The sequence below is a fragment of the Papaver somniferum genome, chromosome 5, assembly GCF_003573695.1.
Source record: "Papaver somniferum cultivar HN1 chromosome 5, ASM357369v1, whole genome shotgun sequence".
NCBI classification, from domain to species: Eukaryota; Viridiplantae; Streptophyta; class Magnoliopsida; order Ranunculales; family Papaveraceae; genus Papaver; species Papaver somniferum.
Window position 1 is genome coordinate 37,479,693 of NC_039362.1, and position 72,089 is coordinate 37,551,781.

Consider the following 72,089-nt stretch of genomic DNA (forward strand, 5'->3'; position numbering starts at 1 on the left):
CACTACTTTTCTGCTCTATTCCGCTCCGCAACTCATCTAGTCTTTATTTACAACCTAGAAATACAAAATTAATTAATAAAAATATTTATTCTTGAAAACAATGAAAATACAGAATATGGGATAAAATGTAGAATTAATGCACAAAAGATGAGTTAAATGCCAAGAAAAATATATAGAAATATGCACTTTTTAGCACTCATCAAATACCCCCAAACCTGAATTTTACTTGTCCTCAAGTAAAACAAAACTAAGGAAATCCTACCTATACCACTGTCGCTGGTCTCTCGAATGCATTTAGCGTATGCACTAAGCCTTTTAAACCACTAAGTGTCCCTAGTGGACGAGTGAAGTCTCGTGAAGGTTTGCTTAGAACGTACCTACAAAGTTCTAGGTCAAAATATAAGCTCATATTCCATCAAATGTGACATGTGCAAAACAGTTTAAGCTCACAGCAAAATGGAGATGTCAATCTAGCTATGTAAGGCACAATCCTAGCACTGATAACAAATAAAGACATGTGATAAGAGTTTAAAGTGTATCTACACATGTGTAAAGAAAGATCGGATGTTATGACTACTAATCACCAAGAGATAGTTTCTCAGGCTAAGAACCGAGGTCGAAATCTAGCTAGCTGTCCGGACTTTACGAGAATTGTGAATGAGTTGGAGGTATTTCACAATTACTCGCGTTGTACATCAATGGCATACACCCTCCTTGCTTATTACAATGAAACAACAAAATGACTCTTTACATGACTCTTATTTACATTGACTACTCTCTTTTATTTTTGGAACAAGAGAGGATGGAATTGATAAATACTTGATTTTTTTTGTATTTTTCTGATTTTTTTTTTTTTTTTAGAAAATGAAACACTTTTGATACAAAGACAAAAGGAAACACAAAATTACATGACACTTTGCAAGAGGTAGCCCTTTTTGATGCACCCAGTTAAATTCGATGGTTGTCTTTCTTAATGTAACCTCCACCTTCTATCCCAACCAACCAAAGAACAAGCTAGTCAAGTTTCGTTCAGTATTCTAAAGTGATTGGCAATCGTGACTTCCTATCAAACACCTTGAAGATCGAGGCCATACATGTATTGGTAGATCGTGCGCGTGCAAATTTCTTATCACTATGTGAATTGTGCTAGAATCAGGGTGCCTAAATATCTAGACTAAGACTCCTAATAATTAGCAAGATTATTTGCACAAGAGTCAACATTTCAAGGTAAATGAGCTCAATTTTTATGTTTTTTTCAATTTTTAATTTTTATTTTGATTTTTTCATTTTTTTCAAAAAGAAGGAGTTCGTTTTCAATTATGCATATTATCATGTATCCATTCCATACCCCCAAACCTAAACTAAACATTGTCCTCAATGTTTCAAATAACAAAATTATAATGCAACATATGAAGAGGATCATGCTAGTAGAGAAAAGGAAAGAGAATACCCGATTCGGCGAAAGCACGAAGAACTCCGTTATTCAAGGCAGAATCCAACATATTCAGCCGAGATCATATTGGATTAGCAAAAATATACAAAAGGAACAAAAATTTTAAAATTTATCTACTGGATTATATACAAAAAATTCACCATACACCAAAAGTCTAAAGAGTTGAGGATCAACCCAAAAGACAAAGTGTAGCGGTTTCAACAACTTCACACATGAAAGAAAAGCACGTGAAGCTGTGAAACCAAATGAGCTACCCCCAAACCTGGATTTTACAGAAGATATAATTTTGAAACAAAATCGCGCAGTTTTGGGGGTTCATCATGCACAAGATCTAACTCAAAGTGTACTTTGCTATGGACGGGCAAACATGCAATTTCCAACTGTGGTTCCTCAAAGATATTATATTTAAATGCAAAATGTCCAAGAGGACTTGGGAAGCACACAGTTCCAAACCTAGATTAGGGACTCTCAGAAAAGTCGGTTTGACAATATGGGTACAAACCAAATCTAGGTTGGGTGGAAGGCCATCAGATTGTGACTTATGTAGGACGATAGGCACATCATTACTAATCACATCAACATCTCCTAAGTCTTCTACACGTGTCACAACATGCTCACAATCATCAAACAAATTGGCAAGATCACAATCAGAGTCATCAACATCATCAACAAATTTATTCTCATGCATCGGCAAATCAGGAGAAATATCACAATGTGACCTAGGTAGAGAATCAGACACATCAAATAATTTTCATGCATATAGCATTAGTGTCTACAGAAGATTCAACTATTCCTATGTCATGCTCATCTTCACAGAATAATTGTACGAATCCCATGTCAATATCAAAATCATATGAATTACAATGAGTATTAGAAAAAACAACATTCATGAAGGTCAGGGCGAGAAGCCATATGTTATTGAACCAACAGGTTCCACAATATTTTCATGTTCTTCTAACATATCATAATAATCATAATCATCATCATGGTAGCATGCATATTGGTCCTCATTAACAGTGGTGGTGTCATTAGTCGATTCATGTTCCTCTAAATTAGGTTCATATTCAACATCATTTACATGAATGGGACTAGACACTTCATTAGGGACAACATACATTTCCTCATGAATTTCCTCCTTTTGTAGGTGAAGCAAAATCTGATCTAAATATGCATGAATTCGTGATGTAGATCTATCAAAGTTTTGCTTACTGAGTCTTAAAGCTTCTGTGGTGGAGTCTAAATTCATGGGAGTACAAAATTCTTCATGTTCAAATTGTGGTGAATGGCACATGCGTGCATGGTCATTAGGGTTTACAAAATATTGATCGCAACCCTTAAAGGATTGATTATGGTCCCAATGACTACCATTCTCACAATTTATGGGCATTTCATACCTTGGATTTTCTCTAGATTGCCTAAAATTATGCAAAATATGACAATTCTCAACAGGGTGGTTTAAACTACCACATGCGGGACATGCATAGATTTCAGGTTGCCTAAGAAAATTAGATGTGACAGATTCCTCATGTGATTGCATTTCTAAAGCTGCGATTCGAGCTTCTAATTGATCGATCAGTGATGATTGTGTGAGTGAGGCACTAGCAAAATGTTCATTTTCACGTTGTGGCGAATGATGCATGTGTGAATAGTCATTAGGGTTCATGTATTGAGGCTCGGGACTTTGAAAATGTCCATAATAATTCCTATGACTATTGACATCATGGTCCGTGGAAGGTTCATAACGTGAAGTTTGTCCATATGCAAGTTCTCTAAGGGATTTGTTGTACTCCCCAACTGTAGAAAAAGATCTATTCATGATTGGATCAAAAGCTAAGTAAAGAATGTACAAAGCTCAGAATTTGGTTTTTAAAGGGTTTGGATTTTTGGGAAAGGGTTTTGAAAAGAAAATTTGGTTTTGCTTGGGATAAAATTTGGTTTTTAAAGAGGGAAAAATTTTTTGTTTTTGAAATTAGGAGCAATTTTTTTTTTTTTTATTTTAAAAGAAAATAAAATTTGGTTTTTGAATGGGAGCAAGCCCACTGTTGGTTTTGTGTTTGCTTTGGCTCAGCTGGTTTGAAAACGTTTGGTGAAACTGAGTCCAAAATCTCGGCCTAGAATTTGGGTACTCGGCCCACTAACGAGTTAACCTAGCGTGATCGGTTACAAGCTCAGCTGGGTTTAAAAACCCAGAATACAAAATACCAGTCCAAATTAAACAAGCTCACAAAAATTAAATACAAGCCCACAAATTAAACAAACAAGCCCACAAAAATTAATTACAAACCCAACAGAAAATAAAAAGCCCAAAAATTGGCTTTAATATTACAAGCCCACAATTAAAAATTGGAAGCCCACAATTCGGGTTCTCTTAAATGGGTTACCTTTTAAGCACAGCCCAGCTGCTCTGATATTGTTGCAAAAACCCAGTTGGGCTTTGGTTCTTTTCCTTGGTGGCGTCCCAGCAGAGGAAAAACTGGTTCAGAACAGCAGGTCCAACAGCAAATGAAGTGAAGCAGATGCAGATGCAAATGCTATGCAGTGAAATGCAAAAATAGCTAATAAAACTACAAGAAAAAACAACCCGAGTCCCCGGCAGCGGCGCCAAAAACTTGGTGGGCCCGGGAAAGCGTATAAAATTGAAGCGAAATGAAACGGGCCTACAGTAATACCGCAAGTGCACGGTCGTCAGTTGTAGCTCGTGCAAGTACGGGTCGATCCACAGAGACTGGGAGTGTTTTGGAGTTTTCTAGCTATTTTGGGCTCCTAAATTGTTGTTGGTTAACTATGAAGCCTTTTGGGCTTTGGGTACCTTTGGATTATAGGCTTGTTTGACAATGAAGTGAACTGAGCTTGGGCTCAGTTGGTCTTGAAGTGCACTAGCCTTGGCCTTTGAAGTGCACTGGGCTTTGAGTGTCAATGGGCTTCTAGATTAACCCAAGACTGAACTGGGCTTTGTAATGAATCTGGGCCTTAGCTTGAGCTAGGCTTCTGAGCTATGGACTAGGCTTTAGCCAAGCAAGAGAACAAATGGGCTTTTAAGTGACAGAACTTGAAACTGAAGTAACAAAAGTGTTGTGAGAAGGTGACAGTGAACACATCAAAAGCAAAACAATGAACAAAAGCAAACAGAACAAAAGTATTATGAGAAGGTGACAGAACAATGAAACTAAACAAAGAACAAAAGCAAAACAAAATGGAACAAAGTGAAAGTGAGAAGGTGACAGTGAAAGTGATAAAATGTGAAACGATGAACAAGTAAACTAAAACAGCAAAGAAACTACTAGGTGATGACAGTGACTGGAAAAATGACAGTGACACAAAGAATGACAAAGAGATAAACCAAGGCCTAAGCCAAGGGCAGTGGAGATGAGAAATTAAGTTAATAGTGAAGTAGAAACAGTGAGACAAAATGGTAATAGGGCAGTGGCACTGAGGTTTTTGATTTCACCTCAAACTTATGCTAATCAATCTTCAATGTGACTCAAATTTCTGCCTCTTGTTCTTCCTATGGGATATCCTAATTACAGCTAAAATACTTACCAAAGTACTAATTGTCTGATTAAAGTACAACTAGTCTAAGGGCTTAGCAACAACTGTGCATGAGCTGCAGCACCATTAGTCACAAGGCTAGCCTAACTAAGTGCTTAAATTATGATTATCCTACACAATTTCAGACCACAAAACTCTTCTCTACATATCAGTTAACTAGCATTCACATGAAGCTTCATCTTTTTCCTCAGCAAGGTGACAAACTAAAACATGGTAAAACTGAAATTAAAAGAAAACAACAACAATAACCTCACAGTAACAGTTAACAGTGGATAAAACAAGAGAAAAATATGAACATCACAAAGATTGGAGAGACTGGCTAATCCAGCTCTCCCAAAATCAGACCAAATGACACTGGCTATTCCAGCATAAGTTTTGCAACACACAACACCCAGTTCTATTTATAGCTTACAGACAATCCCCAAATTCCCCCAAAAATTAGGGTTTTCCAAAATCACACAAATTCCCAAATTAAACAGTAATTGGGTTTAATTACCTACCCTATTTCACCCACTCTGTCTTCTCAACAATAATCAGGGTTTTTATGATTTTCCCCAAATTGACTGTGAACTAGGGTTTAGGATTTTTACCTCACCAACTGTGATGAGACAATTCCATCTTCGACCCATACTTCTTCTGCTTCCCTTGCGTAATTCCCATGCTTCAATTTCATCTCTAGGTCACCTACTTCATCAACCTCTCACGCTTAGGGTTTCAGGGAAGAAACGTGAGAGATTGAGGGAATAGGGGGCTAGATAGTTAGGGGGTGATGATAGGTTGGTAGTTTAGGGATGATGTGAGACAGGTAGAGGTGATGGCGCGGCAGTTGCAGGGAGTGGTGGTGGTACGGGTTCTGCAGACGGGGGAAGGAAGAAGAGATGGAGAAGAAATAAGAAGTCGATAGAGTTAGGGTTAGGGGGCGTTTGGCTAGGGGTATAGGGTGTTCGATACTTGGGTGTTAGCCGGGTTCAGCGAGGTTTGATGATCTTAGACAAGGAGCGATGGATGGGAAGATGGTAGGTGGATCCAACGGCGATACGGAGGTAAGCGTGGAGCTACCGTCGGATGAAGGGATGTAGCAAAACGGACGACCCAAGATGGAGATGGGCGTTGCGATGTAAAGCGGGGTCTTCGGAGTTTGATGTGCGATGATGGAGCGACCGTAGGGTGCTGAAATGCTTCGATCTGACGGCTGAAATCCGAGACGGGCTTGGATAGTGGAAATGTGTTTGAGTAAGGGTTTTGGGCCTTGGGTATGCCAAGCCCATATCTTCTTTAAGGACAATTCTTCTTCTTCAAGACCATTCCTAGCCTCTTGGTTTTGTGCACAACGTTCTTCGCGGCTTCCTTGCGTAACTCCTCCCGGCTTTTCACTACTTTTCTGCTCTATTCCGCTCCGCAACTCATCTAGTCTTTATTTATAACCTAGAAATACAAAATTAATTAATAAAAATATTTATTCTTGAAAACAATGAAAATACAGAATATGGGATAAAATGTAGAATTAATGCACAAAAGATGAGTTAAATGCCAAGAAAAATATATAGAAATATGCACTTTTTAGCACTCATCATTAAGTAAAACAAGTTCGGCAACAGCCGAACTTATTTGAAAGTGTAGTTTCGGATACTTTTTCCTAAGACGCAGGTAGCCGAACTCGCTTTCAATGGAGGTTTTGATGATTTTGGCTAATAGGTTCCGGGACAGGTAACCAACTTTTATTCTAGAGTATACAGAGTAATGTTCGGTTTCCAACATTAATTTTTGACTAAATCGAACTCAATATCAGAGTGAAGTTCGGTTAGGAGAAAAAAATTCTCAAATAAACCGAACTCAACATATGTGTTTGCATAGTAGAGTTCGGTTAGAATTTTATTTTATTTTTACGAACCAACCGAACTCAACATATTGATTTTCAGAGAAAGGTTCAGTTAGCATTTATTTTTTTTGCGAACCAGCCGAACTCAACATTTGTTGTTCTAATACAAGTGTTCGGTTAAAGGAAAAATTTTTCCAATTAACCTAACCAACCGAACATAATATATTGGTTTTCAAAGAGGAGTTCGGTTAAAAAAAAATTTTGCGAGTTCGGTTACGATTTTTTTTTTGTGATAACCGAAGTGTTCTTCGTGTTCTTGGTTTCAGAATGTTCGGTTAGCAAACTAGTTTTTTTTAAACAATTCCTAACCGAACATACCACAATAACTTCCATTTAAATCATATTTTGATGATTTCTGCTCAATTTTCTCGATCAAAAATGAATTAAAAGTGAACAAGGAACTTTAAGGAAAGAGAGAAGAAGAAGAGAATAGTTTTTTTTTCAAAAACTAAAAATTTCCGGTGTTTTTGATTTTGATTGATGATTCATTTAGATTAGACATATATATATATATATACACATGATTTTAGATTTATAAAGTTATTAGGTTAGTTTTAATTTAAATTAGAGTAAAGGGTAAATGTGTTTTTTTCTATCTTTAGGATACCCTTATAAGTATGAGCATTGCTAGACACACAGAATAAAAGATCGAGGAATGCACTTCGGGGAAATCCGACGCTCTCCAGCGGCTTCTCAACATTGGGATTAGAGCTGTGGAAGTGGGTCCAACTTTCTTTGTCTCTACCGGTGCATTCTTCGGTGCTTAATCCGAAATGTATCTATCATTTTTGTATAAGTATAAGGGAAATTGGCCTAATAAAATCATGGCCCCCTCAAAAAATCCATGGTCTCAAAGAAATTAGGGGTGTGCAACGGACGGACGGATGCAGATTAGGGGTCACCCGCGTCCAATCCGTCAAAGTTGCGGATTTGGAAAATCAAACCGTGTCCGGCCCAATCACCCGCGGATTTTACATCCGCGGATCGACGGGTGATACGGAACGGATGCGGATTAGCGACGGATTTAGTCAAATAAAAAAAAGAAAGAGTTGAAACTACTACTGAAAGCCGTAGAGAAGATGCAATTACAGCCTGCTGATAGACCAAAGAGAAGATGAACTTTTGTAAAGCTAAAATTAGGGGTTAGAAAAAACTGATAATGTAATTTCAGCCACTTGAGTACATTGCAAAAAGCAATAATCCGCATAACAGTTGAAAAAATACCATATCCATGCGATGTCAAGCAGCAACATTGTCATAGGCCTATCCGCACTTCCAAAGATTCAGTTCATGTTCACATTCAACTAGATTCTTTTCTGCTTGGGAACTGAAGGAGAACAAGGCCCACACTTGAATTAAGCAAAGAAAGTCATTTTGCTCACTCCGTATCCGAACACACGTGGGGTTCCAGATGCAAGGAAACAGTCAGAGTACTACTCCATTGTTTGGAATTCTATACTGCTCGAACATCCAGCCTGCACTTGTGTGAAATGTGTCACTTTATTTTTCCGTACGGTGTGGGTGAATTCACGGATTTCAAACTCCAGCCGCAATCAAACTATTAAAAGTGCGGATTTGAGAATCTCACCCGTGTCCGGTCCATAGATCTTACGGATTGAATTTCACCCGCAATTTTACGGACGAATACGGATAAAATTCGCGGTTCCGGACTTTTTGCTCACCCCTAAAAAAAAATCGTTCTTACTAAGCTAAACAACGGTTCAGCCCAGATGTGTTGAGCCCAACCTAAGTAATATAGTATTTCGTAGAGCTCAAGAAGTTGGCAACAGAAAGGAATACACAACAGATACACACACACTTTTCCCAAATCACACCATCTGTGAGCTCATTCTGTGTTTTTAGGGTTTCATCAACAGAGGCATAAGCAATAATCTACTAGTAAAATATCTACCATCGGAAATGAGTGCATCATCATTGAACTCTCCTGAGGTTCTCCAACTTATTGAGGTACTGTTACCATATCTCTTTTTACTTCAGTTTTAGGGTTTTATGACTTAGTAGTCGTCCCTGATATGATTTCTTTTTTTTCAAGGATTTCGTTTTTTGTGGGTTTTGAGTTTTATCTTGTTTGGTATCGTGGGTTGTCATCGGTTCAGCTTTTTGTAGATAATTCTAAGGTATTTAAGAGTTGATTGTGATAATTCCCCAAAGAGGCAAAACTCATATTTTTGGTGTTATCTTTAATTCCCGAGAGAATAACAGAATTCCTAACTGCAGCATGAAATTTAATTTGTAAGTCACCAATTAAAGGGTTAGTCATTCAGTGAATTGAACAACAATGGTTTTTGTGGTTCAGGACATTGCTGTGTAGTCATCCTGCAGCAATGAGTATGTCCCCTTTGTAAGAGTAGACTCTAAACAGAAATTCAAAACTAGGAGTATAAATCAAATGCGTCACTAAGGGTATTTTGAAATTGTTATCGTTGTTTGTCGTGTGAAGTGGGCAGGCTTGTTGTCAATCTTGTTTGAAAGAAAACTGTATGCCCATACTGTTGTTAAGTTCTAATGTCGTGGAGAGTAGCAATTTAAGGTTTAGTCTTTCAGTAAAATGAGCTACAAAGCTTTATTGTGGTTCAGGCCATTACAGTGTAATCATCCCACAAGGTGAGATTATGTCCCCTCCCTTTTATCTCTAGACAAAGGTTGGAGAGGAGTATAAACCAATTATATATCAGTGGATGGATCTTGGCGATGTCCTCACCAAGGATATTTTGAAATCTTGAGTGTTTTTTTTTGGCATATCCAACTGCACATTGAATCTGACGTGGTTATTTGTTGTCAATTTTGCTAAGGCATTTGGAACTTGTTAGTGTGCTAATGAACTTTACTTGATATGATTCAGCAATTTAAGGTTTAGTCTTCCAGTAAATTGAATTACAATAGTTTTTGTGGTTAATGCCATTACTGTGCAATAGTGCCACAAAGGTGATTAGTCCCCATTTTACCTGTACAAATAGTCTCTAAACTTCGGTCGGATATTTGGAGAAGGTATAAATTGTTTATATCTAATCTTGGTGGTGTTCTTGTGTAGGCTATTATCTATATTAAATTCGTTGATGTTATTTTCTCTAAGAAAGTGCTGGTTGGATCATCTGATTAGATATTTGTTGTTTGTTTCGGTAAGACCATTATGAAAGCGGTAGTATTAATTGCTGTATGAATGTGCAGGTTGAATTTGATTGCTTTACTTGTTGTCAATTTTGTGAACCTGTAAACAGTATCTTTATCGGAAGAACCTCATACTTAGAATGTTTGTATTTTGTCAATTTAATCTCATCGGTAAATCATTTAGGTTTGTGTCGGTAAATCTTTTAGGTTTGTGTTTGAATGTTGTTTAAACCTCTAATGCACGCCATTGATAATCATTACCAATTAGATTTACGTTGAAACTTAGAATATATTCAATTTTTTGTTATTTTTCTAATGCAGAAGGTGTCTGTAAGTAAATGGCTAGGTCATGCAGTCATTGAAATTGTTATATTCAATTTTTTGTTATTTTTCTACTGCAGAATGGTGTCTGTAAGTAAATGGCTAGGTCATGCAGTCATTGAAAATTGTTAGATTGTATCGAAACATGGAATTCATTCATTTATTTTTGTTGTTATTTTGCTAATGTAGAGTGGTGTCTGTAAGTAAGTGAGGTAATAGTTCCATGTAATGTTATGATCTTTCCTTGGTACTCCTTGATTTGGGAATCATACTGATGTTATACTTATTTTGTGTATCCAGCAAGAAAAACAAAGGGCTATGGTGAATGAGATGGTCGCAAAGCTTACAAACACCTGTTGGGACAAGTGCGTCACTAGTACCCCCGGTAGCAAGTTCAGCTCGAGTGAATCTAGCTGCATTGCTAGCTGTGCTCAGCGTTACTTGGACACGAGTATGCTCATTATGAAGCGCTTCCAGAATATGCAGCAATGACTAATATTTTTGTAATGTTCAGCGTTTAGTATGAACAATCACCTCAGTAAAGCGCTTCTGCCATATTACGTAATTAGTTGCGCAAACACAAAAAAACCATGGGAGTATTTTTCTCTTGGATGTTATTGGTTACTTTCAAATTGAAACTTTACTGAAGATGCATATATTGGATATGTTACTCCTATCTTCTTTTTCCTTGTTTGATTTCTTAGTTGTTTTTGTCTTGTATACATGAAATCTGTTCAGATCGTAACACTGTATTCGACATCGACTTCATTTCACTATTGATGAATTTATACATCTGTGCTTTTTAGTTGATTGGATCTATAAGTTGCTCCGGTTATGCTTAGAAACAGGCAGGTGTAAGATCCCAATTGAAACCAGAGGGCCTCATAGGCAGCAAGTTTATTTGGGCTCTAGTTCTTCGTTTCTAATAGCGTTTTTTTTTTGTTACCAAAAAAAGATCAGTGGCAGTTTTTAACAACCAAACTGCTATTGCTTTTTACTGATTTTTTGAACATTTTCCTTCGTAAAACTCTTTGAAGACACTGTCTTTACCTTAATAACACGTTAGTTCAGATTCAGAGTGGGGGATCCCTATCCTTATTTATTGTGCTCCCTCCTGCTCTCTTCTCTGCTGGGTGAGAGCAGCATTAATGGCGAAAGACATGAATTTAGTAGTAATAAATTGCTTTCGTTCTTATCACTGCATCAGTTTCTTCTTCAGACCACATTTAATGTCTATAGCTCATCTGTCCACACCTCCCTATCCTCTCCCCCCAATCTCTGCAAATCCAATTAATGTCTGCACTAACGCTCTCTGACTTTGGTCCTCAAAAAATTATTTTAGGATATTTTTTTGAAAAATAGTATCTGAAATTGTAGAAGAAGACCCGAAACAAAGAGTAGTGTAATAATGATGTAGCAAAACAAATTACCACATTTGATATGAGTTATGGTTATGGACTCAAAACAAAAGGTGATTAGTATAATCTGGTTCTTTTTCTTCTTCTTTTCTTCATAACTGTAAGTTGCTCAGCTTTCTGCTAGCTTCTTGTACTTCTTGTTCAGTGTGTTGGGTGGTGACAGTAGTTTTAGTAGCTGAAACTGGAGAAGAAGATGAGACTTCTTGAATCCTAACTGGTTTTGAAGCATTTGATGATAATGATGTGGGCATCATTGGCGGTGGGGCAGCACAAACTGGAACCACTGATCTAATGTTAACTGATGGAGCCATGTTATGTGAGTGATGAAATCCAAAGGTGTTGATATGTCTAGGGTAAGAAAATGTCGTCTGCGCCATGCACCTTGCAAGAGATGGTCTAATCGAAGGAGGAGGAGGCAGAGCTGGGACATAACCAATGCTTCTGATATGGGTTTGGTTTGTAGTTGTTCTTCTATCAGGCATTGGATTGTTAATTAGCTGAGGATAAGTATACATTTGGTAATTTGGGTTAGGCTTTGAATTTGCTTGATTAAGAAGGTCCTTCTCAATGGGTTTTTTCTCGTTGACAAATGATTTCCCATGAAGCCATTCTTCTTCATCTTGTTGATGTTCTTGTATGGGAACTGAGACTTCTTGTTTCTTGACTTGAAGATTGGTTTTAACTTGTACGGGAATTGATTTGTTGGTTGTGAGCAGAGACGGGTTTTCTGTTGGCCTTACCGTTGTTGGACGAAGAGGAGCAAAGACCCTGTTCTGATATTGGCTTGGATGGAAATCTGATGACATAGCTATAGACCTCCACTGCTGATATAACATTGAATTCTCACTAGAAGTGCCATATCTACATTTGCTGTTGTTAACGCTAAATCCTGAAACTATTCCTTTTCTCGCTTGATTCACAATCCTTTGTTTTCCTTGCTTAGTTTCATCTTTAGGACTATACTTTGACAGAACTCTTGCAACAACTACTCTTTCTTGTTCTTCATTATTATCAGTGTTTGTCAGTGACGACGAGGAAAAACTCAAACTTGGCACTGCACAAATAACAACCAGAGCCATGTTTATTTAGCAAAACAAAAGCCAAACAGTAAAATTAAAAACAAAATATTCAAACTGAGAAAACCCTTACTCTGTTTCAAAGTACACCAAGCAGCCAATGCAGCATTTTTCTCAGCTTGTTTCTTAGTTTTTGCTGGTTCCCCTTTGAAAAGCATACCGGCAACTTCAACAGTACTACTGAAAACAGGTAAATGATCTGGACCTGATCTCACTGTAGTGTAAGTTGGTAGATTAAGTCCAGCTCTATGAGCTGTTTCTTGAAGTAAGTTCTTGTACACTCCAGTTTCATCCTATAAAAGAAAATTAAATGTGCGATACTACTTAAGAACATGCACGTACGCTGCAACAATATGAGTTTTCAAATGTAAAATTTTGTTTATAATACTTACAATGACTTTGGCAGTTAAAGATCTTGAAGGACCTCTAATGGAAAGAGTATTAAGAGCTACCTCAGCAGCAGAATGTTCAGCTTGTCTAAGTGTTGTACAATTACATGGTCCTTCAAATACTTCCCCATTGAAGTTTACTGATGCTTTGAATCTCGGTGCATGATCAGGTCCTTCACGTACACATGTGTATGAAGGTAGATTAAAACAGCTTCTTTGTGCTAGTTCTTGCAACTGATTCTTGTACATACCTCCGGAGGAATTTAAAGAAAAGAAGTAAACAACCCCACTTGCTAAATCAAACTAGATTTCTCACTTCTCACATGGGTTTTAGCATTTGATGAGGAAAGCTCTTGCAGAGAATTAGAAATTCAACTTATATTTCTGATTATTTTTTTTATATTGAGAGAAGAAATTGGATTCCTTGGCTCTGTTTAAAGCACGCTTTCCGAATGCAGCACAGTTTTCCACCATTTTTAGTGAGGAGAGAGAGAACCACTGAACCAAAGTCATCAATGGCAGCATTAATGGTGTTGTTGTGTATAAAAGCTAAAGTTCTTTTCATTCTTTATTATTTTATCTTTTTGTTTGCATGTTTTTGTCGATGAGAAAATTTGCTGTTTAGTCCACAAAACCCGATCCGGGTTAATATATAGTCCAGCGGGATAAAATATTTGCTGGCTGGTCCAACAAAGTTTCAAAAAGCATAAAATTACCAAGGTAACCCTAATAACACGCGTGTCACAAGAAGAGAAGAAAACACGCTACAAAAAAAATCATCTTTCTTCTTGTTTTCATCGACATTTCATTCTTCTTCTTCATCAGTTTTTCAGTCTTCTCCAGAGAAAAGAAAATCAAAACCCTAAATTCAAAAAAACAACAATCAAAAATCAAACAAGTTACGGAAAATTTGAAAAATCGTGTGGATCTTAGATACTCTTGAAGAAACTAATGTTAATGAAGAAAATTTTATTGATGCTGATTATGATATGGGTTTATATATAATTAAGGTATGTTTTAAGTTTTTCAATTTCAATTTTACATCAAAACTAGGGTTTTTTCAGTTTCAAGTTTTTCTTGAAGAAATTGGTGCTAATCGAAAAATTAATGTTTTCAATCTCCTATTAACATCAATTCGTTGGTGCAATGCATATCAATATATATTGTAATTATCATAACAGATTTTGAAGCTATTTAACAGGTATTTGTTGTAATTTTTTTGATCTTCTTCAAGTTTTATTTCTTAGGGTTCGTACTTTTTTTGTAAATTTTTGTTACAAAATTACTAATTTTATTGTTACTGCTATGAATTTGGGGTTTTTGTCTGTGTAGTGGAATATTGGAAGTTTCACAAAAAAAATTCAAGTTTGGCATATATAAATTTAGGAGTTTTCAGATTTTTTCTAAACCCTTAGTTCATGCTTGAATACATATAAATATGTAGTAAGGGAAAGAGTGATTAGTTGATGATATGTACTGTATAAAATCCTAGCATAGTATATGCTTGGACATATCGAAATGTGCTTAGGAAAAAGTGATTCGTTGATGTAGTACATGTCAATATGTATCCTTGAATACCAAAGAAATAATATGCAGTATGTGTTAATACAATACATAGAAATATGTATTGTATTGTTGAATACAAGTAGAATTCATCAGCGCTACATATCAATATGTATTGTCGAATACTTGGATTGCATATGCATCAGGTACATATCAATATGTATTGTCGAATACTGATGGATATGTAGTGTTGTTGAACAGATACTTTTGAAGTACACATACATCAGTACATATCACCATGTACTTGATGTATTCTTCTTACTTTGTTTTCAACCAACTCTCATTACCTTAAAGTGTCAATATGTATTGTTTAGATATATATGGATAGTTAATTAGTGTTTCGTGTATAATCTAATAGTACATATTGGCATGTACAACCCTCTTTTATGCTTGGATATGCATTGGTACATATCATTATGTAGATTAATGTTGTTTGTATGATTTAATATTACATATTGGCATGTATTATGTAGAACATATTGACATGTACTGTGTAAAAAACCTCTTTATGCTTGAATATATATCAATACATATTGACATTCACTGTGTAAAAAACCTCTTTTATGCATGAACAAACATCAGTACATATTGATAGGTACTACTGAATACTCAGATTACATATCAGTATGCGAGAACTTTACAAGCTAGTGACTCTTGTCAATCCAGCAAAAGAAGAAAGATCCATCAGTACATATTTATATGTACTACTGGATACTCAGATTACATATGTATTACCTTGCTAAAGAAAAAAAAACTCTTTGTTATTTTGCTCAGGAAAAAAATTGTTGCATTAGAATTATGTCTTCATACATTTCTGTTAAAGTAATGTGCTTGTTGTTATGGATCATACGATATACCTGTGAATGAACTATAATTTTATTATTTATACATGATCATGATATTAAACTCTGACCACCTTTTTGAACTACAACACCTGCAAGAAGATGGCACCAAAGGAGATTTAGGAAGCTTATGCAAAATGCCATGGGAACGAAAGATGTGAGACTAGATGTCTGTCGCACAAACAAATCTGGGAAAAGGGTATCCCAAGAGGATTTAGTGCAAAAAGAAGAGCTATACTCACTTGTCACTATAGCAGGTTTGAAAGTTTGGGCACTTAGGTTTGAAAGAACTGATGATTTGACTTATTGTTGAAGAACTGTGTTTATTTTTTATAGCTATTAGGAGGACTGAAAGAAAGTTTTGAGAACATTAAGATTTTAGTACTTTTAGATTGTTTTTTTTTTTTTGATTGGGTTCCTAGTTTTGTTTGCAGGAAGATGACAACATCTTTTTGGATAAAATGTACGCACTTTTTTGTTCATTATGTCTACAATGAAGTTTGCAGTTATAATGTCAAGTATTTGTCAAGTAATATCAAGTCTGTTTTATTGTATAACATGCACTTCATCACTATATACCAGGGATATAAAAAAAATTAAACGTAAATAGAACTCTCAAGAATGCTAGAAAATCAACACAATGAAAATCTTGTATAGTTTAGCTATTAATTTGGATTGTTTACAGATATTGTACTCTCTCATGAATGAACAAGTAAGATACAGAGATATCATCCCTTTTGAGATGCGAAAATCAACTCCATCCAACGATTTATGTTGATGTTTCTGGTTTTCTTCTTCTTTGCAATTCTAATATTTTGTATAATTCTGCAGTACATATCGATATGTACTGAGTAAAACCATAGTACATATCAATATGTACCGAGTATCAGAACTAGTGAAAGACCGACATTAGAAACTATGGATCTCCATTTTCCAAGGACGTCATTGTGCAACTTCTGCAGGAATGATGAGAGTGCAATAAATTCCCCCATACTGTTAAGTGCACTATCGACATGAGTCGCTTTTGCAAAGAAATGAGGGAGAATGTTGATGCAGTCCGGAGACTACTAGATAGAACAAATTCTGCAGTAGATATTTATGTCCACAAATTTTGCGAGTCTTTCATTCCTATAAATAAACTGTGCATTTATCTGAGACATAACATGAGTTCTGCGGGCATCTGACGACGGAACAACATCCACAATGCTTCCATCTGTTATGACCACAGGTCGCAGATTCCTTGTTCTTACTACCACCACCATTCCTGCCACCCCATACTTGGATATATTCAGTAAATTCAGCTGCAAAAACAAAACAATATCTAAATAAATTGACCAGGTAACTTTAAAAAATAGATGTCTTTCTAATGGTCACTCTCATATAGGTTCATAGATATTGTAAGATATAACCCCTATAATAGGCAGAAATTCATATATTTGAAATCAATTTTTGAACAAAATCCCAAAAAAAATAATTAAATCAAAACAGAAAATTGCAGCACGTGTACACATGTATTGAAGATATTGAAATATACTGAGTAAAACAAACTAGATACCAACTGCATATTAGTAAAAACATAATCAGTTTAGTGTTACTTATAGATACATAGAAACTATATGAAAAATCTAATTCAAGACAAACATGATGCATAGAACCAAAGACAGTTTCCAAAGTGTGACCAAAAATAAAGGGTAAAATGAAACTATATTTAGTTCTGGAATCAAAATTGTCAAGCAGTGTGCAAGGGTTTAAGCTAGAATACCCTTAGAGTTTGAGAGGTTAATGGTCTAAATACTCACAGTAGCACTTGGAAGGATGTACATGGTATCACATCATTCTATTGAGAGAGCATGCATTATTTTAGCAAAAATGGATACTTATAACATATCAGACAACACAAATTTATAGGACACAAAGAGTCAAAGCTTAGCATTGACACCGGTACATATCGATATGTACTGGGTAAAACATGGTACATATTGATATATATCTGTTAGAGTCTACAACACCACCCTTTAGCTTCTTTTTCTTCTATTGGTTCTTTTTTTTTCTGCAATTACAAACTGCGTTAGACCCAAATTTGTACCACATTATAAGCAAAAATTTGCAAACTTCTTTAAGCTGATGAATCTCATATGATATAGCAGAATAATTTTACAACGCTGAAAACTCAGGAAGGCTACTAAAAAATATGGTAAATCAGTTAAATCTCTTTAACAAGTGGTTTCAGTTCAATAACCTACAACCTTAATATTTTTGAGAATAATCACTCTACCACTAATTCAAATGAATATCAAAGTACATATATACATGTACTAAAGACAACAAGCTTTTGTGCACCAGTTGTTTCTAAGTTCGGCTCTACTACCACCTGCCCAATCATCAAAAAATTCTTCCATTGAACATGTATATTGCTTCTACCCACTCACCAGTTAAACCCCCACATTCCTACTAAGGAAAATCCTATGAAACTCAATTTCAGGTAAACATAACCTCAATGATACGACTGCCTATTATACATCAAGGTAAATATAACCCCCATCTTCCTAATAACAATAATACAAAATCATTAGTTTCATTTCCTTAAAGGTTCATAGCTGCTATAAGATATAAGCATAAATTCATGTTTGTAAACAATTTTTCAACAAAAACCCAAAATTTTCAAAATTAAAACAAAAAATTGCAGTACGTATGAATATGTACCGAAGAAAATAAGAAACGAAAGCCTAGTAGATATTGATATGTTCTGAGTAAACACCTAGTAGATATCGGTATGTACTTAGTAAAAACTAGTAAATATTACATTACATATATACATGTACTGGGGAAAACAAAAATATCTACAGAATTGACAAAACACAATAGTAAAAACCTAGTAGATATCTAGTTTGGAGGTTGAAATGACTGACAAACTTTCCAAGTGAGAATATTATATTCAGTACATACACATATGTATCATTTGATCATACATACGAATGCACATGTCTGGATCTGAAGGAGAAAATCTCAATTAGTTTTTTTTTACTTATTCATATAAGAACTGCTAAAAGCAACTCTTTCGGAACCAAAATCCACTACAAGCAAAATATAAAAATATACACATGAAAATGCACAGAGATTCTCAAATTAACAAATCCAAGCATAACAAAATCATTTAAAAAAAATTCTTCACATCCACTAACTTGGACAAGATAAACATATTTTAAATGAATGGCTACAAAAACCAAAATGGACAAACTCGGACAATTGCACTGAAAAAAACAACAACCATTATACATATCATTGTGTTATTCTCAAAGTCGTAAATGCATCAAACTAGCAAATAATGATCATAAATAGGATTCATATGTTTGCATGTCATTAATTACGAAGTAAAAAAAACCCATCGGAACCCAATTGAACATAAGAGTCTGAAATTTAACTGTAAATGAAAATTTTGAAAAAAAAAATTTGAAAATTGAAGAAGAAGGTGATCAAAACAGAGGAAATGAAAAGATTATTACCTGAGATAATAAGGGAATTCATCGAAAGTAACATTACTATGTTTTCCATCAATAATATGTCTTCGCGGATCTTGTTGGATCTGTTCAAATGATATAGTATTAGTGGAAGAAGACAAATTTGATGAACTAACTAAAAAATTAAAAAATTTACACAAAATCTATGAGAACGTTTAGAACAAATCTCTGCTCTAATTTCAAATCAGATAAATGAACCAAAAAAAAAATCAATTTTGATTTTTTTATAAATCCTAAAATGAAATTTCTAGAACAATTCATTTTGAAACAACAATATACCTGAAATCAAAATTTGAGAGATTAGTGGAGGGCTTAGCTTTTTCAATGTTGTTGATGAGATTTTCTGATTTTTTCAGTGAGAAATTTTCCTCATTTCATACCCCGGAGGTTTCTTCAAGAGCTACAGAGAAAGTAAAATAGAATTTGGTTATGCATCTTATTCTACGGAAGGGTAGTTTTGGCTTTTGAAAAATGCAATTTATATCACTCGCACATGAATAGGACTAGAAGATAAGTTTTCTGGTCCAAAAATATGTTTTTGGACCAGCGGATAGTTTTTTTCTCGTGGTGGACTACACAATAATCGGTCTTGAGTTTTTTGGATTAACTAGTAATTCCTAGTTTGTCGATTTGGATTTTGGACTTGTGATTTTGGGCTGTTTTTTGTTTTCATTTATATAAATGTATGGGCCAAGTTTGACATGAATGTTAATTGACTCGCTAACTCTTGTAGTAACTAAAGTTTTTTTTTTTTTTCATTTATTTTGACCTTTTCTTTCGTTAACTGAATTTCATTAAAGATCTTATTTGATGTAATATAGCAATTCAAGTTTTTTATTTCTTTTTTATGAGAACCCATATAACATTTCCGTAGGTGATGCTTTTCATATACTTTCCGAAATTTTGATAAGTGCATAATATACATATTTATACCAGTCCGCGAGTTATAACCCTAGAGGTGTCACCATCCTTCCACAAAAAACCTATCAAAACAAAAGTAACACAAAAACCCCATCAAAACAAAAGTAACACAAAAACTCCAAATTTAAATGTTGGTTTCATCAAATTTTATTTTGGTTTCATCAAATTTAAATGTTGAAACTAACATTTAAATTTGGGGTTTTTGTATCAATTTTTAAAAATTTGGGGGTTTTGTATCAATTTTATTTACGGTGGAGTTTTAATGGATCCCAACATTTGAGTGGGGGTTTTTGTACCACAAGTTTGGTCACCTTGGGTTTTTATGACTAGTTTTGTATTTATACTGTCAAATCTATGCTTATATTAGTTATTATTCTTGCATATTAGTTGCTATTATGTTTGTTTTCTATCGTACGCCTTGTATTAGATAAATCATCCCCAAAAGAATGAAAATAGCGAGAACAAAGCTCCAACCATCTAAGTGTTTAGAAACCAAGAAAAGTGGAAGAAATGCTACGAAAAGAAAGCATTGAATTTTAAGAATCCTAGTTACAAAAAAGTCTTAAAATACAGGAGTGCTTATCATCGTTTCAGATATAATTGAATGGTTGAGGTCATTCCGAGTTCGGACGAAGAAATTATGAGCAAAACGGTGAAACCAACTTTGACTTCGTATCTGTTGGGATTGCGCAGAAAGCTAAAGAAGAGTCGCATTTTGGGTTGCCATGGACGGGAAAAATAATATTTTTGTTGTTTTTGAGGAGGTTAGTCTCCTAGTTGGATAAGGATGAAGAGTAGGTAGAAAAGTTTGAGGAGGTTAGGTTTTCTAGCTGAAATAGACATCCATAGGAGGTTACAAAAGTCTATATAAAAGGGAGCTTTGGAACAGCTTCTCTACACGTAAGAGGGCATATTTTGGTTTACCCCTTTGTATGGGGGAAGTGAGATATTTTATCTTGTTATTCTCTTTTATTCTTTTGTTGTATATTTTTCATGGGTTTTAATAACCCCGTGAGTAGCTGATTCTTCTATTGGTTGGATATGTAATGGGAATCAATCTGGCTGGTTAGTTTTAATTTTCATTATCTCTTTTTATCGTTCATGTTTTACTACGTATATCAATTATGTTATTGTGTTCAAGCAATATGATTGGTTGTTTAGTTTAGAAACATAGTCATAAAACTTACCATCATCATAGTATGCGATATAGTTGGAACTCTTACCTGAGTTAGTCTGATTTTCTTTGGGAATGCAAGACATCTTGTTGACTAGGTCGTGATACCCAACTATTATCTTGTTCATGTCGTCAAGTTGAACCGTTTCCCTTGAAGATTTCCTCTTAAAATTCCTTATAGGAACAAAGGTACTTTTAAGAACCCATTTATCTGAGATTGGAAGACATCTTGTTGACTAGGTCGTGATACCAAACTATCATCTTGTTCATGTTATCAGATGAACTGTTTCTCTTGAAAATTTCTCCTTAAAAATTCCTTGTTGGAAAAAAGGTATTTTAAGAACTCATGTCTTGGAAGGAAGATTCTTCCAATTTCTCTTAGGGTGATTTGTGTAACTACTCGTTTATTATTCGAGTGAGCCGAGCTGATAACCAGATATGTTTTATTAACAGTCAATATTCTTGAACCAAGAGGTTTAGAATTTCGAATATCAGTCACACTCTTGAGAATAAGATTCAGTGTATCCTGAAGATTATTGATTCGCTAGTTCTCCAATCTGAACTTGTACTTTTTTCAAAAGTGTCCTTCTGATTTACCAAAGTAGCAGAGTTTCTGAGTCGTTTTAGTATTAGAATTACAAGAGATTACTTGTTATCAAGGAAAACAAATTTTTCTTTGCCAGAAAAAGAACTGTTTATCCCTTGAGTGAGTAGGTATACTGTGAGCACATCCTTCTGGTAGAGGAGCTGTCAAAATACTTTTACGAGAGAAATTCTTGAAATAGACGATCTTTTCCTCAAGTTCCTTAATTTTTGTAGAAGCCAATGATAAGGAAATACATTACGATTCACTGACAGAATGACCGCTAAGAGTTGGAGGACCATCTTGCAGACGTTTTAAATCAAAGGCTCCTTCCTCTGATCTTAATACGAGGTCACTTATTTTCTTTTCTAGCAAAGCATTATTCTCTTTTAAGATTTTGATTCGTGAATCTCTTTCATTAGTCTTAATAATAAGGGTATTGACCCTTTTTTTTCTTCAGCCTTAGGACTTTAGAAGACTGAAGTTTTATATGCTTAATGATTTCATCACCTTCTTTGGATGCTTTCTTTCAAATTTTGAGTCAGACTCACCAGTAAGATAAGATAGAAGAGATAAATATTGTTATGACTTCTTCCGTTAATAGAATTATTTATGGGAACAAAATGTTATTCATCTATTTCGAAGCATGAAAAAGATAAAGACTCATTAAGAATCCATAAACATGATGTTTTTGCTACCTGATGATATGTCAACAAATATAATATTTTTGCCACAAATTCCAGATCACTACAAACAAAGACTTACTCAGTCTTTTCTATGCTTGCCTCCTCTAATACCAATCAAAATGGAGAGGGTACATAATACACCACCAACTTTTTCGATCATGAACTCATAAGGACAATTTCTTGTACAATATGTAAATATAGATCAATTGGAAAACATCCTTGTACCTGATTGTAAAACAAGGCTAATGGTAGGATTATAAAGAGTACTTACAATGACTGTAAGTGCACAGTGCCAATTGTGTAAGGTGCAAATACAGGTTGATCCTCAGGGACAAGGTGGGTGTAAATTGAAACCAAAGTCTTACTACAACTGATTCAGAGAGTAACTAAAAGGGGTTTGTTTGTGTCGATAAGACAAATTTGTTTGGTGATATATGAAATATGAAAGCCAAATGTGAGGTAACATGCAAGAACAGATTGTAAACAATTATATGAGAGGCACCAGGGTGGTTGAATCCACCTCCTAATCCTATGATAAGGTAATACTTACTCAAGTTATATTCTTATTCTCTTCAGGCAAGACTACAATGAGTGATTTATCAGTTAATATCCCTAACTCACCCCAAGTATAAGCTGTCTTCTTAAAGTATAACCTATCACAAGCTCATTTGGTTCATTAGCTAACTATCAATCCTAAATCAATTGAACCACAGATCTTCTTCCAGAGAGATCTCTAATGGATGATTTATCAACCAATGTCACTAACTCACCCCTAGTATTAGTTGTCTTCTTACAGTACAACTAATCACATGCTACTTCGATCAACCAGCTAACAAATCATTCCTATATCCATACAACAAGAATAATAACATGAACATGAATTAACTTAACATATGACTAAGGGTTTCATCTAAACCCTAGCAAATGAAATTAAAACATACCGAATATGATTAAAACACAATTTATATTATGAAAACTAGCAATTGATCCCACTCCATTCGGGTTCCTTCTTACAGATAAATAGTCCCCTATTTATACACAAAAACTCTTTAATCCTTCTCAATTCGACAATTAATAATAACCCAACTCACCAAAAATACTCCACTGACTTTCTCTGCCTCCAATTTCTCTGCAACATCATTAAATCGATGTTCCCCCAATTGTACAACTAACCCTAACTCTACCTCTCAAATCTTATCTTCTAGGGTTACGGTTCTTGATAAGAATAGAGATAAGATATAGAGAGATGGAGAATTAGGAGTTAATGGTGGTGAAGTTGTGCTCAGTGTACGAAGGAGAAGCGGTAATGGAGTTAATGGAGGAAGATGAAAGTGGTGTTGGTACTGCAGATGGAAGAGAAGATAAATGAATTTGGTTGGTTTCTGTTCGATGGGAGGAGAAAATAATAGGAAGCTTTGGTGTTGAGCAGTTGTATCCAGTTTGATGTATCGGATAGAGATGGCCCTTAGATGATAAGAAGTTGTTTTAGATCCGACGGCTCAGGCGAAAACGAGTTTGGATCTTGGGTTCTCTACCAAGCCCACTGCTCGGTTTAGGTTTTGCAAACAGATTGTGGGAGAGTTGCATGCGGATTGCGGATGTTCTTTACGCGATATTCCTCCGCGCTTCACGGCTTTCTCGCGGGAGCTTTGTGTTGTCTCTCTTCCGTAGTTGCTAGCCACCATTTCTCTGCTCTTTTGGCTTCTTTATTCATCCAAGCTTTATTTAGTACCTAAAAACACAAAATTAATTAGTACAAGTATTTATTCTTGAAAACCAAGAAAATACAGAATTTGGGATAATATATGATTTTAAAGCGCAAAAGATGAGTTAATTGCCAATAAAAAGATGTAGAAATATGCAATATTTGGCACTCATCAGTCAACCTAGTATGTACCCAAAATGTACATGAAACAAATTCCAACAAGATAAAGTCTTGTAATCTATATCTCAAGACACGAATTCATCAGAACAAGTCTTATAGATTTTATACAATTTGGAGCATAAAACCTATTTAGGTTGATTAACGTACTACTTGTGATATTCAAATTACAAAAGATAAAAAACATGGTGTAGAAAAGAAATAACACGAGACACCAGAAATTTTGTTAATGAGAAAAAATACAATCTTGTAGAGAAACCTCGAGACCTCGCTCACCTTGAATACCATGCTATATTAAACTGCTAAAAACACTATCCTACTACCAGAATTTGGATTGCAATGTGGTTCAGATCCAATCAAATCGCCAAGAAATTCAGCTTCAATCGTAATCCATATGTCCCGAGGATCTCGCATTACCTTACGCACTTGATTAACCTAGTTGGCGTCCTTTATAGGTTTAGGAGTTGCTTCAGCGTAGTGAATACTTTTAACTATGTGCCTCTAACAGATAGTCTATTGAACACCTCAACAATTAGGATAACTTACTCTAGTTAAAAGTTTATAGAGATTCCTAACCGATTATACCTCACAAGATCAATATAATAACAAATATGAAATTTATGGAATACAAAGTCTGGTACGAAGAGAATTTTTTATTTCTATCAATTTTATTACCTGATCGATAGTTCTTGAATTGTCGTATATCAGAAAATACAAACCCCATAATAGACAAGAACTGTGATGACCAAGCTAAGATGCCAGATATCAATAACTATCAGGTACAATTAATCTAATTAGGCTTCAAGAATCCCTTAATGAATACTTCAAAATTCATAAACTAATAGAGTTTCTCTAAGAAAGCTAGGTCTTCAGAGGACAACTCTAGCCGCAAATAGGACATATTGTTCCATGATTGAGATTATAGTATGCAGAGAGTCCCCTATTTATAATAATGAACAAGGATAGGTGTAGCTTATAATCAAAGCTAAGTTCATGAACTAGTTTCCATGTTTACAAATGATTTTGATATCAAGTAAGGTCAACTTATCAATATAGATTGATCATGTAAATATATGAGAAGTTTTCCTTGAACTAAAAATTAGAATATGAACCCGCATACTTATCGATATAAGCTCTGTGCAATAAAAGGTTAGCCCAAGAATATTAGTTAAGTTGTCCGTGAACCATCAAGAAATAATGAAGTTCGATAACACATGAAACCAAAATCAATTCGTGAACTGAACAAGAAAGTTCATGAACTATTTTTCGTCTCGTAGTTCAAGAACTTTTTATATCAATAAGTTCGCGAATTGTCCACAATAGTATCCGGGAACCACTTAAAATCGACCTGTTTGCGTACTTGCTGAATCAGAAATTCTTATACTTGAGGATTCAAAAGTGTCCATGGACATCTCAAAATCAACCAGTTCGAGAACTGACCACATCTATTCGTGAACATGAGTTAATAAGAGATTTATTAATCAAGTATATTATCAATAAACTCAAAGTTTTTGTACCGATCAAATCAGTCCGCGAACACGAATGTAACTTGGAGCCTCATATGATTTTTTTTTACACAAATTTGATATATTAAATTGTTTTCAATTATGAGTTTCTTACGCGATTCTGATATACTAAACAATTAATTATTTTCAACCTGTTATGCCATAAGTTCTGTAGAATTTCCATTGCTTGAATTTATATTTCAAGATTTATCAATTACTAGGTTGAACACCAAATTTATTCTTTGAAGTTTTCCTCATAATACTAAAGTCAAACGATATTGTCTCAGCAGATAGAATGGTAGAAAATATGAGTAAATCGGACAGTCACTTTGTTGATGAAGTCGGCGTGGATATCTTCGTTGTTCTCCAGTCTTCAATCTTCAAGGGTCAATCGGTGAATTATGATACTTAGATGAAATGCTTTATTCCTATTCCATACTAAATTTAGTAGACTATACGTCAAGATATAGTTTTGATCAACTAAATTTTACAACCAGCTTGACATATCAAAACTTGTGAATTTGATCGATTTATGCTCTAACAGTTTTTTTCAGGTCATATGTTCTTGTTGTGTCTACTGTGTCGATGAATGATCTTCCCCATATGACGTTTAATTTTCTTTGTCCGATATTTTTTTTGTATGGGAAAGTAGGCATAGATTTAGATTTCCAACTTGGAAACTATAAGGTAATATTCTCGCTTTAGCTCGTGTTGGTAGTTGAGTACCTGCTAGACTGTGGCTTCCCTTTGTCCTTCCAAATTGTCCAAACTTTCGAGGACGAGGCCAGCATTCAAATTCTTATTGTATGCGCTTCAGTTCTTCTATTTCAGAATATAACTAAAAACGAGCTCGAAGGTTCATATGGAAACTAGAATCGAACTTCCGAGCTCGTTTTTAATCGTATTCTAATATAAATTAGCTTTAGATCAAAACAAAAAAGTTTTATTAGATTGTCACTAGTTTTGAGATAATATCATTCTCATATTTTGGTTTAGTATGATCGTTTGATTGATATATCTTACATTCAAAAAATTGACTGAAAGTTTGTTAACTACCAAAAATTACATACAAACATCTACTTGTATACTCATTTTGTATGTGAGGGTGCATGCGCATGTTAACATTTCAAGCAAGAGTCAGTATCACGCAAGAACCTAGAACTTTTCTTTTCTTGACTTCTCAAAATATTGTTCATTGACTTTAAGCTTCCAAAACCATATTTATTCAACATCATAAACACTACAATCATTTACAGATGCATACCAACAACAACAAAAAATCTTTATCAAACTAGAAAAGTATAACCCTTATTTATGTTAACTTGGTCAAACGAGGAAGAAATAAAAAATCAATGTGTTGTGTAACAAACATGGGCATGGAAAGTTCACTTTTATAGGTTACGTCTAAATTTAACCTTTCGTTAATGTCTTATATTTATCACTTGCATATCCTCGTTAACAAACTGACGTATGGAAAAGTTCGGGATAGAAAATATAAGAGTACTATTCACATTCGTAAAACGTAAAGTCAGTCCACAATTCTTGATTCGATAATAATACAAAACAAAGTTAATCCGTGTATAATTCATTTTACATATACGAATTCGGCACAAAAAATTCAACTAAAACTAGTATATTGTTATAGGGCCTGTGGCCCATGGATGTGCGGTCCACTAGATGAATAGGTCTTCCCTTTCTTGTATATAAGATAACATTATATGTATGTAATAGATTGATGTCTCTTTATCAATACCAAGTTCTTCTCCTTCTCCACTTCTTGCTTTAACTTAATTGTTACTCCATAACGTTATCATGCACGATGCTATACCACGGTGCTATATCAGATTGATTGATTTTTTTTTCTACACGGATTAACGTCAAGCTAATGTGGAAATTCCTGGAATGAAATCAGCTAAGTTGGATCTACTTTCCCCTAATTTTTTTTCTTTTCCCTATTTTGATTTCGGCATAATGCCCAATATAATGGTGACTCTCTGCATCAGCTAAGTTTGATCTAATGCAATTTTTTTTATATATGCATATTTCTGTGCATCGTGAACTGATCTAATGTAAAAAAAATTTATATGCATATGTCTATGCAAATCCATTCATCAAATAATTATATTTTATAATAATAATTTTTCTGAATTCCCGTCTGTGTATGTTGTTTGGGTTTCCATTGGAGCGTTTGATTTTAATCCGCCGCCTTGAGTCCCTTCGAGAATCTGAGGAGAAGGAACGAGTTCTTTGCGAAACAATCTGTTCGTGTTCCATCCAACTCGGTCCCGTTCTTGGTCGGCGATCCAACTCGGTCTCGTTCCGGCCCGCTGATCCGACTCGGTGATCCAACTCGGACCGGTTCCAGCAGGTGTGACTGTGTCCTGTTGTGACTCCATCCCGGTTTTGGGCCGTGCGCGACCAAGTCTTTTCCGGTTTTGTGTATATTCAATGGGAACCAAAGTTTGAGGTATGCAACTAATATGGGTTTGTACATTCAATACCTTTTGGGATTATTTATTTGTTCTTTTTTTTTAGAACATACCTAGTTTTGTTTATTTGTGTCTTAAGATAAGTCAATATCATATAAATAGTCAATTTAATTATGATTGTTGATCATTAAGAGTGTTGGCTTTAGTGTTATTTTATTTTCTTGAATATGATATTGGCTATCTTTTGTTTAATTGGTTGTACCAACTCAATTCCAATGTATTTATTTGAGGTTTGAAGTACTTGAGCACCATTATTGTGTACTTGATATTTTCTTCCCAAATTTGAAATGTTCCGTGGGATGCAATCCACTGGCTCGACTATTAAGAGTCGGTATTTTCAAAAGATATGTTGCAAATAAAATCACATGTATTCTAATTTTTGTAGAAGAACTCACAAAAGAAGATATGAGTCAGAAAATTTCCATTTCTCTACTTCATCCATGATACTAACGAACTAGTATATGTTGAAGTATGACAACAAGGGAACTACCTTTAGTAATCTATTCAACCTAAAGTAATTGGTTGACAGTGTAGTGAGATTCTCTTGGCCTGTTGAGATAAAGAAATTTCTCAAATTAAGCTAAATATAGCCAAATTGAAAATGGAAAGAACCCCGAAGTAATAAGTGTCAGACGTAATGACTCATATAAAGCATGTGAAAAGGGACATATATATCATGAGACAAAGATGTATTTTTTTCCCCAGTAGTAATGGCACCAAAGTACAGGTATCAACAAAATATGGGATGAAGCTAAGATGTAATTCTAGCTCCCATCATAAATGAAAGAGTTGGAATTGCACCTGGTCATAGGTGTTGATATATACAATGTGTGTGTATCATAATAGCAACCAATTTTCACATCAACTTTAATGGCAACAATAACTTTGTCGGGCCAATTGACTATCTTATTCAGTTGAACTAGATCCAATATCTGCACCTATGGAATGAAAACACGAGACATAAATTCTCCAAAGCACTTGAGATATATTGGGTGAAACATAATATATATTCAGTCTAAAGTACTTGAGTTGAATCCCACTTTTATTACCACACCACTTATCAAAACTCTCAAGACCCAAATGTCTAACTCATATTTGTTTTCCTTCCACTAGCTTAAGGAATTTAAACTAGTTGTTGAACTATTTCCTTATAATGTGACTACGAGGATTGGATCATCGAGCGCAACACTGCTAAAAAAAAATCGTTTTCAAGATTGAACAAAGACGTCACAAAATCTCTATATGTACCGAGAGATAATCACACCTTGTTAAATTCCAAAGAATATCATGTGAAACCTGACTGTGATGATAATGTAATTGATTGCATCTTTTATAGTCACTAATGTATTTGGAAGGAAACATACTTTAGAGAGACTAATGAGTCAATTTAGTGAAATGTAAATCACTATATTATTAATTTGGATTATTGAATCCATATTGACTCCGACGATGAAATATTGGAAATTGACTCATACAGACTTTGACATAACCATAAAGGCACTTTGGTTGTGACATGATGTTTCGTTTTGAAAGGACTCATACGTACATCGCTGTGTTTGAGTGGACGAGACAACGGCAAAAAGATTGACAGAATGCGAAGTAACGAAATATCTCTCAATAAGTGTTTTCTAAAGTACCAGATGCACAACCCCCTCCTCCCTCCCATTATGATTTTAAGTAAGAGAGCATATCACTCATTTTACAAAGTCTTCAGTAAAATAGGATTGAGAACAACCTAAGATGTAAATGGTAAACAATCCATATTATAAAGATAACAAGGTGAAATTTAGAAAAATATTCATGCAGAATGCGGACCATTAAAGTGACTTATGGCTTTGATGAATGTTTTGACATTTTGGACTAGTTATAGTTCCCAAGAAATTTGCGTTTAAAAACTCCTAGCACATATTACACAATACAAAGTGTAAAGGCTCACCACCCTTATTAATGCTAGAGAATTTACATCAAAAGGACTTGATGAATATTGCATGTTTAATAGGATCAATATAGAGCATCTTATACCCAATGTTCTCGCAGAGGCTACCACCAAAGGTTACAGATGGTGCCTAAGGAATAGGTTATGCGTACCAACCTATCTTTTATTGCTTTGGGGATATGCAATATTACACACATCTTACTTAATTCGTTTTTAGAACCCAATATTAGTCAACCTTTTTGTGTACCAGTTGGTAACTGGATTTAAGCCTGACATTCATGTTCTTACGCATTTTTGGTTGAACTATATATGTGCCATTACGACTCCACATCGTACTATGATGGGTCTTCAAAACTGTTAAGTAGTTATGTTGGAAATGAGTTCCAACAATTATCCGCATTTTAAACCTTTTAGAAGGAGGTCTCTTACCGCTAGATTTGCGGGTTATCACTTTAGTGAGACAGTCTTCCCGTCGTTAGGGGGAGATAAGAAAAACTATTTTCTAGGGGAACGACAGGAATTGTCGTGGTGTGTTCCCACTGTGTCTCATATTGATTCTTGTACTCCACAAATGTAAATGTGAAGTGACAAAGAATAATCGATTTTCAGAATGTACATTGATGTCGCTAAAGTGATAAGATCACACATACCAGCTGCAAATATTCCTGCAAGGTTAGAAATCCTCAGTATGGGGTACACCATAGACTAAGGTGTTGCAAACTACACTTGGTGAAAGTGTAGTTGAGGCCGTGGCTCCATAAAGGAAGATGGAGAGACCACCAGGTTCGATCAATGCTCACCCTAGAAAGAAAGTAGGTGAGTTAGGCACAAATTGTTTATATCATCAGAAATCATCTCATAAGATTGTCTCTGAATATGTCCATGAATCAAACTGGAGGACGCTCCAAAGTATATGATTCCAGAGAACAATGACATCCCAAGTGGATTATGAGAATGCACACGAGTCACTGGAAAGATCATGCGAGCATATTGATGATTAATTATATATACATTTGCTTAAGGAAATAAAGCAAGATGAGATCGAACCAAGATCCTTGTTGCTTAATTCAACGAAGAGCGTATTTGGCATATACAATACAGGTAGAACTTGGTTCTTTGACAAATATACAGGTATTTGGTGTGGTAGTGCTAACCAACCAAGTGTAAAGCCTATTGGACATACATGATTAATTTGTCACAAAGCATAATGAGAAGAAAGCAGTCTTAAACTATAAAGACTCGCCTTGTGGCGCGAGGTTTCTCACAAAGCCCTGGAATTGTCCTCTTGTAATAAACGTTATATCGTTCCTCTACTTAGTTAGCTTGGTAATTTGAAAAGGACTTGAAATGCAGCATATTTATGTAGTTATTATGTATCTCTGAAAGAATCAAGAGATAGAAGATATTTGCAAAAGTGCATGATGGCATTTTGCTTCCCAAGTCGAATGACTCTAAACCACGGAGTGTGTTTGCAATTACACTGGAACACTCACTTATTGATTTAAACAATCAAGCAGATTTGGTATACCCGTCTAAGTGACTATTTCATTGGGAAAGGATAAACAAGTAAGGTTTCATGCCATGCGTATTAAATAAGTTCCTGATTCAGAATTATAGCTACTTATGTCTACGGTATGAACATGATAAGTACTCTTAATGAAATAAGAGATCCTACAAGCTATTTAAAATCTGAATTTGAGATGAAAATCCTGGGAAATCTCGATCTTATCTATGTTCTGAACTACAAGATCGAGCTTGTGGTATATTGTTCCACCAGTTTGCATATGTCCATTGTCAGGCAATTTAACAAAGACATGCATCCTGATAGCACTCCCATGATTAGTCGAGGTTCAAATGTAAGTAAGTGACCATTTCGTCTAAAGGAAGATGACGAAGATGTGTTAGGAGATGAAATTTCCATATCTAAGTACAATAGACTCATTTTTGTACTTAGTATAATAATATACTCGATAAAATTTTGCATCCTCAGGGACCTTGTTAGCTAGATATAGCTCACGCCAACGCAACGTCTTTGGAATGGTACAATGAATGTAATCATGTACTTAAAAGTAACCATTGACATGAGTTTGTTTTATCCCTCCAAAGACATAAAAAGGAATGCTAAAGGTACTGCAATCCAAAGGTTGTTGATTATGAAGGAACAATAATCTCTTCTCCAACGAAAGTAATCAGGGGGATATATGGTAGACTATTTTCTAAGTCATTACCGATATTCATTTTCGAAAAGTACATGACTAAGGGAACTGTCTGGAACAACTCTGAAAGTAATCAGGGGGAGATTCCGACATCAGGGGAAGGGGATCCAAGGATATGATGTCGACATGATTTACTTCTAAATTGAAGCTGTGTTGTACTCTTTTTCCCTTCGATCGAGAATAGTTTTTCCCAAAGGGTTTTGTTACTCGACAAGGTTTTTAGCGAGACAATACTAAAATCATCAAGTATGTTGAACGTTGAAGAAATAAAGATCGCGTTGATATTATTGAAAATATCTGAATCAAAGAAATGAAACACGATAGTCCGTTAAGCAACGTAACTTCCAGAATCGACAACAAGGTTTTATAAACATCCAAGTCACCAAAGTAAAGTGTGATAAACTCCTTTTGACTGCATTAGACTAATGAAAGTTGTCTGACATCAGGGGGAGCATCTAATGGTGTGTTGAGCTCTTTTCCTTCACATGGTTTTGTTGATCGGCAAAGTTTTTAATGAGACAACAACAAACACCTGGAAGTAATTTCCCAACTAAGGTGTAGATGGGGAAAAACTATTTGATGGTTTTTTAAGGAATTGAGGAGACGAACGTACGGAGGAGACTCCTCGAACCGAGCGAAATATTAAACCTCACACGGATGGACCGCTGCAAAGGGGGTGCTTTAGATTCGAGAGATCAATCTGTAGTACTCCGGCCTAAATCAAGACAATGACCGTTCCAGAGTAAATTCGGTCACAAGAGAGGATGGGTTGATCTGTAGGAGGGAAGCTGGGAAATGTGTGGAATCAATGGTAATCAAAGATTGTGGGTGTGTGAATTATGAATATGATAAGCTATGAATGATTGAAATTGCTCAATTGAGAGTAGTTGCTCAATTGATGAGTTGATGATCTAGTGTTGTCGATGAGACGTGAGATTGATGATACTGTTGATGCCGATGATTCAATCATGATTCAGAGACTTATTTATATTGCTGGAATTTTAGACACCATGACCCCATGAAGTGTGACAGTTGATGGAATCAAGGAGTGGGGAAGTGGAGATCGTGTTTGAAACCAGTTGCTTAACGTGTGGAGACTTGGTCGATTTTCCACCCACTACCTCGTGAATTCCTTCAACTTATTGCACGACTTGCTCACATTCCATCGTGTGTTTGAACACACGTGCCGTAGACCGCCATACCAAAACCCTAAGTGATATCCCCCCAAAGTGACGTGATTGACGTCTCGTGGTATGTTAGTCAATTGATGACTTCGTGGTTTGATGGGACGATGAGTCCATGTAGTTGCTGAGTTGAACATGATGTTCTGAAACTCATGAGTTGAACATGTCATGAGACAGAGGTATAGTTCTTACGATGAAGTGAGCAAGTATTGCTCATTCGATGGATCGTTGAATATTGATTGTTGAACCAATATTCCTTGGTTTGAGAAAATATTTATCATCTGAGCAAGTGTTGCTCATGTGATGAATTGTTGAATATTTGATCGTCTGAGTATGTGTTGCTCATCTGATGGATTATTGGCAGCGTACCAAAAATATTAATTAGAATACTGGTCGTTGAACCGAGCGTAATTAATAAAATTAAAGACCACGAGGCCATCGTAAAATTATTAAGGTTGGAATCTGGAATGATGATCCTTGGATTCAGAAACCCTAATTTGATCAATTGATGATCAATTCATGGTTCGTCAGAAGTTTAACCATAGGACGAAGGAGGGAGCGACTATATGGGACCGTGGATCAACCATGTAGTGTCCATATGCTCACGTGAGCAAATATGAAGAACTTCTGAAGAGTTGACGATTTGTTGGTGGAAGAATGATTAAATGCTGGCTTAATCATTTATTCAAAAATGCTCGTCTGAGCCTTAGGTGAGAAAACCTAATTAATTATGACGAGGCGAGGGATCGACCATGGAGTCATGAAACTGGTTCTGGGTTGTCACGTGACCGCCTGACGATCACTTCATGAAAATCCAAAGTGTTTGGAAGAGTTTTGGACCTAATACGAGCAATTGTGCAAATTAAGTCAAAACTGTGAAAATTGATGGGACCGGCTTCCGTAAGCCAAAGAGCCAATCTTGGTCGGTCAAGATAGCGTGCTCGTGTCCCCAAGGCGTCCGCGTCTCAGTCCTGAGAATTTTGATATTTTCTGGCGTGCAATTGTGCATCCATTCGAGAAAATATGCCAAAATTAGGGTTCGACGAAACTGAGGAAAACACCATGAGATGATGAAAAATAATTATAAAATAAGGAATGAGGAGGCGTGGGACCGCCGTGGTCAAGGCATGGTCGGCCGGTCGTGATCATGGTCCCGTGGTGCCTTTTCCTTAATTTTATAATATTTTGATGATTTTATGAAAAATTCATGAATTTTGAGAAAAATTTAATGAATTTAGGGAGTTTCCATGAATTGAAGGAGTTTTCATGAGTTCATGGAAGCAAAATATTAAAATAATAAAAACACGGGCGTGCGGGACCATGGAGGCATGGCCGGCCGGCTATGGACCGGTCCCACGAGTTTTTCATAATTTTTTAATATTTTAGGTATTTTTGATGATTTGAGGGAATTTTTCCTAATTTGATAGAAATACCATAAAATCAAGGAATTTGATGAATTCAAGGAAAAATAGGATAAATAATAATAAAATAATAAAGCAAAGGGCGTGTGGGACCAATTAGGGCATGGACGGTCGGCTAGTGGCCCGGTCCCACAAGTTTTCATAATTTTATTTTATTTTATTATTATATGATGATTTGTGCAAAAAATAGCATGAAATCAATGAGTTTTTTCATGAAATTAGAGAAATAATAATAATTACTATAAAATAATAAGGAACCGTGGGGTGTGGGGCCGACTGGGACCAAGGCATGACCGGTTGACCAATGGTCACGCCCCACACTCCTTTACTTAATTTTATATTATTTGTTATGGATTTATGGAAGTACCATGAAACCGAGGAGCTTCCTCGAGACGAAGGATATTTGATCAGATGAGAGAATTTTCATCAAATCATGGAAAATAATAAAAATGTATTAAAAATATAAAACTGGCGTGGAACTGACCACGGCACGGTCGATAGGTCGTGTGTCCGTGTTCCCAGCACCTTGGTCAATATTTTTAATTATTTATTATTTTCTTCCCTATTTTGTATAGGTTCATCGTTTCGTTGTATTTTGAAATACTCGTTCGTGCGGTGACTGTTAGTGTATCGTCGTTGAATACACTTTCACCATTTGAATCGGGGCTTACTTAGAGGTAGCTCAGACGCCCGGTTGTTGATTATTTATTACTAATTGTGGAATTCAGTGGAGAATAATTCACAAAACTGAGTAATAAGATGTTTATTATTAATTCATAGGATCAGCTGAGGATTCGACTACGAATTCAAAATAATAAAGTGAGCATTACCATTTCATGGGATCGTAGATTCGAACATAGAATCAGAGTAATTAAGATTTATCTATTACCATTTATGAGACCTGTTGTGGATTCGATCATGAAATCGGAGTAATGAGATAATATAGTTATTGCTATTCTATGAGATCAAGTCGTGGATTCGATCATAGAATCAGAACAATTGTTTATTTCCATTCCGTGGGACCAGTCGCAGATTCGACCATGGAATAGGAGCAATTGTTATTGCCATTCCATGGGACCAGTCGTGGATTCGACCATGGAATAGGATCAATAATAGATTATTCTGGGAATTCAATAGTGAATGTCACGACAGAATTAATCTTAATTAGGAATAATTAACTTCGTGGCTCTATACTAGCAGAGAAAGCTGTCTAGGAGCATTAATTATCCCGATATGAGCTTGTCGGTAAGTCATATCCTTTATATAGTCAGGGTAAACTCGTTGTTTGTTCCTGAAGACATTATCGCTCTATACTAGCAGAGCAAGCTGTCTAGGAGCCGTCCATTTCGTGATACTATATAGAAATAATCACTGAAAGTATTCAGTATTCATGAGATATGCCGTTGTCCAGTCGTGAGACTACATATCTACATGTACTCTGAGAGAAAGTACTCTCCGTTGAGAATTCGATGAGAGACCCGTGTCTCGATACTCACGTCTGATTGCTGGATCAGAGCTTCGTATAATTATGAGTTTACGATTTTAGCCCTTGTCGAAAATCCACCATCTACATAAGGCTATTGTCTTTCCCACAAGGATTTTCTGCCTTAGGAGTTGTGAAGCAACTAGTGAACTTCAACAGAACAAAGTGATCATCTGCAACAGATCATCTTTACTTTCATCTGTCACGTTGTACTCTTTTCCCTTCGTCAAGGTTTTATCCCACTGGGTTTTCCTTGTCAAAGTTTTAATGAAGCAACATATTCGAGTCCAACTATGTTCTAAGTTTGCTTAATAGTGTACTCTTTTTATTTAGTTCAGGTTTTGTCCCTCTGGGTTTCCCTGGCGAAGTTTTAACGAGGCAATTAACTTAAACTCATCGATCTGTGAAGATCGTATTGCATGTGGTGAATTACATGTAAAGTAAGAGACAACATGTGAAGTACTACATGTTAAGAGTTGTACCAAGGTTTTATCCCACTGGGTTTTTCCTTGTCAAAGTTTTATTAAGGCAATTGATTTCGGCACAAGTCATCAAGGAGAGAACGACATTTGAAGAACTACATTTGAAGCACTATATGTGAAGCACTATGTATAAAGCATTGTTATTGAACCGCACAAGGGGGAGTGTTATAGGGCCTGTGGCCCATGAATGTGCGGTCCACTAGATGAATAGGTCTTCCCTTTCCTGTATATAAGATAACATTATATGTATGTAATAGATTGATGCCTCTTTATCAATACCAAGTTCTTCTCCTTCTCTACTTCTTGCTTTAACCTAATTGTTACTCTAAAATATGTTTTTATATATATTATATAATCTAAAAATTGAGTTCTATATTATAAGGAATGAGGGTATTTATTATGGACAAAGAGCGACTGAGATTCTTTCTAGATTGTTAGTAAAAATTATTTAGTAGTACGACCAAACTTTGCCACGCCGGGACATATGACTAACACTATGATTATCAAAAACTATACCTTTTAGCTTAACCTAACCTTAGTGCCACATCTTACCCTAAACGTGGAAGAATCTAAACTTCTTACCTTAACCTAACCACTCGGCCATAAGCCCCAACTAACCGCAAAAAGGTACAACCAGTATAATACATAGTAAGTATCTAATGTGTAATCCCCAATTCCTTAAATAAGTTAGATTGGATTTTTTTTACCTGAATTATAGGAAATACTTATGGAAAAAATTATGAAAATATTTTAGGAAACTAAATATACATATGCTAGGTATTACCTCGGCCTACGGTATCGGCCTCAACATTTTTGTGGTTAACCAGTTTTTAGGATCAGCTGAGATGTAAGTTAAACTAATAATTTTGGTTTACTACAGTGGTAGGATTGACTGGGACCGTAAAATCATATTAAACTTAATTTCTTTCACTTTTAGAGTTAACCATAGTCTATTAAAACAAAACTTCAGCGAACTCTCCGGGAAAATTTACTTATAATATGAAAAAGAAAACGGAATTAGAAGGGGACAAAAGCCTGAACCTCCATCAAAGAAAAGAATGAAACAGAAAATAAAAATAAAAATAAAAATATAAGAGTCGGAAAAGCGAGAAATTACATTAACAAGCTCATGCAAAACGTTTCATCGTATTTTCAGGAGCTTTCATGTTAATTTCATGTTCTGGCTTCTTCTTGCTCGAAACAGGTTGAAGACTATCCGATAGAGGAGAAGGATTGTCTTCGATCACCATGTTCTCTAGACCCAACGATGATGAAAATATTGGATAGTCATCATATTCCTTACCATCTTTATACGTGGCTAGCAATATTAAATATATTAGCATCTGCACTGGAAACCATGTTTAGCTTTTGGGAGAAGAACCCCTGTTTCTTGTTCTTTGTGCATAAATCCCATCTTCCTCCTCAGAAGATTCCTTCCAGCGAGTTCCTTTCATAGGAAAATGAGTCACAGTACTAACGATGTTACTAAAAAAACTAGTAGTAGTTGGAGATCTTTCGTTAGCAACATTTGTTACTAATCTTTAATGGCTTGATTAGCTGCTTGAAACGCTATTTGCTCAATAAATGCAAGTTGAGCACTGCTGACATTAAGTCTACCCAGTTTAACTGTAGTTTCACTTCTCGTAGAATCCATAACCATAGTCTCTACCTCGATGGAATCATCACTTGCAATCTCAGTTTAATCACATGGCTCCCTATCATTCACTTTATTGTTTCTATCAGCTCGTCTCTGATTGATGGGGGTATTATAAACTAGTGCGGAAGCTTTACTGTCTCCACCAGATCCCATCACCAGCATATGTGCCTCCATATTAGTTATACCATCAACGCTTGATTCAACACCAATACTTGCATCTGAGTTCTTACCTCTACTATATTGGCGGTAGGATCTTGCCCAACAGACTAAACACTTGAAGATTGGAGGTCTTTGGGTATGTAGACTTGTTTCCTTTTGGGATCATTTATCTTGGAAGGATCCATATCATAATTTATTCGTTCCTAGTCTAGTAGAAGGTGGATTACTCTCATCAAGTATCTATCGATGCCCCGCTGTAAAATATTTTTATCAGTTAGACTATGGATGTAGGATGTGATGTCTATACCATAGACATGTGTATTTTCTTTTTATATTATAAAATCTCTTCGAAAGATTTCAGGATTTGAAATAAAGAATGCCGAAATCTTAAAAAGTTCAAGAAGTTTGTGAATAATTCACCCATAGGAGAAAACATGTGTTTTTTATTTGGGTTGGAATTATACACGCTTAATATGCGCGAAAAATTAATTCGGAAATTTCGCGAATCATTTACCGAATTAATACAATAAAACTTCAATAAATTAATCCTTGGTATATTAATTACTTCGTTAAAATAATAATTTTTTTTGGTCCCTTCTAGATCTAGGTTTATACAAGCTAAATTTTAACTCGATAAAATAATAATTTCATTAAAATAATAAATTTATCAAAGTTTTATTGTAATTAGTCCGCCGACTAAAGAATGACAGAGGCATGAGTTTGACTGTACGGTTTAAGGTCATTCAGTGTGACACTGTAAAGTTTGTTGAGGATATGTTTAGAAACTAGACGAATTTTCGAAGGATATTTTTCGCCTATGGTTTGTAGAGCATATGTGTAGGAACTAGACGAATCTTCAAATGATACTTCTCATCTATCACGATACTAATGCATTGATATTGAGGTTGTTGATTGAAATTTCATCGATTTCCATTCCGAAAAAGGTTGATCACTGAATCTATTTTTTCAAATAGGTGTAAATATTTGAAGGACCTTGCTACAGCCGGGATAACAGGGGCTGGTCCATATTTGGAACATGACGTGTCACAATCTTAATGGTGAAGAGGAGAATGATTCTAGCATTGGGATTGGTAGTGGGGTGAAGATGGAGAATGATCCGAGGTCTGGATTGATTGTCCTAGATCTGGCCCATATTAGTTGTCACAGTTGTAGAGTTTTCCATATTTGAGTCGGTATCGGCTATATATGTATGTGCCGGTGAATACAGGTCGTATGACACAAATAGAGGATCAAACAAAGCTATATCGGCTATATCAGAAGACACGAAACCGATAGTTGAGGATACATATAAATAGAGGATCTTGGATTAGTATCAACAGATAGGACGTGGTATGACAGATACAGGGAACCACGCTACAAACCTGTCTCTCCTTGTTCAAATCAAATAAAGCTTACCGGAAAAACAAGCACCATGGGAGTATGACGGGCTTAAAACATGTGAACAAACACAAATTGAAATTCTTGTTGGATAAATGTCGTAGTTTGTGGAAAGGAATTTTGAAAACCAGAGATTTTGTAAAATCCGGTGATATTTTAACTGTAGGCAATGGATCGAGTATTTAATTTTGGGAAGATGAGTGGGATGGAGAGCAGTCTCTGAAAACTTCATTCCATGTTTTATATCACCTGATTAGAAGAAAAAATGTGATGGTTAATGAAATGATTTCACCGGAAGAGGCATGGAATTTGCATTTCTCTAAGAATTTGAATGATCAGGAGTTGCTCGAGGTGGCGAATCTTCTACAGATTATTGGTGAACCTAATGTTTTTGGAAATGAAGATTCAATGAAATGGAGATGCGGTTTTCCGTGGCTAGTGCATACTTTGCTCTTGAGAAAGAAGGTTTGTTAACTTTTCCCGACAAGCAGCTCTGGAACTCAAAAGTTCCTCTTAAGGTATCTTTTGAGTTTGGACATTATGCTACAGTGGAGCTCCTACTCTTAATAAGCTTTATGCGGCAGGATTGAGCTACTCTTGATAAGCTTTATGCGGCAGGATTGATTCAGGATCGAAAATGTCTCTTATGCAACAAGATGGTAGAGACAAATGAACATTTGTTCATCCATTGCAGCTTCGTTTTCGAGGTATGGACTTATTTCCTAAACAGTTTTGGTATAAATTGGGTTTTCTCGAATAATGTTAGAACAAACCTTTGGGAATGGGGAAGCAAACAATCGACGAAATCCAAAAACATGATTAGGAAGATTTGGAGCTTACTTCTCTTTGCTATTTGGTGGTACATTTGGATGGAACGTAATGCTAGGTTTTATAATAATCTAGTTAAAGATTCAAATCAAGTGATTGCTGACGTAAAATGCTTGTTGTTTAATTGGGTTTACCCTCTGATTTGTTTTCGGGATTTATTTTGTCCAATTTACTTTGTAATTGGGATGTAGTTGTACACTCATCCATGTAACACTGTGCGCTTTTGATGTCACTGTTTTGGTGAATCAAGAACTTTTCAGTTAAATTTGCCCTTTCGCTGTCAAAAAAAAAAAAATGCTAGAAAACTAGCCGGTGGTGCTACCTTAACGCTAGAGTCCAAAGTGATTCCAGGTGCGCGTCCAACTTATCCACCAAAATATTCACCAATCCAAAGGATTACTGAAACCCCGGCATGAAGGCTATTTCTTTTAGCAGACCGCATAGACAGCATATTCAACTGAAAGATAGTAATGATGTTTCTCAAATTCAATTTACAAACTTCACTTATAACAGAAAATTAAGAGGACAAGAATAAGAACACCCCAACAACCCTGTACACCCAAGCCTAAAGAAAGAACAACAAAAGATGGAGAGAGAGAATAAAAGAAAGAAAACCCAAATGTAAAAACATACTGCATCACCATTTTCAAAGCCAATACAACACAATGCCAAGACCTGGAACATTAAAATCAACAAATGCTATATCGGCTTGCATACCACTTTCCCCCACACTCATCCTTGCCTTTGTTAATCCAATACAACAAAACAAAAGTCTCACATAACAACATAATGAAAGGGACGGACAACCCCAAGAACTTGTTTATTTTTTTCCTTTCTCTTTTGGGCTTGACTTTTGCAATGTCGATCCCAAACCATCCATCAGTCTTTACATTTTGTATTATCTGTCTCTGTTCTTCATATTTCCTCCACTAAATTGGTTCAGTTCACCAACTCCTTCTACGTTCGGAGCAAGATCAGATGATATCTCCCAACTCTCGCCTTTCCTTCCCCAACTTGAATGTCTGTTTTGAATTCCATCAATTCCTCCTCCTGCTATTTCGACCTGTGGTGTCCCGTTTAAACTTGGAGAGGCATCACAAGAATGATCTCCTTTGCCGTCTGACCCATCTTCATTGCTCAATTGTCCATCAAGATTACCAGCTCCACCCTCGATCCAAACTGGCTTTCTTCCCATCTCTATGTCACCCATGGCTTTTCCCATATTTGGACTCATAAAACCACACCCAGCCATGCGTGGAGGTACCTCTGGCTCCAGTGGTACCCTTACCCTAAATTTGTTTTTGGATGGAGGAATGCTGGTCCAAAATATCTCCCCAAAATTGTTTACTACGCCTCTGTTATATGGGTTGTCCCTTCGATCATATCGGTATCTGAAATTCTCGTAAGTTGTCTGGCAGAGCACAGAAACATAAAGATTCACCAGTCACCAACATATGTATGAATTTCATATATGGAATCTACAGCTAGAATGATTTGGGGAGAAGCAATGGTCTTACCTGATTGGTACTGATGAGATATAAATGGAAAACAGTCAGGCCACCGACGAACCAGACAGCTATGAAGGTGTAAATAATAAGTATCATAGATGCGGGAGTCTTTATCATTGCCTTCCAAATTGAAACATCCTCGGCATTTTTTATTCTCGTGATGTAAACCCAACAGAAAGAAAACACATATAAGCAGAGAAGAGTTGTCGAGAACACAAACATGAAAAAGAAACGATAATTCCGCTGCAAGAGAGAATTTTAATTTGAATCAGATCCAGAGATATCTTCAAGCTTCTAGTCATTATTAACAAAAGGAAAAATTCAGAAGATTTTACAAACGCTGAAGAGATGTAGTTCCTTACCCGTCCAATGCACTGCCCAACCCAGGGGCAATGGTGGTCAAAACGTTCCACACAGTTATTGCAGATGGAACAGTGTGAGCAACGAGGAGGTCTATATAGCATGCAAGTATCACAGTATTTGACCTTCACCGTAATCCCATTGACAACAACATCCTTCATACGAGGCAAACGTAACTGTGGGGTTTGGCCACCTCCAACATCAGCAAACCCTTCATAGCCTTCAAGTTCAGGAGGGTGAGTATTACGAGGTATTATACCAGGATCTCTTCCAGAAGTAAGCAGAAGAAGAGCTAAGTCCTGTAACGGAAACACACATTCTAGTCAGATCAAACAAAAAAAGGTATGTGAAGACAAACATTAAGGCTGGAGATATATTTAAATGAGAGTGCAATATTACTAACTACCTTGTCATTTTAAGACGATAACTACGCATTTTTTCTGTCAACATATAATAAATAACCGGAATGCTATTTTTATGTGGCTATATATTTCCTTTAAATCGAACTGGAGATGATACTCACATATACTGTGAATGCCACAGCACACACCATTATGGATATGCCATAATGATGAGGAAAATCGTCCATTAGTTTTTTAGCCACAAAAACACAGAAAATTATGACGGGAGCAGCAATGAGAAGTATTGTCAGCAGCATAGATCTCGCATCTGGTCCAAATATAAATCTGCCTTGAAGGAAGAATACCTGCATTACACAGGAAAATAAATTACTTAACTTCTTTTCAATTGAATCTAGTAGTATTTGAATGTCAGTATAAAGCAGCAGGATCCAACGAATAAATAAATCAACCCGGCAAGCTTGTCCAGGGACCCATCAAGAGTAAAAATACTGAATTTCATTAAAGAAAAGCCTCCCATAATATAGGCGTACACGCGAGTTTACTAATTAAACTCTAATGTATCACTTAAATTATATATCTAGAAGTTTTGTTGTCATAGAGAAGAGGAAGCAATTCATAAAGACTGCAAAACATAAATTTACTGTTTTGACTTTCGAAAAGATATTTCTATATAATGGATCTTATTTTCATTGACAGGAATTCCAATATATTATTGGTAACTAGGGTATTGACAAGTTTTTAACCTCCACCGCCACGTATTAAAAGCAGCTACTGATGCAGGAGTACCTACAGTTAGAGATATTAATTTAAGAAGGTTTCTAATTATAAGAGTTACCTAACCTAGGGTTACTACTTTTTACTAATTCGAAATCCTGGAATAGAAACACTAACTCGTTGGAAACTCTAGTAGCTATTTCAGATTAGGAAACTCAGCATTAAAGCCTTCCTAAACTAGTACTCGGGCTACACATCCTGATCAGCTACAGATAACATATATAGATTATCTTCATCCCCCGAGAGTAATGGTTTACTATCCAGCACAAACGCGAAGAAACAATACGATCACGATTATACTAGAAGGTAAAAGCTCACCCATTGGTTATCCAGAATATCTTGGATGCAAAGCAGGTCGATCAGTAGGACTAGATTACCAAAAGAATCCCTCAAAGTATCAATACTAGGAAACTAAGCGGCACCTCATCTGATATAGCAACTGAATCCTATTAATATCCTCTTCTGACTTCATTATTGTAACTCTAATACACACTAGTGGATATACTAAATTTCTTACGAACAAGATTTCTTCGCACATCTTTACATTAAAATTCTAATCCCTCATTACTAAGCATACAAATTTCCTTACCCCAAAAAAGCTAACCTTTTTCTTCCCAACAAATTAACAAAAATGACTCGTTGCTCAGAACTATTAAGACTACTACAAACAATAATAAATGGATGATGTTTATTACAAATTAGGCCTAATTATCCATAACAAAATTGATCTTCACATCAGCAATCAGAAAACCCTAAAAATTCATCCTAAACAAAAAAAAAAAAAGTTCATTTATGCTCATAATAATCGAAATTCATCAAAACCCTGGCTTCAAATTGTAATAAATTCAACAAAAAATGGAAACTTTAATACTTACATTGCTTCCTTTCCATGTTTGGTAAACCCTTGGTGGTGAACCTTCAGTAGTATCTCCACCCCCACCACCACCGCCGCCGCCGCTTGGATCTCCACTCCGTGGAGGTGGTACCACATACATTTAAGAAAACCTCTTGAATCCAAATCAAAGCTTAAGATCTTCGAAAATCAATAAAAAACAGCTCCAATTTTGACTTTTTCTTCAGTTGTAAGAAATGTATGTGTGATTCCCACCCAATCTCAATCAAGCCGATTCAGTTCGTAAAAGTTATACCGGAGCTGTTAAGTTTTCTTCTTCTTCTTCTTCTTCTCCGACACTAGTTAGGAGGGAGGAAGGAACGAATTAGGGTCTTCTCTTTCTCTTCTCTCTCTCTCTAGACATTACAGAACTATTACTCTCTCCTCCATTTTTTCTCTCTCTACAGATGGTCGGAATGATGTGGCGAATTTTAATTGGTTTTTAACCTTACATAAAGTCAGAGTTGAAGTGCTGATTCGGGTCGATTTATCTCCGTATTTTAAACAGTGTAAGGTCCAATATCCGAATCTTTGATCGGATCTTACTGGGTCTGGATCATGTCCATATCTGAAACAAAACCATGTCTATCATAACAAAGTTTACATGTCTGCTAATGGACTGTACCAGTTTCTCCCCACTAGCAGTGTTGAAAGTTAAGGGGTTCACCTGTCTTATACTCCTTAGTTTCCTTCTGTTTCAGTAAAAGTGTTCTAAAATGAAAAGGTGTTGGTAAGAAACAAAGGTAGTGGCCGCTCAAGACACATGTGACATGATAGCCTACACCATTTCCACTTGGAGTTTTCAAATCACGAATGTTTGTTTAGGACACTGTTGAAAGAACATAATGACAGAGAATTCAATGTCATTCTAGATCGAGTCAAAAAAATTAAGACTACTACATAATGGGGAAAAAGTTCAAGCAGAGCTTGTCAGTCAATACACGCTTGCTTGACTGGAAAAAATATCTACTCAATAGAGGATAACGAGTAACGATGGTTCTTGTTTTATATGGCTGTTCCAATTTCCATCAAGCTTGGAGAAGTATGAATTTGAGGGTCAAATTCAACTGGATACAGTATGCCGCTCCGTTGACTGTCACCGAATCGCACAATCATGTTCGTCTGTGTAGGATAGGAGATAGGTGGTCTACAGGTTGCAGAGCAGTGCAAGTTCAAGTTTGCTTTTGATGAGTCATACATTGACGAGGTTACATGCGACGTGGTTCCATTGGATGTTTGTCAAGTTGACTTGGTAGTCCTTACTTATGGGATCGAGATGCAGTTTTACATAGAAGTGTTGATGGTGGATTTTCGACAAAGACCAAAATCGTAAAATCATGATACTGCATGTTTCTGACCCGGCTTCAGGAACGCATGTGACGATTCATATTTTACGATCCGTCAACCGTTTCACGATCTCTGACTAAGCGAACATTCCTCTCAGAGCTATGATGAATATGTTTCTCGAAAGGCCTCCCCGGCTGAGCGTTCGATGCTTTATGCATTTCATCATCACCTCTACGTAGAATCTTAATAATTGGGCGGTTCCCTAGACATAATGTTTGTTAGAGAACTTAACGCCTTCAAGACGTCACGCTACATGTTGTTCCCTGACTACGTAGAGAGACCCACCTCTACATAGAATCTTAATGATTGGGCAGTTCCCTAAACATAATGTTTGTTAGAGAGCTTAACGCCTTTAAGACGTCAAGCTGCACGTTGTTCCCTGACTATGTAGAGAGACCGTGTATAGAATCTTGATGATTGGGCGGTTCTCTAGACATAATGTTTGTTAGAGAGCTTAACGTCTTCAGGACGCCACGCCATTCATTGTTTCCTGACTATACACCCCTCAGAAACGAATATGATGCTTCAACTATCTCATATCTCGATTCTGCAAATAGATTAATTCTAGTGTCATTCGCTAACTGAATTCCTAGAAAATAATCTAATCTATCTCATTACTCCGTTTCATGGATTATTCCCGACTGAATTCCATGAATTAGTAATAGATAATCACTATCCCGGCGTCTAGACCATCACCGAGTAAGCCCCGAGAAAATGGTGCAAGTGTACTTGACAATAATGCACGAACGAGCACCCGAACACATGAACGAACGTTGGAAAACATGGACAAACGAGGAACTTATGAAGAAAATAATATTAAATAAAATAAACAAGAGGCGTGGGACCGGGCCCACCGGCCGGCCGGTCATGCCGCCGTGGCCGGTTCCCCTCTCCCATTATTTTATTTTTTATTTTTATTTAATTTGTTTCCCTTATCTCATGGAAACTCCCTCGTTTGAGCGAAACTCTTAGTTTTTCCATACTTTCATCGAACAAAAATAGGGAAAGGTGTCACTGGACCGGGCCAGCTAGCCTCCCGGCCATGCCCTAGCCGTGACTGGTCCCACACCTCACAATCCCTTATTTTATCATATTATTATTTCCATCATTTCATGGAACTCCATCGTTTGAGCGAAAACCCTAGTTTTTCAATATTTCCTCAAATATTGCTCAAACTCCTAGAAAAGCCAAAAGCCAAATGGTCACTTGACCGACTAGGCTATTCACGTCAAATATTAAAATATTATTATTTTAATATTCTCAAAATATCGGTCGCATGAGCGAAGTTCTACTCGCTCATTCGAGCAAAGTTGAGAGTTTCGGTCAAGCTCGAACTCTTCTGAAAATCCAAAATATTGCTCAAACGCGCACCAGAAAATACCAAAACTCTCTGGAATGATACACGGACATCATGGTGGCACGGGCATGCTACCTTGACCGACCAAGGCCGACCCTAAGGCTTGCAAGGAGCCGGTCCCACACATCTACATAAATTTGACCTAATTTAGTGTCAATTGTTCGTACTGGGTCCAAACTCTCTTCAACCAACTTGAGACTCGCTCAATTGACCGTCAACTGGTCCCACGACTACTAAAGGATGGTCCCATGACCCATTGGTCAGTCCATCATCTCTCCATAACTAGGTTTTACTACCTAACGCTCACACGAGCACTATTTTAATAAATGATTAAACCAGCGTTTGATCATTCTTTCACCAACTGGCCAACAAAGGGATTTGGTACATGCTCAATCGAGCACTTGGGCACTACATGGTTGACCATCATCCCATGTAGCCGGTCACTCCTTCACTCAGTGACTTATTTTCAGTAAATCATCAATTGACGAGCAATTGATCGAAATTAGGGTTTCGAACAAATACTCTGCAAATCATAATTCTGAGCAATTTCAAACACTAATAAATTTATGTTGATCTAGCAATCAACATCTGGATTAATTATACAATATTCGGTCGGTCAATCTACCAATAATTCATCGAATGAGCAGTACTTGCTCAATTGCTCGAATATTGATCCAATAATCATTATTCAGTAAGTTATCGAATGAGAAATACTTGCTTAATTGCTCGAATATTGATCCAACTATCAATATTCAGTAATTTATCGAATGAGCAACACTTGCTCAAATGCTCGAATATTGATTCAACTATCAATATTCAGTCATTTATCGAATGAGCAGTATTTGCTCAAATGCTCGAATATTGATCTAACTATCAATATTCAGTAATTTATCGTCGAATATTGATTCAACTGTCAATATTCAACAATTCATCAAATGAGCAATATTTGCTCAGACTATCAATATTCGTTATGTTGATTCAACTATCAACATCATTCATTCGAGAACTATACTTCCCAACAGACATGTTCGATTCATGAATCCTAGAGCATTCATCAATCATGCTCGACTAAACAATACTTAGACCTATTGATTAAGATTTTTGATTGTGATTGTAGTAAATAGGATTCGTTTCAGACTTGTGAAGGAAATGAAATTTTTAGATTTAATAAAAATATATATACAAAAATATTAACAATGGGTGAGAGGTACTGGGACTAAGGATTTGGCTGAATTCACTACACAAGGTTCATTCATATATTCTTTGACAAATAAAACTCAATAAAATTAACATAGACTCTGATTTTGCCAAGATAGATTCTTAAAACATTGATTGTAAGTCCTAAGCATGATGTATCAAAACAACTAAGCTAAGCATACATCATCAAATTAAATAACAACCAATTAATTCAAATCATATTTCAATTTTAGATTAATGCAAAACTCATAAAAAAGAATAAAATAAATTACCCCAAGGATGAAATTCAGCCTCCTCCGTCGTCCCAGTGTTGGGTTTTAGCTCCTCATGATGAAAACATGCTCAAAATATATTTTTATAGCTCAAATGGTGTTTACAATGGAGAGAAAAGGAGAAAATGGTGTAAAACTGTAATCTGCGACGCACAAAAAGCGTCACAGAATGAACGATAAAACACAAGTGCTGCTGATGTTTAGACTGCACTGCGACCCACAGCTGTGCGTCTTAGACATTGTTGATAAACCACTGTCCTTGCGAGTCTGTTCTTCGTGTTCTTGGTGTTCTTCATCAGCAGCAGCAGCAGAAACAGAGTTTCATCAACTCTTGATTTCTGCTTCTCTGGACCTTCTCTCGACCCCAAACTCTCGACACCCCTTCTCTGTGATACCAGAAATCTATTTATACTCATCAGCCTCATTTAATCACGCCATAACTCAAGATAATTCTCTCTTTACTCGGCTTAAAGAGAAAATATTTTTTGGATATTTTCTTCCTTTAATTAGCTCTCCACGCGCTGAAATGATGTATAAACACTCCAAACATGATCTTACACGCTGTAGAATTGATTCAACACTCTCCAAACACATGAGTACACGTCTAAATTTGATGTGATCGTGTGATATTCATTTCTTGAACGTGCTTCCTGATTTCTTGATTGCGATGATTCCAGCCAATTATGATCGATCCTAACACCCAAAATGTCTTCCTCTATCCATATCACAAATACCCATTGAAAATCAAAGGTTTAATCGAACTCTAACCCCTCCAAAAATCGATCGACCCAACTGCCAGTGAGAAGAAATATTTTCCCGCATTTTTCCAAAATTTTAATTATGAGAAGAAAAGTGTCCTCCCCCTAATCCTGTACGGGTGTCCCTTTAGAAATTGGGGTGGAAATAGTAATTTTTCTGGGTTCTTCCAGGACATTTCTGGGATGTTTCCGGTGCAATTCTGGGGTACTTCCGGTGCGCTATCAACGGAGCTCCAAACACCGCATTTTAAACCAATTTCGCCTCAAAAGATTATTTTTCCAAAAACACCTATAAATAAATAAAACACCATAATAAGTACAAAAATTGGCACTAACAGTATATATATACAAATGAGATATATTATACACATAAATGCGTCTATCAAATACCCCCAAACTTATTATTTGCTAGTCCTCGAGCAAAATTTATTTTTGAAAAGATAAAAAGACTACACTTAGCACGTGCAGCAGGCCGTTAAACCGCTAGGTGGCCCTAGCGGCGGAGTGTTGTCTCCGGAGGGTTTACCAGAGGTGTACCCACAAAACCTTTACTCCTAATTGGTCACAAGTATCCAAAGAGCTATGAGGACATACATATTCTCAACCTATCTCCAAGTAAGTAGAATGCCAGAGAAATTAAAGGTGTCAGCTCTAAAGCTGACTGAAGAAAAGGGGAGACACATCCACCACTGCTAGATAAAGAGATATCCGCTACACAGCTAGATAAACATTGTAAGATGCGTCCGCTGCTTTACAGCTGGATAAGATTAGGAGAGAGATAAAAATGAGAGGGACATCTGCTACACAGCTGGACTAATTACGTGTGATGAGTTAAACCAGTGCTAGAAAGATTTTGTGCCAGATTGAAAGCAGACTAACAAAGCAACCAAAATGCATCTTTCTTCGACTCTCTCACAGTGCTCAGTAGAAACAACGCCTTCTTCGGTCTTCAACTGTTGATGATAAACTCTCGAACCTCATAGAACCTTGACAATTAACTCTTCTCTTCGATTTCTTGCTTGACTTATAAATTTCTTCTTCCCTATGGCCTTATTGAACAAAAGAACGTAATGATGTTTCATTTTATTTTTTTTTTTTTTTTTTTTTTTTTTTTTTTGAAACAAAAAATTACAAGACAAAAATTTACATGGCCATGAGAGAAGGACTTTCAAAACTTGGATCTTCGCAACTTGTGATGTCTTGGTATCATGGATTCTAACAACTTATATCATTTGCTCTTATAACTTCAACTTTGATTTTTGAATTATTCTCTTCTATTGTTGCTTCTAAACCTAAAACGTCTTCAACTTTCTTCATAGATTTTGATGTCGCTCCGCTTGTTGATGATGATAAGTTTCTACTGAGAGAGAGTCGCAATCCAGTAACTAAGACTACATTGTGAGGTTGCTTTGTCTTTCTGGCATTTCCCTGACCTACTTGCCTTTCCATCATGTATGGTTAGGTCCATCACGGTTACCCTCTAAAAGGAACAAGTTCTCTCCTGAATTTCAAGGATCTCAATGTCTTTTTCTCTAATGTCTCAATAAGTTGTTATCTCTAGCATTCCAATTTCTATCTTTTCGGTGAGAAACAGTATGTAAACTTAGCTAACCGGATACCATGTGACGCTAGAAGTTTCAAAAGTGCAACTAAAAAGTTTCTCCCATACCCCCAAACTTAAATCTAACATTGTCCTCAATGTTCTAAAGATAAAATTAAAAGCATATGAACAAGGAGAAACTGTTACCATTTGAAGCAAAAGAGTTAAGGAAAGATATTACCGTGTCGCATGAGATTGGGTTACCTCCCAAGAAGTGCTAAGTTTAAAGTCTTCAGCCAGACATCGGAAGGAATTAGTCACCTCATAGAATCAAAAAGTAACAGCCGAAATAACTGTGGGTCTTCAAAACCAAAAAGAGCTGACCAAAGGAAACTGCATAACCAAGAAAGTGAACAAGGATAGCATGCCCTTATCTAGTTTCCTGATTAAGATATTTATATCTAATTGTGGTTCAGGTTCAGGTTCTAAGAAAGGGTCTAAATAAAATATTTTCATTGGTTGCGTTTCTTCATAGGTGGGATCCGAATCATTAGGTCCTAGAGTCTGAAAAACTCAAATATGATCTTAGAAGCGCACAATAATAACCTAAATAACTGAGGATCCTCTAAGTCAATAAGATTTGACTTACAAAATTGACCACAATGAGAGTAGTGGTCATTCTTAAGAAAATGTGTCGATTCTAATTTCCTAAAGCATTTAGGTTTAGTCTCACAACTTAATATTCGACACATTTGAAATATAAACGTTCCCACATTTGGAAGAAAACTATTTGGTGGGAAAACAAAGTCAATCTGGGTATCATAGCCTGGGCAAACCACATCAACCAGAGGATGGGTTTCTAACGACTGAACTTCTTCCTGGACATCATTAGGTTCGGGAAAACGAGTATGAAGGTAATCTTGTAAAATGGTCGAGGCAGAGATATCAAGTCCAAATGAGGGATTTGTAAGAGCTAAAGGTATGGCACAAGGAGAATGATAATCACCCCCAAACTTAGATTTTTGGGTATCTCTAGATAGACTAGCTACAATTTCCTTAATTTCTAGATCATGGAATCCTAAAATAGTCAATTTCTTCGAGGTTATACTCAAGTGACGCATCCTCACTCATATTTAATAGCTCTACGAGTTCATTTTCTTCGTCTAAGACTATTGTTTCTAAGTCGCTAGACTCTAAAACAACATTTCGGAATAAAACGTTCCTCTAAAGCATTATCGGCTTCGTAATAAAAGGAAAATACATCGTCTAAAACGGTGGTATCCCTAATCAAATCCTCGTCCTTTTGAATAGGTGAATAATCATAAAATTATTTGGATTTGAACTAGAATCATTATAAAGCTCAATTGGATTAATAGATTCCTGATCACTATTACACATTTCAGATTCTTCATACACTATCCTCATCATAATAGTACGAAGATGATTGAACCTCATCAAAACAAGTAGTGCTACCAATTCTAACCTTGTTATCTTGATTATGTAAATAACTATCTTCATTCTCAAGGGTATTATTGGATACACTATATTGGCAATTCAAGTAATTTCGAGCAATTCTTTCGTTCGTCTCAGCTATCCGCTTGAGGTGGTTTCTAAAGAAGGTTCACTCATTATTGTAGTTCTTTCGTCTATAATTATACTATTCATCTCAGCTAACTTACGCGTCGACTCAGCTAACTCCTGAGGGACTCTTCTAAAGGAGGAATAGGAACAGAGGGATCATAAAAAGGACTACTTTTCAATAGTTTGATTGTATCCTCTAGAGACGAAGAACTAGTACTATAATCTTCTTGCTCGTAAGACTGATGCATGTGTGGATAGTAATTGGGCTCACCAGGGTATGACCCATATCCTTCCAAAGGATGGCGTTCCCAACCACTATTCCCAACATGGTCATAAAAAGGATGATGTCCATATTCAAATTCAGGTCGATAATCATTGTATTGGCTTCTATCATACCAGTTCGACATTCTTAATTGCAAGGGAATTCTACACAATCACAAACAAGGCTGACTCGACCAAATCAAACCTATAGAATCTAGCAAACAAAAGCATGATGGCTCCACTTAGATTGTTTTCTAGACCAGCTTCTATTCCTTCGAAAAGGAATTCGTTACAATTTGAGCACACCCCTCTGGAATCAATCCGAGCTAATGTAAGTTGAATCGAGGCGAGGGAAGCTCAGTGGAGCTTTGATACCCAAGGCCTCACCGCTATCACAAGGCGGCGCAGTCACGCATTCAACTCACAGAAACCATCATGAACTTCGAAGTATGCTAAAAGAGTAACCAATATTTTTCGAACGACTTTCCTACTAAGCTCGTTACCCTATCGGTCTCGTTCTAATCAAATTTTAAGCTTGGGTTCGCGTTAGGTTTCGTTTACCTAAGGCGGGAAAGAAGGGAACGGTGATGAAATCCGAATCCTTATCTTATATGGCCAGTTCTTGCCCTTTACTAGGAAATTAAAGCAGCTGGTTCAGTCCTCAACATATAATCACCTTAAGGCAGACAGTAAACCCGCTGACAGGAGATTCGCGGGTGTTTAGAAGTTTACCTCCCGTACCAGACGGGCGAAGAACCGCTGAAGTCGACTCGGGCCATGACTCCTATGTCATGTACGGACCCGAGGGGCCGAGACGATATTGTAATCGTCGTCCTTCCCTGCAAACAGTTTATATTTAAATTTTTTTTTTTATATAACCCTTCTGTAGGGTTTAAAATTAAAATTAATTGTCCAAAGTCCAGTCCAATGAAAAGAAATACAAAAAATAATAATAATAATTACAAAAATAAATAAATGGAAAGTCTCTTAAAAAAATAAAATAAAATAATAATTCTCTCTCCTTTTTTGTTTTTTTTTTCTCTCTTTTTTTTCTTTATTTTCTGCTTTGTCTTTTTTCCTTCTCTTTTAGCTTTGATTCCATGGTCTTTAGTATCCAACTTCAAACCTGTAATACAAAGACACAACCAAAGAGACGTAAAAAGAACAAATGGAATAATAATAAAAACCTAAAAATTCTACCTAGGCACAAATCCGCGTCGGCGGCGCCAAAATGATTCAGATTTTTGATTGTGATTGTAGTAAATAGGATTCGTTTCAGACTTATGAAGGAAATGGAATTTTTAGATTTAATAAAAATATATATACAAAAATATTAACAATGGGTGAGAGGTACTGGGACTAAGGATTTGGCTGAATTCACTACACAGGGTTCATTCATATATTCTTTGACAAATAAAACTCAATAAAATTAACATAGACTCTGATTTTGCCAAGATAGATTCTTAAAACATTGATTGTAAGTCCTAAGCATGATGTATCAAAACAACTAAGCTAAGCATACATCATCAAATTAAATAACAACCAATTAATTCAAATCATATTTCAATTTTAGATTAATGCAAAACTCATAAAAAAGAATAAAATAAATTACCCCAAGGATGAAATTCAGCCTCCTCCGTCGTCCCAGTGTTGGGTTTTAGCTCCTCATGATGAAAACACACTCAAAATATATTTTTATAGCTCAAATGGTGTTTACAATGGAGAGAAAAGGAGAAAATGGTGTAAAACTGTAATCTGCGACGCACAAAAAGCGTCACAGAATGAACGATAAAACACAAGTGTTGCTGATGTTTAGACTGCACTGCGACCCACGGCTGTGCGACTTAGACACTGTTGATAAACCACTTTCCTTGCGAGTATGTTCTTGGTGTTCTTCATCAGTAGCAGCAACAAAAACAGAGTTTCATCAACTCTTGATTTCTGCTTCTCTGGACCTTCTCTCGACCCCAAACTCTCGACACCCCTTCTTTGTGATACCAGAAATCTATTTATACTCCTCAGCCTCATTTAATCACGCCATAACTCAAGATAATTCTCTCTTTACTCGGCTTAAAGAGAAAATATTTTTTGGATATTCTCTTCCTTTAATTAGCTCTCAACGCGCTGAAATGATGTATAAACATTCCAAACATGATCTTACACGCTGTAGAATTGATTCAACACTCTCCAAACACATGAGTACACGTCTAAATTTGATGTGATCGTGTGATATTCATTTCTTGAACGTGCTTCCTGATTTCTTGATTGCGATGATTCCATCCAATTATGATCGATCCTAACACCCAAAATGTCTTGCTCTATCCATATCACAAATACCCATTGAAAATCAGAGGTTTAATCGAACTCTAACCCCTCCAAAAATCGATCGACCCAACTGCCAGTGAGAAGAAATATTTTCCCGCCTTTTTCCAAAATTTGAATTATGAGAAGAAAAGTGTCCTCCCCCTAATCCTGTACGGGTGTCCCTTTAGCAATTGGGGTGGAAATAGTAATTTTTCTGGGGTCTTCCAGGACATTTCTGGGATGTTTCCGGTGCACTTCTGGGGTACTTCCGTGCGCTATCAACGGAGCTCCAAACGCCGCATTTTAAACCAATTTCGCCTCAAAAGATTATTTTTCCAAAAACACCTATAAATAAATAAAACACCATAATAAGTATAAAAATGGGCACTAACAGTATATACAAATGAGATATATTAGACAAATAAATGCGTCTATCACCTATCGTCTAATCAAGTCAACGACTGACTAATCAAATACACGCCTGCTTTGTAGATGGGAGACATCAATCACGTCACATGGGGGATATTAATTAGGGTTTTGGTCTGGCGACCTACAACACGTGTGTTCATCCACGATGATAAATGTGAGTAAGTCGTGCAAGAAGTTGAGGGAGTTGCAAAGTAGTGGGTGGACAATCAACCAAGTCTTAGTACGACCTAGAACTGGTGAAACCATGATTTCCCACTTTCCCACTCTTTCACTCGAGCAACCGTCATAGTTACTGGAGATCAATGTGTCTACTATTATGGCAATATAAATAAGTCTCTGAATCCACGACTGAAGGACGAACAATTTTTCGAGCAATCACTCTCAAGAATTCCATCAATCGATCAGAACTTATTCGAACTCAACAGTTCACTGAAAACTTGCAGAAACCTTAAACACATTCACAATCCTTGATCATCATTGATCTCACACACCTCTCAGCTTCCCTCCTACAGATCAACCTTCTTCCCTCTTTGTGACCGATTTGACTCTGGAACGTCCATTGTCTTGGTTTAAGACGAAGTCTTACAGATTGATCTCTCGAACTCAAAGCACTCCTGTAGATGGGGAAAAACGATTTGCTAGTTTTTAAGGAATTGAGGAGACGACCGTAAGGAGGAGACTCCTCAAACCGAGCGAAATGTTAAACCTCACACAGATACACCGCTGCAAAGGGGGTGCTTTAGATTCGAGAGATCAATCTGTAGTACTCCAGCCTAAATCAAGACAATGACCGTTCCAAAGTAAATTCGGTCACAAGAGAGGATGGGTTGATCTGTAGGAGGGAAGCTGAGAAATGTGTGGAATCAATGGTAATCAAAGATTGTGGGTGTGTGAATTCTGAATACGATAAGCTCTGAGTGATTGAAATTGCTCAATTGAGAGTAGTTGCTCAATTGATGAGTTGATGATCTCGTGTTGTCAGTTTGACGTGAGATTGATGATATTGATGATGCGGATGATTCAATCATGATTCAGAGACTTATTTATATTGCTGGAATTATAGACACCATGATTCCATGAAGTATGACAATTGATGAAATCAAGGAGTGGGGAAGTGGAGATCGTGTTTGAAACCGTTTGCTAAACGTGTGGAGACTTGGTCGATTTTCCACCCACTACCTCGATAATTTCTTCAACTGATTGCACGACTTGCTCACATTCCATCGTGTGTTTAAACACACGTGCCGTAGACCGCCAGACCAAAAACCTAAGTGATATCCCCTAAGTGACACGATTGACGTATCGTGGTTTGTTAGTCAATTGATGACTTCGTGGTTTGATGGGACGACGAGTCCATGTAGTTGCTGAGTTGAACATGATGTTCTGAAACTCATGAGTTGAACATGTCATGAGACATATGTATAGTTCTTACGATGAAGTGAGCAAGTATTGCTCATTCGATGGATCGTTGAACCAATATTCATTGGTTTGAGCAAATATTTATCATCTGAGCAAGTGTTGCTCATGTGATGAATTGTTGAATATTTAATCGTTTGAGCATGTGTTGCTCATCTGATGGCTTATTGGCAGCGTACCAAAAATATTAATTAGAACACTGGTGTAGAACCGAGCATGATTAATAAAATTAATGACCATGAGGCCGTCGTAAAATTATTAAGGTTGGAATATGGAATGATGATCCTTGGATTCAGAAACCCTAATTTGATCAATTGATGATCAATTCATGGTTCGTCAGAAGTTTAACCATGGGACGAAGGAGGGAGCGACTACATGGGACCGTGGATCAACCATGTAGTATCCATATGCTCACGTGAGCAAATACGAAGAACTCCTGAAGAGTTGACGATTTGTTGGTGGAAGAATGATTAAATTCTGGCTTAATCATTTATTCAAAATACCCGTCTGAGTCTTAGGTGAGAAAACCTAATTAATTATGACGAGGCGAGGGACCGACCATGGAGTCATGAAACCGGCCCTGGGTTGTCACGTGACCGCTGATAGACACATTTTTGTGTTTAATTTGATCCCAATACTATATATTGTTGGCACTCGAGTTTGTACTAATTTTGGTGTTTTATGTGTTTGTAGGCACCTTTGGAAAATAAACATTTTTTGGAAAATTCGGCTCGAAAAGTTGGTAAAAGCCCCGGAGGACACGTGTTATTCGGACTCTCACCGTTGGATAAGGGGCACCTCAATTACTAAGGGGCACCCCAGGTCACCCCAAAAGGCATCTGCTATTCGCACTCCAGCAACGGATAAGGGGAGACCACTGGATAAGGGGTGTCCTTCTTCTAAAATTCAAATTTCATTTTTGGCGGGAAAATTTCCTTCTTCACTGGCATATTTTTGATCGAAGTTTTGAACGTGTTCTAGGGAGATTCAATGGCTGATTTTTGGTAAGAAGTTGTGATATGGCCTAGCAAACACGTTGCGGGCTTTTGGTTCGATCAGAATTAGCTAGAATCGTCTAGGCAATCCACGAGTTGCAAACAGGGAAAACACGTACATGAAGAAGATATCCACGGGTTCTGGAAGAATTTGTACGTGTTCAGATGATGTGTAATGACTTGAACGTCTTGTTGGAGCGTGACAAAGATAAACAGGGATAGTTTTCACGTAATTGACAGCTGCAGATATGTGATCGAGATAAAAAAAGGAAAGAAAAATATATCGTTTACTGCCGAGTAATGGGACAATATTTGGAGTGATTGAGCAAGATTTTATGAGGCTGTTGGGTATAAAAAGGATTCTCGAGAGTCATAGAAGGGGGGTGGAGAGTTAGGGGTGAGAAAAGAGTATAGAAATTAGAGTTGCAGAGAGTTGTTGCTGCTGCTGCTGCTGCCATTAGAGAAGAACACAAAGAACAATAGACTGCAAGTAGCAGTCGTTTTCTAGTGTCTTAAAACTGTTTCGTTTTCTTCCAGAAAAAGACTGTTGCTTCTGCGACTGTTTTTTGCTATAATTTTGTAACAGCTTCTTTGCATCATTTGTAACACCCGTAGACCATTGCAAATCTCTGTTTTATCTTATTTCTCCATTAAAAACACCATTTGAGCTATGAGTTATCTTTTTGAGTGTGTTTTCACCATGTGGAGCTAGAACCCTTCACTGGGACGACGGAGGAAGCTGTATTTCATCCTTGGGGTAATTTAATAAATTCCTTATTTACTTTTTGCATAAATTTTAAATGATTTATGTTTTATATTCATCATTTGTTATCTTGTTAGATAGTGTATGCTTAGTCTTAGATGCTTTAGATACACTATGCTTGTAATTTACAATTGATGTTTTACGAAATCTACTTTGGCAAATAATAGAGTTATTGTTTCTTTTGATTTGAGATATAAATGTCTAGGTTTAATTTATGAACCCCATGAACATGAAAACCAGTGGAATCCCGAGTCCCGGTCTCTCTTCATCCTGTGACAAATTTTGTATATATATTTTTCCTTATTTTCTTTATTAAATCTTAAAACAAATTCTCAACAAATCTGAGAGAACGAATCATCTTACTACAAAATCATAAAAAAAACCACATCAACCGCCTGACGATCACTTCATGAAAATCCAAAGTGTTTGGAAGAGTTTTGGACCTAAAACGAGCAATTGTGCAAATTAGGTCAAAACTGTGAAAATTGATGGGACGGGATTCCATTCGCCAAAGAGCCAATCTTGGTCGGTCAAGATAGCGTGCTCGTGTCCCCAAGGCGTTCGCGTCTCAGTCCTGAGAATTTTGATATTTTCTGGCGTGCAATTGAGCATTCATTCGAGAAAATATGCCAAAATTAGGGTTTCGACGAAACTGAGGAAAACACCATGAGATGATGAAAAATAATTATAAAATAAGGAATGAGGAGGCGTGGGACCGCCATGGTCAAGGCATGGTTGTCCGATCATGACCATGGTCCCGTGGTGCCTTATTCTTAATTTTATAGTATTTTGATGATTTTATGAAAAATTCATGAATTTTGAGAAATTTGATGAATTTAGGGAGTTTCCATGAATTGAAGGAGTTTTCATGAGTTCATGGAAGCAAAAATATTAAAATAATAAAAACACGGGCATGTGGGACTATGGAGGCATGGCCGGCCGGCTATGGACCGGTCCCACGAGTTTTTTATAATTTATAATATTTTTTAGGTATTTTTGATGATTTGAGGGAATTTTTCCTAATTTGAGAGAAATACCATAAAATCAAGGAATTTGATGAATTCAAGGAAAAATAGGATAAATAATAATAAAATAATAAAGCAAAGGGCATGTGGGACTGGTTAGGGCATGGCCGGCTAGTGGCCCGGTCCCACAAGTTTTCGTAATTTTATTTTATTTTATTATTATATGATGATTTGTGCAAAAAATACCATGAAATCAAGGAGTTTTTTCATGAAATTAGAGAAATAATAATAATAAAATAATAAGGAACCGTGGGGTGTGGGGACGGATGGGACCAAGGCATGGCCGGTTGGCCAATGGTCACGCCCCACACTCCTTTCCTTAATTTTATATTATTTGTTATGGATTTATAGAAGTACCATGAAACTGAGGAGCTTCCTCGAGACGAAGGAGATTTGATCAGATGAGAGAATTTTCATCAAATCATGGAAAATAATAAAAATGTATTAAAAATATAAAACTGGCGTGGAACTGACCACGGCAAGGTCGGTAGGTCGTGTGTCCGTATTCCCAGTACCTTGGTCAATATTTTAATTAGTTATTATTTTCTTCCCTATTTTGCATAGGTTCATCGTTTCGTTGTATTTTGAAATAGTCATTCGTGCGGTGACTGTTAGTGTATCGTCGTTGAATATACTTTCACCATTTGAATCGGGGCTTACTTAAAGGTAGCTCAGACGTCCGGTTGTTGATTATTTATTACTAATTGTGGAATTCAGTGGAGAATAATTCACAAAACTGAGTAATAAGATGTTTATTATTAATTCATAGGATCAGCTGAGGATTCGACTACGAATTCAGAATAATAAAGTGAGCATTACCATTCCGTGGGATCGTAGATTCGACCATAGAATCAGAGTAATTAAGATTTATCTATTACCATTTATGAGACCAGTTGTAGATTCGATCATGAAATCGGAGTAATGAGATAATATAGTTATTGCTATTCTATGAGATCAATCCGTGGATTCGATCATAGAATCAGAACAATCGTTTATTGCCATTCCGCGGGACCGGTCGCAAATTCGACCATGGAATAGGAGCAATTGTTATTGTCATTCCATGGGACCAGTCGTGGATTCGACCATGGAATAGGAGCAATTGTAATTAGGAATAATTAACTTTGTGGCTCTATACTAGCAGAGCAAGCTGTCTAGGAGCATTAATTATCCCGATATGAGCTTGTCGGTAAGTCATATCCTTTATATAGTCAGGGTAAACTGGTTGTTTGTTCCTGAAGACGTTATCGCTCTATACTAGCAGAGAAAGCTGTCTAGGAGCCGTCCATCTCGTGATACTATATAGAAATAATCACTGAAAGTATTCATGAGATATGCCGTTGTCCAGTCGTGAGACTACATATCTACATGTACTCTGAGAGAAAGTACTCTCCGTTGAGAATTCGATGAGAGACCCGTGTCTCAATACTCACGTCTGATCGCTGGATCAGAGCTTCGTATAATTATGAGTTTACGATTTTATCCCTTGTCGAAAATCCACCATCTACATTAAGTCTCCTGCTTACTGAGGAAAGCTGTGTTCCTCAGTCAGCATTAAATGGTGATTTTCCGGCCATAAATAACAATACCAGTAATTGAACTTAGTCGTAAGTTGAGACGTTTCCGGATTTAGAGAGCATGAGCAAACCACGACTTGATGAAGGCTTCAATGTCATGATTGGAGTGTCGTTTGATGAGCATAAATTGGTGTTTGAACCGCTGGTTTGGACGACGAGTCCGTGATTAGTCAGGATTCGCGAGACGGGCCCATGAAAACAAATCCTTGTTTTATGAATAGACGCTCGTTCGTTCGTTAGTTTAAGGAACAAACAAAATAGACCTGAGTCTAATGATATAAAATTCGTCTATGAGCTTTCACGAAAACCGGAATTTTATATTTTAAATATGTGAGATTTCACAAAGTGGAATAAACTCTCGTTTCAAAGGTGGATGCTCGTACGAGAGAAAAGTTTTTTTTTGATAGACGTGCGTCTGTTAGTAATAAAATTTTGTTTATGAGCCTTCATGAAATTTTTTATCTTCGAGCTTTCGGAAATCTTTGAAAATATACTCTCGCTTCAAAGACAGATGCTTGTGCGAGGGAGCAAAATATATAGATATATTTTTCAAATTTACGTGAGTTTCACGTTGAATATATATATATATATATATATATATATATATATATATATATATATATATATATATATATATATATATATATATATATTTTGTAAAATCAATGTTTTGACTTTGAACAACTGCTGAAAGTAGACAATTATACATGTTAAAATAATGTCTATATGTAAGTTTTCACAATTGTAAAATGGGCGTCTGTACAATTTTTGAAGATCAGTGAGTGTTCACATAGTAAAAATTTACGTGGGTTGTTCACGGTTTTGTGAAAATCATGTCAGTATTTTGCTCGTCTTAGCAGGTTTGAAGGAACGAGCAAGATTTGAAGTATTAACTCATGTACTGTTAGTGGAATCGTAAACAGGTAAGAGTTGAAAGTTACCATTTTTGCAGACGCTGATGTGAGCATCTTTATTCCATGATTCGTTGTTTTGCTGAATCCTGCGCTTTGTATAAATGATGCGCTGAATGTTATGCATCTGTCACAGCCACTTTGCAAGAATGACTGACTCCCATGATGACACTTTCAAAGACGATGTTTCCAGGGATGACATCTCCGCGGGTGTAACTTCAAGAAATGGTACTTCTGGGACCTCTGAGTGATGGTGAGAGATCCTTCATACTGAGTTGTACTCCTGGTTATTTCATCAACTATACCACAGGATGATCATGTAGTGAGGTTTCAGATCAATGTAGACACCTCGGAAATGGAGTAAAGTCTTCGGGGCGGATCACCCAGAAGTAAGGACTACAGGATGTTAGCAAATGACGTGCAGTCCCCAACCGTTTCTTTGGTGAGTTGTTAGCGCTCCTTGTGTCATGACTTTTTTTCTGCCCATGCAATTAGGATCACGAGAATAAGGTTTTGTTATTTCTTTATAGACCTTTTCTCCATCGATTGACGGTCTTCAACTTGTTCCCAGGCGAACAATTCAGGAATCCAGTACTGATGAAGAAGTCGATGTAAATATCTCTTTCGTGCAGGTGATCGCGACATCTCTTTGAATGAAATAATAATAATTTTCGTTGATGAATCCAGGAAGAAATCATTGTAGATAAGAATCATGTTGATGAAACGCACTCTTCTTTGGGAGATGGGAATATGGGGAATTCCCGAAATCCCGAACCGAATGGAGATAGCGGTGTTGTCAACGGAGATTCTGGCATCGTCGAGCCTTCAAATGATTTAGAGACTCCCTTAGTAAGTATATCTCATGTACTTCAAAGAAGTATGATATCGTTGATTCGTGAATGAATGAATGAAAATCCATGTGAATTTATGGATAACTTTGCCGAAATACGTCACCGGAAAATTTCAGACTTCAGATTTTACTAGAAATGCTGTAGAATCTTCGTCCGAAGTCGGATTTTCGCGGTTTGCATATGTATCTTCAATCCCAGGAAATTTACAAGCTTTTTCAAAGAAGCTCTTTGAAGTTTGAGCATGTTTAGGGCCTGAAAAAGGCGAAATAGTGAACTTCCAGGAGACCTTCAGAACTTTTTCAGATCTCATGTTGCTCAATGGTTTAGCCACATCTATTTGATCGTTCATCGGATTGTTATGAAACTTGGAGAAGTTGTAGAGGACATCTATACGAAGAGAATGGTATATAACCCATCTTCAGATTCTTCGTAGATTGCTCCCAGTTCGTATTTTAGTACAGGGAAGAGTACAGTTTCTTCAGACGAGGTTACCGTAAAACGTATTTTCATGAATTTCATGCTATTTGATCGTTCCTTGAGTGTATAATGATTAATATTGATAATGTTGGATTGATTGTATGATGTATTTTATGATATCATTTGGTTTCAAGCTTAAATAACTCTAACCTCATGTAATCTTCTTATTAGGTGCCACATACCGAAGTTGAGGATATTGAAACCAATGAGGATAACTCAAACTGCCCTGGAGTTATTGATGAAGAGACAACCATCTCTGCACTTCAAGGACATGATAAGGTTGTCATTGAAGTCTTGGAAACTCAGATTGTTGCTGCTGCAGTGATAGAAGGAACCGAAACACCAGTAGAGAATACTGAAGAAACTGTTGCCCTGGAGGCTGCTCCAGTAATTGAGAACCGTATAGTGGTGCATGAATATCCAAGTGCAGGAGTTGCTTTTGATCCCCCTGTATCCGTGTTCCCATTGGATATGCAGGCTTGTACGAGAAACCGTGGAACATGTATGGGCACATCGTCGTTACCAAGGATCCGGAGCATAGTTATTTCTTGACGAGGCAAGTAAAAGCCATATTGCGTGTTATAAATGATATCCGCATCACAACTGGAAATACTGTCACCCGGGATGTACTCTTTGATTGGGATTACAACTTGAAGAAAGCTGAAGAACTTGGCTTCAATCTGAAGTGGCTTCGTCAAAAGATTGATGCTATAAGGAAAGCGGTGGAAGGTGACGCTTCTTTCACCACCAGTGATGCCGTGTTGAAGAAGATGGATGAAGATAAGCAGAAATCTTATTTTGCTGACTTTCTTTAGTTTTCTTTCCATGATATCTTGAACCTTGGACTTCTGAGAGATGTGAGGTTTTATTCTGGTCTTGATTTCTTGATCAGTTTTGGATTGTGAAATCGATCGTCTTGAAAAGTGGACCGTCAGTCCCCAGTATTTTGTTAAGTCTCTCCCTTTCGTTTTCCCTTCTTCTGGTGAGACCTAGATAGAGGACCCAGGTAGAAAAATTTATGTAAAGACCTAGGTGGTCGAAGTTGGAGGTACCTTGATGAAGGATTTAGCGGAAGGACCCAGTGGACAACGATCGACTGTGGAAGTTATGAATCCCGTCTAAAAATTGTTGTTTGCATGCTGTACGCTCATGAAGCTGTAGGAACCTCATACAACGTCGGAATCTGACGATTGGCCCCAGCTTTCGAAGCTAAGAGACGGAGGAATCATATGCAACCAGAATGCTTAAGTTTGTAGATGTCTAGGGTAATCAATAAATTATGCACTTTAATAACTTGTAATCCCGTGCAAACTTTCAGATTTCATAGACCTGACAGTAAATGTAGTATCTTTCAGCTCGTATGTCCGATTGATGCACCCTTTTGGTATGTTGTAGAAGAGACATAGACGAATATCTTTTGTTGAGGAAGCATTGTCGCATTCCTCACCCATTAGTACGTTTTTGCAAACCCATGGCCTGGAGTGTGTTGTATCTCATTTATAGAGGTGATGAGAACATCTTGTAGAAGACTTTGGATTATGCCCACCAGTCGTGCCAGCTTTGGGAAGACTTTCATGTGAGCATGTTATCAGGTCTGCACATCTTGATATGAATCATTGGTCTTAGAGAAGTCCGCTTCATGTGTAACACTTCAGAGAATGATTAGTTGATGAAGCCCTGAGGATGTTGCTCCTGAGACCGTTGTTGGTGCTGAAACCATGAATGATTACGCTCCAGAGATCCTTGTCGATGCTGAGATCATGGATGGTGTTCCCCTAGAGGTTATTGTTGATGTTGATACCATGGTTGAAGTTACTCCAAAGACCGAAAAGGCTAGAACCATGATTATAGATATAAACTTTTCTCCTTCATCCAGTGATCCTTTTACATTCATGAACTAGTTGATGAGTTGAGCGTCCGTAAGATGAAGGTGTGCTGAGAGTTCAACCAGAATGCTCCTGAAAGCATAACTTTACCACGATCTGGCTTTGTCAGTGAGTCAACATTGTTGCGGTAGATAGCATCAGCGGTTTTCATACTGGATGTGATTGGTGAAGAGAGAAAGTTCCTCAATCATGCAGGGGCTTGTGATGTAGAGAAAACCCGTTGATGAAGTTTCACGGAATCACCTCAGGTTTCCCAGTATGTATTGAAGGAGTTAGTGCCATCCATGTATGAATGATGTTGCATAAGCTTCAGAAGTCTTATCATGGGATAATGAAGACTTATTGTTTAGTTACACTTTGATCGTGCTGGCGTTGAATCAATGTGTCATCGTCGAGATATTTGTGCTGAAGATGTACTCTTTGATTGGGAGTACAATTTGATGTCTTCTTAGATGCTTGAGAGTTGAAGCGTATATTCCTTAAGCATCGAATGTTTGATCATCTCGGCCCTGGAGTATCTTCCATTGATTCATCATCCCTTTCGTTGCGGTAGTGGGATTCGACACTTGTGCAGACATTAGAGCTTTCTGATTTTGTGGAACACATGGACTAGCAGGAGAAACACCCAAAGTGTTCTCTGCCACGTTTGGACATCATCTCGGTAATGAATGTTTCAGTGCTTGATTCGGAGGAGCGTCATATTCAACCACTTGGTAAAATACTAATGTGGTGAAGCTACCATTTATAACGTCTTGCAGAGTTGCTAGCAGAATTGAGTCCTCATGCTAGGATAGCATGTGAGGAAATAAATGACATAGACATGGGATGAGACTTGCCTGAGTGCGGAACCTCTTAATGGATTTATATGTATCTTTTGCAGGTTCTTTCTTCAACCTCGTCAAAGTTTAAAATTCCTCCAAGTACTCTGATGATGGAATGTTCGTCAAATCTTCTGGATCAGAACTTTCTTCGTTGGAGAGACGTGTAACCAAAGGCGCTCTGTAAGTACCCATATTTTCAGCGTGGATCCACGCTCGTCTGAAGGACATGTCATATCCTGGATCTTCCTGATTATGTGAAACTTGGTTTCTGTCCAGTGTTGAACTTATGTTCACTTTGAGAGTGATGTAGCCATAAGTATTCCGAGCGCTCCTTAAAGGTCTCTGATTGAGATGAGAGCATGAGTAGCTTCTTTTCGACTGATGCCTGCGGCTCTGAGGTTTTCAGTGGAATGATGTTGATGGCGGTGCCGGCATCAATCAACGTTCTTCCAAATTCGTTTCTTCGACTGTGGTAAGAAGTCCCCAGTCGTACATCTCTTGGTTTGTGGCTGGAGGCTCAATAATTATTTCCGGAATGGACTTCTTGACACGATGTGGTTCAGTGCTATGAACATGTCTCTCTTTTGTGCCTTCGACAGATAGAGCAATTCACGTTCGACAAAGGATCGAACTGCCTCTTTGATAGGTTGTTCAGAGAGTGTAAAGGTTATTATTGGGAGAGGATTCTTGTGTACTCCTCCAGTGCCCAGTTGAAGCTATTGTGTATCAACCTTCTCTTTGTTGACGTGCTTCAAAATATTGCAGTTACTTGTCGAATGATTGATAAATCTATAAAGGTGACCGTACCTTGGATTCTTCATGTTGGTTCTCTATGATGAGCAACAGTTTGATTGCACCGTCTTGAACCCAGACTTCCAGTAACTCGATCACTCCTTCATGAGAAGTTTGAGTCTGTCCGATCATTTTCCCGTTCGTTGATGCGAGGTCGAGGTTTGTGCAAGATTGGTTATCCTTCCGTGATGCTTTTGTAGGAAGAGGTGTTGGATGTCGCATGTTTGAGCAGAAGTTTTTTTTTTCTTCCTTGAGCAACAACGTTCATGGAAGGTTGGACATCGTACTGTTTATTGATCAGGCGTCGGCTGCTCCGAGGTTCCTCGACCTTGTAGACTTTGCTCAGCAAAGCTTAATAGTCGTTGATCGTTTGGCTGCTTCATGAAGTTCTGAGAGAGTCTGGAGTCGCAGAGAAAGGCTCTGTAGATTGGGATAATTTCATTTTGTTTTTGCTCTCCTAGTGCCTCCAGGGATCGAGAGACGTGTTCTCGAGCGCTTCATGTTCCGTTATATAGTGCAAACGTTGGGGAAGTGTAGCCCTTCGGGAAAGAAATTATTTTCGTAGCAACAGGGTATGAAGGTTGATAACGATGAACAAATGATGCTTTGTCTTTTCCTCGATCCTCCATGAAGCGTTCCAGGTCCTCACGAGCGATGAAACCTGCAAGTTCCTTTGTTGGAGAGTCATCTGCAGCTTTGCGGAATTCTCCATCTTGTATAACATGGATTGGAGAGATTTCAGGATCAGCAGTTGAAGATGTTTCTTTAGCTTCTCCTTTTTCGCGTTGAGGCTGAGTTCGTTCAGACGCAAACTTGTCTGTGAGAGTTTTGAGATAAGCATACAACTCTTTCTGTGTTGCAGCCACGTCAGTCTGAACCTTCATGAGATCAAGCTGATTTCCTCTGGTTTCTTCAGGAGACCAACCGAAGAGTGGATTTTTGATGGCGCCAGTGTCGTCACTTGCAGGGGAGATCTATAGAGCACCAGTGCTTGGAAGAGTGATAGTAACATGTGACGTGATATTGCTGGCCGGAGGAGTGGTGTTAGCGCTACCACTAGAGCCTGCAACGTTAATAGGAGTAGTACTTGCTGAGAGTACCACTAGGACTTGCAATGTTAGAGTTGGGTGTTGAACCCGGATTGGTAACTGAACTATACCTAAGACCTACCATCCTTCCAAATTGAGATTGCAACCGAGAGAATGATCTCCCACTGTGGTCGCCAATCTGTAGATGGGGAAAAACGATTTGCTGGTTTTTAAGGAATTGAGAAGACGACCGTACGGAGTAGACTCCTCGAACCGAGTGAAATGTTAAACCTCACACAGATGCACCGCTGCAAAGGGGGTTCTTTAGATTCGAGAGATCAATCTGTAGTACTGCCTAAATCAAGACAATGACCGTTCCAGAGTAAATTCGATCACAAGAGAGGATGAGTTGATCTGTAGAAGGAAAGCTGAGAAATGTGTGGAATCAATGGTAATCAAAGATTATGGGTGTGTGAATTCTGAATACGATAAGCTCTGAGTGATTGAAATTTCTCAATTGAGAGCAGTTGCTCAATTGATGAGTTGATGATCTCGTGTTGTCAGTTTGACGTGAGATTGATGATACCGATGATGCTGATGATTCAATCATGATTCAGAGACTTATTTATATTGCTGGAATTGTAGACACCATGATTCCATGAAGTGTTACAGTTGATGGAATCAAGGAGTGGGGAAGTGGAGATCGTGTTTGAAACCAGTTGCTAAACGTGTGGAGACTTAGTCGATTTTCCACCCACTACCTCGTGAATTTCTTCAACTGATTGCATGACTTGCTCACATTCCATCGTGTGTTTGAACACACGTGCCGTAGACCGCCAGACCAAAACCCTAAGTGATATCCCCCAAGTGACACGATTGACGTCTCGTGGTTTGTTAGTCAATTGATGACTTCGTGGTTTGATGGGACGACGAGTCCATGTAGTTGTTGAGTTGAACATGATGTTCTGAAACTCATGAGTTGAACATGTCATGAGGCAGAGGTATAGTTCTTACGATAAAGTGAGCAAGTATTGCTCATTCGATGGATCGTTGAATATTGATTGTTGAACCAATATTCCTTGGTTTGAGCAAATATTTATCATCTGAGCAAGTGTTGCTCATGTGACGAATTGTTGAATATTTAATCGTCTGAGCATGTGTTGCTCATCTAATGGCTTATTGGCAGCGTACCAAAAATATTAATTAGAACACTGGTGTAGAACCGAGCATAATTAATAAAATTAATGACCATGAGGCCGTCGTAAAATTATTAAGGTTGGAATCTGGAATGATGATCCTTGGATTCAGAAACCCTAATTTGATAAATTGATGATCAATTCATGGTTCGTCAGAAGTTTAACCATGGGACGAAGGAGGGAGCGACTACATGGGACCGTGGATCAACCATTTAGTGTCCATATGCTCACGTGAGCAAATACGAAGAACTCCTGAAGAGTTGACGATTTGTTGGTGGAAGAATGATTAAATGCTGGCTTAATCATTTATTCAAAATACTCGTCTGAGTCTTAGGTGAGAAAACCTAATTAATTATGACGAGGCGAGGGACCGACCATGGAGTCATGAAACCGGCCCTGGGTTGTCACGTGACCGCCTGACGATCACTTCATGAAAATCCAAAGTGTTTGGAAGAGTTTTGGACCTAATACGAGCAATTGTGCAAATTAGGTCAAAACTGTGAAAATTTATGGGACCGGCTTCCGTGAGCCAAAGAGCCAATCTTGGTCGGTCAAGATAGCGTGCTCGTGTCCCCAAGGCGTCTACATCTCAGTCCTGGGATCGTAGATTCGACCATAGAATCGGATTAATTAATATTTATCTATTACCAATTCAGAATTCAGAATAATAAAGTGAGCATTACCATTCCATGGGATCGTAGATTCGACCATAGAATCGTATTAATTAAGATTTATCTATTACCATTTATGAGACAAGTTGTGGATTCGATCATGAAATCGGAGTAATGAGATAACATAGTTATTGCTATTCTATGAGATCAATCCGTGGATTCGATCATAGAATCAAAACAATTGTTTATTGCCATTCCGTGGGACCGGTCGCAGATTCGACCATGGAATAGGAGCAATTGTTATTTCTATTCCATGGGACAAGTCGTGGATTCGACCATGGAATAGCAGCAATTGTAATTAGGAATAATTAACTTTGTGGCTCTATACTAGCAGAGCAAGCTGTCTATGAGCATTAATTATCCCGATATGAGCTTGTCGGTAAGTCATATCCTTTATATAGTCAGGGTAAACTCGTTGTTTGTTCCTGAAGACGTTAGCGCTCTATACTAGCAGAGCAAGCTGTCTAGGAGCCGTCCATCTCGTGATACTATATAGAAATAATCACTGAAAGTATTCAGTATTCATGAGATATGCCGTTGTCCAGTCGTGAGACTACATATCTACATGTACTCTGAAAGAAAGTACTCTCCGTTGAGAATTCGATGAGAGACCCGTGTCTCAATACTCACGTCTGATCGCTGGATCAGAGCTTCGTATAATTATAAGTTTACGATTTTAGCCCTTGTCGAAAATCCACCATCTACAACTCCCGTGCAGTGCATCTGTTTGAGGATAGGCAGTTTGCTCGCTTGAGGAGCCTCCGTCTGTTCGGTCGTCTCTCTATTCCCTAAAAAACCAGCGAACCGTTTTTCCCCATATACATATTGGCGACCCAGTGGGAGATTAATCTCTCGGTTGCAATCTCAAACTTTCAAAAAATGGTTGATCTTAGGTCAGGTTCAGTTACAAATCCTAACACAAACAACGCCAGCACTAGAAACAACGGTGGTACTCCAGAAACTATTCCTGCTTCCAACAACGGTGCTGGTGATAACACTCCTCCTCAAACCAACATTGGAAATCATCCTCTCTTCGGCCGGTCTCCCGAGGAAATTAGAGAAAATCCTCCTACCATAGCTGATCTCATGAAGGTCGAGGAAGTTCTCGTCAAAAATCAGACTGATATAACTACAACTCAGAAGGAGCTATGCAATTATCTCAAAACTCTCACAGACAAAATGTCAGAGAAAACTCAGAACGGGTCGGAGAAAGGAAAATCCAAAGAAGTTGATCCCGAAATATCTCCAATTCACGTGGTGGATGATGATGAAGTCCGCAAAGCTGTAGATAATCCACCAGAGAAAGATTCTGTAGGTTTCATCACTCGTGAAGATCAGGAACGCTTTCTGGAGGATCGAGGAAAAGACAAGACATCATCTGTCCACCGTCAACAACCTCCATACCCTGCTGCTACACAGAGGATCCCTCTTCCGAAAGTCTATACTTCTCCAACGTTCACACTCTACAATGGAACATGGGATTCCCGAGAACATGTTTCTCGATTCCTGGAAGCATTAGGAGAACATGAACACAACCATGTCGTCCGTTTGAAGGAGTTCTCAAAGTCTCTGACGGGTCGAGCATATACCTGGTACAACA

General features: G+C 37.0%; 2 protein-coding genes and 2 long non-coding RNA genes across 4 annotated transcripts; 1 reads left to right on the forward strand and 3 right to left on the reverse strand.

The window, feature by feature from the left end:
- Positions 1-8,661: 8,661 nt before the first annotated feature.
- Positions 8,662-11,018, forward strand: LOC113281405. The gene is made up of 2 exons (XR_003326102.1): positions 8,662-8,849; positions 10,632-11,018. It is a non-coding gene; the product is annotated as an uncharacterized LOC113281405 (long non-coding RNA).
- A 122-nt stretch (positions 11,019-11,140) lies between these two features.
- Positions 11,141-13,704, reverse strand: LOC113281404 (double-stranded RNA-binding protein 3-like). The gene is made up of 3 exons (XM_026530130.1): positions 13,218-13,704; positions 12,899-13,118; positions 11,141-12,803 (listed from the first exon to the last, which is right to left on the reverse strand). The coding sequence occupies exons 1-3, from the start codon at positions 13,461-13,463 to the stop codon at positions 11,842-11,844; spliced, it is 1,428 nt and encodes a 475-aa protein (XP_026385915.1). The 5' UTR covers positions 13,464-13,704; the 3' UTR covers positions 11,141-11,841.
- A 2,572-nt stretch (positions 13,705-16,276) lies between these two features.
- LOC113277369 lies at positions 16,277-19,728 on the reverse strand. The gene is made up of 3 exons (XR_003324880.1): positions 19,417-19,728; positions 19,123-19,202; positions 16,277-16,920 (listed from the first exon to the last, which is right to left on the reverse strand). It is a non-coding gene; the product is annotated as an uncharacterized LOC113277369 (long non-coding RNA).
- Positions 19,729-41,593: 21,865 nt separating this feature from the next.
- LOC113281406 (probable protein S-acyltransferase 7) lies at positions 41,594-45,456 on the reverse strand. Its single transcript, XM_026530131.1, has 5 exons — positions 45,021-45,456; positions 43,533-43,715; positions 43,012-43,308; positions 42,659-42,892; positions 41,594-42,552 (listed from the first exon to the last, which is right to left on the reverse strand). The coding sequence occupies exons 1-5, from the start codon at positions 45,138-45,140 to the stop codon at positions 42,040-42,042; spliced, it is 1,347 nt and encodes a 448-aa protein (XP_026385916.1). The 5' UTR covers positions 45,141-45,456; the 3' UTR covers positions 41,594-42,039.
- Positions 45,457-72,089: the final 26,633 nt, after the last annotated feature.

Coding starts and splice junctions, on each gene's coding strand:
- LOC113281406 (XM_026530131.1), bottom strand. CDS start 45,140: ATGTATGTGGTACCACCTCCACGGAGTGGAGATCCAAGCGGCGGCGGC. Junction 43,716..45,020: donor AAACATGGAAAGGAAGCAAT/GTAAGTATTAAA, acceptor TGTGTAATGCAG/GTATTCTTCCTTCAAGGCAG. Junction 42,553..42,658: donor ATCTCATCAGTACCAATCAG/GTAAGACCATTG, acceptor GTGCTCTGCCAG/ACAACTTACGAGAATTTCAG.
- LOC113281404 (XM_026530130.1), bottom strand. CDS start 13,463: ATGTACAAGAATCAGTTGCAAGAACTAGCACAAAGAAGCTGTTTTAAT. Junction 13,119..13,217: donor CTTTAACTGCCAAAGTCATT/GTAAGTATTATA, acceptor TTTCTTTTATAG/GATGAAACTGGAGTGTACAA. Junction 12,804..12,898: donor TTGGTGTACTTTGAAACAGA/GTAAGGGTTTTC, acceptor TTATTTGTGCAG/TGCCAAGTTTGAGTTTTTCC.